At 44.2% G+C, this 72089-nt stretch overlaps 1 protein-coding gene across 1 annotated transcript; it reads left to right on the top strand.

Moving 5' to 3' along the window:
* Nucleotides 1-3340: 3340 nt before the first annotated feature.
* Nucleotides 3341-43997, top strand: EGFL6 (EGF like domain multiple 6; the record flags this gene model as incomplete). The annotated part of the gene is made up of 12 exons (XM_079540592.1): nt 3341-3408; nt 8903-9015; nt 11132-11224; nt 14180-14299; nt 18019-18138; nt 20988-21122; nt 23185-23307; nt 30776-31105; nt 38672-38752; nt 40698-40784; nt 42444-42709; nt 43902-43997. The coding sequence occupies 12 exons, from the start codon at nt 3341-3343 to the stop codon at nt 43995-43997; spliced, it is 1632 nt and encodes a 543-aa protein (XP_079396718.1).
* Between the last annotated feature and the right edge of the window lie 28092 nt (nt 43998-72089).

Raw genomic sequence — 72089 nt, forward strand, 5'->3', positions numbered from 1 at the left:
ACTGTTTTCCTAAAGGCCTCAGATCTTAGTTAAACGATTACAAGAATTTCAGCATTCACATATTAATTTTTATAATCCAGATAGCCTCCAGCAATACTAATTATTTCTGAGACTTAAACAGGCAAAACAAAAAAATGATTCGCAAATCATTTCGTAGCCATGATTCTAATCCATTTCAGAAATTCCATTCATGACTTTTGTGTCTGTAAAGACACGTGAACAAGAAATGAATGGTTTCCTCTTATTCCTCTGTCTATTCAGTTTATTCATTACACTGCACAAGAACTCTGCAATGATTTGATCTGAAGTTACTTGGCAAAACAAATGGAAATAGCAGTAACCTATAAAAATACATAATCAGAATGGCTATTATAGTTTATATAAATATATATATATATATGTATACATATGTGATTTCTATAGCAAGCTCTGGATCTTCAGATGAATAGAAGCTGAATGTGGAGGCTGTGCCAGGAGCAAGTGCAAGTGTAGTTGGAGACTTGACATCTTCTGTGGCAAAGATGCTTGTACATTTTTTAATCATTAAGGCAAAAAGAATTGAAATGTGAATAGTATCCATGGCCTATTTCACTCTGTTCCCTCTTTTCAGGAATGGATCATGACCTATGATGAGGACTTCTCATACAGCAAAATGCCACGTGACAGTGAATCTTGGGAAAGCTCAGAATTTTGCAGACTGCAAAGGCTAAAGAATACAGACATAGAATCATAAAATCATAGAATCATTAAATGCCTCTAAGTTCATCTAGTCCAATCACCAACCCATCACACACCTAATAATCATGACCCTCAGGGCCACATCTACACGTTTCTTGAACACCTCCAGAGATGGTGACTCCACCACCTCCCTGGGCAGCCCCTGCCAATTATATACGAATATCCCAGCAAATACAAACATTCTTTATGAAATACATTGTTCTATTTTCTTCTGCAATTATTATTCTAAACACAGCTTCAGTTCATCGTTTTATTATCTATCTAAAGTCACTCTTTGTGAAAAAGAAAGATGTTAAGGAGATAATTATAGCTCTTAACAGAATACAAGTAATAATGTACATAACGGAACTTTCTTCTGAGCAGTAAAACTTGTCTTGAGTACCAACAATTCTTGAATGGCAAGTCCAGCATCAAACAACACATTCATATCCATTTGGAATAAATGTGCATAATGAAAACCATGTGTCTTTGAATACAGACATAAGAATCGGAATGCTGATTTAACTAAAATACAGGAAGGCAAATCTAATGAAGAGAAGTCTGAAGGTACTACAGTGTTTCAGAAAGTCAGCAGAATAGCTGAAGAGTGGATTTTCTGCCCAGCAGCCAGAGGAGGAAATGCCTGGGCCATCCTTTACAGCATATGATCAGTATAGCACACATTATTGTTTGGTTGTTGGGTTTAGCGTTTTTGTGTTTGACTGTTTGTTTTTTAATTACAAATATTTTGAATCCTGTCTTTTAGTAGTTCCAGCTTTCTACTGCTCCACTCTCTAAAATGATCTAAATTCCTTCAGGGAGGACATGTGTACTTTCAGGAGTCTGAAGAAATCCATGGTAGATGACAGTTTGACACACACTCAAAACCAATAGTGGATGGGCAACATGGGAAAATGTCATTTTGGATCATTCAAGCACTGGAACAAGTTGCCTAGAGATGTGATTGATACCTTGTCCCTGGAGACTTTCAAAGAGAGGCTGGATCAAGCCCTGGGCAGACTAGCTGTGGTGTCCCTGTTCATTGCAGGGGAGTTGGACTAAATGATGACCTTTGAAAGTCCCTTTTAAGTCTAAGGATTCTATGATTCTAGAAAGAGATTCTAGATTCTAAAATTCTGGCAAAGAGTTGTTATCCCCTTTCTTGATAATCCCATGGTAAGGATGATAGAAGAAAATGGTGGCCAAAGACTTGTGCTTAAAAAACTAAATTGCTAGCTTACAAGTCATACAGTTATTAAAGTTGGAAAAGACCACTAAGATAATCTAGTCCGACCATCCACCCATCACCACCATGCCCTCTAAAACATGTCCCTTGGCACCACATCTACCCTTTAATACTCTCCTTCAGCATTCCAGGTAATCCCTGGGACAGAAGACAGCTGGCAGCACTGACTGTGTCAACCATCCCAGCTTCATCTGCAGAGGAGTGCATGTTGATATCCTCAGAACTGAATAGGATAACCCACGTGACTAGGCTAGAGGAGCTGTTTTGTTTCCCTGCATTTGTCACAATTTCCTGGGTGATACCTGATAAGTCACTCACTCCACAGCTTTACCTCTGCTGAGGTGTTGCTTTCAGAAGGAACAATTATCCAAACCTCAGGATTTGGAAAATCGTTTTTAGTACTTTTGGGAATTGGGACTGGCATCAATACTTCAGAATCATAGAATCTTTAAGGTTGGAAAAGATCTCTAATATCTATTCCAACCACCAACCTATTACACCATGCCCACTAACCATGTCCCTCAGTGCCACATCTACTCATTTCTTGAAAACCCCATGGATGGTGAGACTACCACGTCTCTGGGCAGCTTGTGCCTCACCACTCTTTCAGGGAATAAAGTTTTCCTAATATCCAAATTGAACCTCCCCTGGTGTAACTTGAGGCCATTCCCTCTCATCCTATCACTGCTACTTGGGAGAAAAGGCTTACCCCCGGCTCACCACAGCCTCCTTTCATGGAGCCTTAGAGAGTGATAAGGGCTCCCCTGAGTCTCCTCTTATCCAGACTGAACAATCCCAGTTTCCTTAGCCACTCCTCATAAGACTTGTGCTGCAGACCCCTCACAGCTCTGTTGCCCTTCTGTAGACACACTCCAGGTCCTCAATGACACGATATTTTGACACAATATTCTTGACCGTCAGAAAGTGTTTAGCAAGTAGATTAGTGTGAACGTTGCTATCACAAAAAACATCTCCTCCTGCTGAATGCTTTTATAGTACAAGGAAAGCATCGAGGGATACTATTAATATGGGGGGAAAAAAATAAAAATAAGTTCTATCTCATCTGAAACCCAGCACCCTGCAAATGCAAGGATTATCCTAGGGAACACACGGGTTGGAAGGATTTAACCGAGGGCACACGCCCGCAGCTCCGCGCCCGTCCCGGGGCCGCTCCCCGGCCTCCTCCTTCCCCCGGCTCCCCTCGTCCCGCCCGGGGGTCGCCGCCCGCCCCGTCCCGGGCCGTGTGGGCCGCGCCAAAGCGGAGGCGGGCCCGCCCCTCCACGCCAGGTTGATCGGCTCCGGCTCGCCGCCCGCCGCCTTACCGCTAGCAGAGCCTTCGCCCGCCGCGTCTGCCGCCTCACCGGCCGCGGCCGGGCCATGGTGCCGGCGCCCGGGGGAACCCTGCTCGCCGCCTTCCTCGCCGCAGCGCTGGCCGCCGCGGGCAGGTGAGCGGGGACGGGTGACCAGCCGGCGCGGGGTGCGGGGACGGAAGGGGCTCGACGAGGAGCTGGCGGCCCCGCGGGGGTCGGATCGGGGGCTCCGGGCACGGTGAAGGCACGGTGACACCAAAGCTGTGTCTCTTCCTTCGGGAGAAGTGATGGTTTCAAGACACTCTTGAGGATAGAGACAATTACACCAAGTGTAGAAAAGTGTGAGCTGTTCAAGTCTTTGCTTTGCTTGTGTAAGTAGGTACTTGACAAGGCTGACAGGGCAGGTGTTTGTTGTATTCCGCGGTGACAGGTACGCGCCAGAAGTAGAATGGCATTTCGGCATGGAGCTGCGTGCGACAGGGGAGGGGCAGCTGGGGGTCAGGGAAAGGGTCTGCACCAGAGGGCCGTGGGCGGGGAACGACCTGCCCAGGGCAGTGGGCACGGCCCCGAGTGCTGGAGTTCAGCGCTCTCAGACACAGGGTTTGATTTTGGGTAGTGCCGTGTGGAGCCATGGGTTGAACTCAGTGGTCTTTGTGGGTCCCTTCCAACTCGGGATTTGCTATGGTTCTGTGGTTCAGTGAGAAAGGATGTATAAAACTCTACTCCTGATGAAGCCGTTCCAAACTTTCACCTTGCAGTGTAGATAAACCAAATAAAAACCCACAAATACAACAGCGAATGAGCAGCCAGTAAGAGGAGGATTGACAGCAACTACAGCAGCAGTCTTCAGGATGCTGTGTGGCTTCTTTGCTTAGCATCGAGGTTTATAATCAAGCGGAAATGTGCTGCTCTAGCATCTTTGAGGCCAGCAAGTTGTCCAATCTTCAGGAATTCCAAACCTGCTTCTGTAGAAAGTACGTTTGCTCCTTACGGTGAAAACTCTCAAATGTTCACGTTGATTATTTCTTGAGATGTTGTGTATTTGCATTTCAAACATACTGGAACATGTAAAACTGCAAAACAAATGCTGTGTCTTCTATTGTAAGAAAACATAAGCTTTTCACACTAAGTTGGAAAATCCTACAGGAAACCCTGCATAAGTTTGCTCCACAGCCTGTTTTGGCCACGGTGGTACTGTGTGATCACAGAATCACAAAACTGAATGAGTTGGAAGGGACTTCTGGAGATCATCAAGTCCAGCTCCCTGCCAAAGCTTGTTCCTTAACTGTAGATCACAAAGGAAAAAGCATCAGATCTTGTGTATATCCAGAATAGGAAACTTTGCAACCTCTCTGGGCAGATACCTCCATCTTCTATTAAGACTGTCGTTCCCCTTTTTGTACTGGAAGGAAGGGGAAAGAGAGAGTTTCTTTTTTTTCTTAAAAAAAGAAACTGTAGGCAAACTTTTTATTCTAGAAGGAAGTCACCCTTCAAAAAAAATAATAAAAACAAACAAAACAAGCAAACAAAATGTTCTGTCATCTGGCAGAATGTATGATGTGAACTCATAAGAGAGTTTTAAAGAATTTTTTACAAATTCCTAACTTGTAGGAGAACATCTTTTGGTCCTGAATAAACTTACTGGTCAAAATGTTAGGTTTAATGCTAATTGTTCGCTAGCAGCAATATTCAGAATCTTTCAGAAGCAAAATTAAAGAAATGGGTAATATCCTGTCTTTAAAGTTAACTGGAAACTGCTAATAATATAACAGACTTTTTTTCCCATCAACAGTGGGCAACTATTGTGTGTGCAAGAGCTGGAAAAAAGTATCCTGTAGAGATCTTATGGAAATAGTACACTAAATCTATTCAGCAGATGTCTTGGAGAGAAAAAAAAAAAAAAAAGTAAAAGCTCATAAATGTTCCTCTCCACAGAAAATGTTAGTAAAAGACAAGATTAATAATGGCTGAAAACAAACAACTCTATTTTAGCTCAAACCACAACTGACTGTTATATCAGTGTTTTAAAGACTTGCTCTCTTTTCATCTGCAGCTGTTGCTGCCATATAATTTTGTTCAGATGGAATAGATCACTCATTAATGCTGGTCAGGAAAACATGACAAGAAACTTTTTCCATTTTTGAGATTTTTACTTACATTTACTTTAATTGTTATTATTATAATAGCTGCTAATGAGAATTAGAGTCCAACACAGCTATTAGCTCAGTTACTATCATAGAATAATAGAATGTTTTGGATTGGAAGGGACCTTTAAAATCACCTAATTCCAACCCCCTGCAATAGGCAGGGACACCTCCCACTAGACCAGGTTGCTCAAAGCCCCATCCAGCCTGGCCTTGAATTCTTCCAGGGAAAGGGCATTCACAACCTCTCTGGGCAGCCTGTTCCAGTGTCTCACCACAATATTGAGGATATTAGTCCCAGTGTATCAACTAATCCAGATCAACTGACGTTAGAATCACAGAATCATGGAATGGCTGGTGTTAGAAGGGACCACCAAAGGTTATCTGGTACAACTCCCTGCAGTGAAGAAGGAGCTAGCTCTCTCTAGAGCTGGATCAGGGTGCTCAGAGCCCCATCCAGCCTGACCTTGAATGTCTCTGGGGACCAGACATCCACCACCTCTCTGGGAAACCTGTTTCTTCACAACCCTATTTGCTGGTGAAGACTGAAGCAAAAAAGTTAATGAGTACCTCAGCCTTTTCCTTGTCTGCTGTTACTAGATCAGAGTTGCTGTTAGCATCCTGATCTGTGGAGCAAATAAACTTTCTGAATCATAGGTTGGAAAAAACCTCCAAGATCATGAAGTCCAACCCAACTCAGCCTCACTAACCATGTCCCTCAGTGCCGCATCTACATGTTTCTTGAACACCTCCAGGCACACAATGCTCAGTGCTTTGAAGGAAGCTGTCAGATCCTGTCTAAGCTTTTGGAATGTTCGACTGAAGCCAAGTTCTTCTTATCTTCTCTGAAGTTTTCATTCTTTGTAGCTTTTATCACCATGCACACCATATGTAACTCACATTTCTTGGACATGAATGTAAAGAACAATACATAATATAACCTGATAAAGCAGAAGTTAAACTTTTCTATCGCTACTGGAATGTCAGCTGATATACCTAAGGTTCCCATCTCTCTTCTTACAGCTGTGCTAGTGGCTCACAGGGCTCACAGTGATATTCTGCTAGACAAAATGGCCAGCTCCTTTTCTGTCATCTCAACTAGTGAGGCCCTAACTGTAAAAGTTCTTATAATCCATCTTGAATGTACTTTACTAGATGCTATCTTACTAGTGTCAGCAAAGTCACAGTCCCATAATACCAGTTTGCTGCAGTTTTGGCCTTCTGTATGGCCGAATTGGCCCAGTGCTGTATGGTACCGATTCTGAGGACAGAATACTTCAGCAGAGATGTGGAGACTGATTTTGCCAGATGATCTGTACAATTTGTCTTCACTCACATATTTAAGCTGCAAGTTATTCAAGGCCAGGCATTGTTCTTAAATCAAGTGGACAGTGCCAAGCACAGCTATCTCATTTAGACCTCTCAGTGCTCCTTATGAAATCATACAGAAATATCATTTAGGAAGGGATCGGACATCTCTGGTTTGTATTACTTCTCCCAACGATGTCTGGAAAAGTCAAAGTGATGTTCTCGCTACCAGGATCTATTTCTTTCATTTGTACAAAATGCTGAACTCCTGACAGCAATAGCTGAACTGCTGAGTGATATTTTTTTATGGATGGGCTAACTTGGCAAAACTGTTTTTGCTCACAGATTTTTGAGATCTGGGTGATTCAGTTTACCTTTCCCACTGCCAAAGGCTGGCTTTAACTTGGTGCTTTTTGTGGAAGTCAGAGCAAGTCAAAGGCCTTGTCCAGAGCAGTATCTAATAAAGTTCAGCTGCATTTTTTTTATTTGCAGTATTATGGAAGATTTCCCAGTTTTAACAGAAGTTCATACTGAAGTTCTGTGGATATTATATACTTTGTAAAGGCGTTTTTATTTATCTGCTTCTGAACTGAATTATTAAATAAAAAGTTCCTGAGTGAGTCTGTCTTCCTGTGGAAATGAGCATCTTCTGGAAAGTAATAAGATTCAATTTCCTCCATGCTTCAGGCAGTTTAACCTTCCAGAGGAATAAAAGCACTATCCACTTGAATTCAGAGGTGGCTTGGGAATGAAAGCAGAACACTTTTACTATTACAGATAAAGTTCAGGGGAGCTTTCTAGCCTGTAAGCAGAACATGATAGTTAACTTGCATACTCACAAGTGATGTAAGCCAGCAGAGTTTGGACGAATAAAAAGAAAAAGGATTCTTTTGCTGTCAGTATATCTAGAGGCAGAGTGCTGATTTCTAACAGATACCTGTACAGGAGTTGTAGCTTTTACATACACCTTTTCTCCTGCCTCAAAATGGGTTGTAGGTAGTCATGTAACCATGGGGCTGATCGTGAAGGCTGTGTGGCTTGAAGCATGTGTATATATTCACTATTTTTAATAGTTTGTATTAATGATGTTTGCAGTAACTCTCCCAGTAAGAGTGCAACTCTTACAGATAAGTGCAGGAGGATATGTGTGAAGTTCTACTGTTAGGTGTTATCACCAGCAATGCCATCACTGTGCATTAGATTAAAAAAAAAAATGCAAAAATTCCTGGATTGTTGATTTTTTGTGTACTGTGCAACATGGTGTTGCTATATGTTGCCCTCTCAGCACCCCCAAATCACTTGATACAAAACCCTCACAGGGAAGGTATTTACTGTGTCAGAAACAGCACTTTGGACTCTGAAGAAAGTACATTTTGAGTTACTGCCTGGAAAAAGCAACAGAGATTGAGGATTTGGGTTAAAGAAGAGAATTTTATAAGGGGGACATGCATGTGGTATATACAAGTTAAGCATCAGCAACTGGGGTGATAAGAAAACTGGGATCATCACACACCTTGTAGCATAGATTAAACCTTAGGCTGCTGCATATTTCCATCAGACTTATAATTTTGACAGCTAACATCAGCGCTTGATCTGAAGAGCAATTTTGGGCCACACTGAAGTACTGAATGACTAAAATGGCTGTATGGGCAGGGAGTTGTGTGCAGCCAGAGCACACAGTACTCTCTGCGTTTCTGTAATCAAGGAGCACATATGCATTGGCTGTGAGCCTGCAGGGCACTGAATTTACGGGACTGACTGGATGTTTGGGAAGGTGCTTTGCTGTAGAATCAGTAGTTTGTCATCTGGAGCAAAACAGCATCATTGATCCTTCTGATGCAAGCTGGAATAGCCCCGCTGACTTCACTGAGATTAAAAAAGACTCATTCTAGCAGGGGACCTGGGCCTACTTTTTTGCCTTTGCCATGTTTCTCATTAGAAGAGATTTATGTTGTGCAGCTGATTTATTGCAGGTGAGATGCTCCCTTTGCCCCTTTCTCCAACTGAGTGCAATTTCACAATCTTGTCAAGAAACGCTATTAATTGCTTCAAGGTTTGGTGAGATGAAAATGCCTGACAATGGATAAAACACTAGGGAAATGCACAAAGGACTGTAGGGCAGAATGGTCTAAAGTGTATTTGCCTGCTGGAGCTCATCTTTATCCTTCCTCATGCAGCTCAAGAGCTCGTGGGCAGCTGGTGACTGTGAGCCAGCCAGGAGTGTGTCGCTATGGTTCTAGGCTGGATTGCTGTTATGGCTGGAAAAAGAACAACAAGGGCCACTGTGAAGGTAATATGAGCACTTTATGCTTGTTTCTTCTCCATGGCTGTGTACTTAGGATTAATAAAGGGGTTTCATGTAGGGCTTCCAGAAGTCAGAGAAGGAAAGCTTGTGTGGGATTGAATATATTGATTATTTGGGAGAGTGAAAAAAATGTGTTTGAGATTTTATCTCCTTAAAAAAAGCAGAGCTTTAGGTAAATGGCACCAGGCAGTAAAATATAGATTCAAAAATTCTTAAGTCCAGAAGGGACCATCTGTTCTAACCTCCTGCATACTCAGACTGAGAGATTGGAAACATTCAATGCTTCTGCTATTACAGCTGTCAAATAAATGCTAAACATGCAACATCTTCTGGTGCTACATATGGATGCGTGAAATCAATTGATTCCCTTTTTTCTTCAGAAGTACACAGCCTCTGAGAACCAGGAAGCTTAACTTTCTGGAAATATAAATGTTACCTAAGCAGTAAGTGCACCTGATTTGATCTTGGGTAGGCAACCAGTGTTCTGATCTGTGGATTGTTGGCTTAATGGAGAGGCAATGAGTAGACTTTTCTAACCTGTTACAAGTCCCAAGAGGAAGTTAATGTGGACTCTCCTAGCTCTACTTAAGCAAAACACAAAAAAATCTTAAAATATGTGTTGGAGGAATCTCAGATGTTGCATCTTTGCACCAGTTTGACGTTACATATCTAGTGATTTTGAACATAGGCTTAGAATTAGTCACTGCTAAAAATCAACATCCTGTTGTTTTAAAGGGAAAGGTGTCCCAAAGTCTCTTTTCTGTATAGCATGTCAGTTGATAAAAAAAGTGACAGATGCACTTAGTAATATTACTGTATTGTTTAATAGCAGCTTAGGTTTGGTGCAAATGAATCAATGGAGGGACAACTCGCAATTGTAACTTTGAGGAGCCAGTGGAGTAAGCTGTTCTGTTTTAAAGCAATAAGTTACTTTCGTACTAGAATCCAGATTTCATAAGTTTTTAAGGTGATTCTTTGTCAGATTTCTTTGAAAAGCTGTAGTGTACTCCTGCGCTGTAAATCAAAACATAATGTTGTTCTCTGATTCAGAGCCAAATATTCAACTGATCCACATTTGTTTTCCAGGGACAATGTCAAAATATGTCTATCCTTCAGACATAGTGCTTCAGTACTTGTGAATGAACCTTTAAATGTAGGGAAGGTGTTTGAATTAAGCAAGATGAATTTTGTGGGTTTGAATTATGAATTGTGAATTTTATCTATACAGCAACTTACATTGTGATTTTACTGTTTCCTATATTTCAGCTAGCAGAGTAACTACAGAAAGTGGCTGGATGCATACTCATTTGCTGATTTTTGCTAGAGCTAGTGCTGATTTAAATACATTGGATTGCTTTTCCTAAAGAACACTCATTTTGATCATTACATTGACTTTAGAAAGTCTAGCCTTAAGCCTTACAAAAACCAGCATTTAATTTCTGGCTGATTATGAGGCTGAGAAAATTTTTGCTCTTTAACACATCCAGAGTAAGCCCAGCCCTCTCATACAAACTTGATGAAATTGTGAATATTGGTATGTGTGGTAAGGACAGGTGTTTGATCATTTGACAGATGTGCTCTGGATATTCCTCTGTGGGATAGATATGTTCTCAGATGTAAGTGAGGAGATCCCAGAGCCACTCTAGCATCAATTGACTGATTTTCTGGCTGCAGGAGACTGCTCCTGCCTCTTGCCTGCTCCAGCAGCCAAATGTAGCAAATGGAGCTCCTGGCTAGCTGCTTCCCACAGGTGACTTCCCAAAATAGGAAATGGGAAAAGAGCAGAATATGTACAAAGTATGAAAATGTGCATCAGAAGTATGGCAGAAAGGAACATTGGAGAGGGTGCTAAAAGGAGCCCCTTCTTTTCCAGGTATTTACGAACTGAGAAAATTCACTCATGCAAGTTGTGCCAGCATCCCTGTTCTCCAACTGAAATAAAGCATTGATTGGAAGCTATGATGTCCAAACTAGAGGGAGAGGTCTGGAGGATGCTGAATTTCCATTATAAGTGTCTGGACAATTAAGCAGAGGAGGAGTTCTCAAGTAGAATATTTCTAATTTTTTCTTTTTCTCTCCTTTCTCTGCCTGATCCCCTCAGCTATCTGTGGACATGGCTGCAAGTATGGTGAATGCATGGGACCAAACAAATGCAAATGTTTCCCTGGATTTACAGGAAAAACCTGTAATCAAGGTTTGTGCACATGGGGATTTTACTCCAGACTGAAAACAGACTGATCATTTTCTGTCCTCTTTTTTTTTTTTTTTTAAATATGGATTGTCACTTTCCAAACTTTTAAAATGAGACCTTTCCTTATTTATATAGCAGAGTTTAGACTAGTTTGAGGCTCTTACCTCAAGAGAGGTGCTGGAGATGCAAGCTCTAAGCCTCCTTCAGCAAACAGGAGTTTGAACCCATATCGTGTATTTCCTTCAGGCTGGTAACAAGGGCAAACTGTCTCAGAGGATTAAGGCATCGAGAGATGATACAGAAAACAAGAAGAACTGAAAGTCAAATCCAGAAGCTATGCTATTTTCTTAACTAACTTCCTCAGAAAAAACGTGCAATTATATGCTAGATGTGTTATTTCTCAGTCAAATTTCAGATGCCATATTGGTGACAACTCTGCTTCTTTGTTGTTACTGTTGGAATATTTGAAACCCGTGAATGTGATCAGATGAAAAGAGTGAGTCACTGTGGATGGAGAAGCCATTCTACTGCACTGCTGATGAGTGAAGCATGGCATAAGGACCAGAAACAGATGGGGTCTATGCATGCTGCCTTCCTAAGCACCTGCAGGTGCTTAAAATCTAACCTAAATTACCCTCTTTTAATTTTAAGGTATACCCCTTGTCCTGTCACTATCAGAACATGTAAAAAGTCAGCCCCCTTCCTGTTTATAAGCTCTCCTCAAGTACTGGAAGACCACAATGAGGTCTCCCCAGAGCCTTCTATTCTTCAGGCTGAACAAGCCCATCTCACTCAACCTTTCTTCATAGGAGAGGTGCTCCAGCCTTCTGAGCATCTTCATGGCCCTCTTCTGGGCTTGTTCCAAAAGCTTTTCATCTTTTCTGTTTTGGGGGCCCCAGATGTAGACAGAGTTCTGCAGATGGGTTCTCACAATGGCAGAGCAGAGGGGTACAATCCCCTCCTGCTCCCTGCTGCCACCTCTCTTTTGTTGCAGTCCAGGACAGTGTTGGCCTTCCAGGCTGCAAGAGTGCACTGCTGGCTCATGTCCTGCTTTTCACCTATCAGTACCCCCAAGTCCTCTGCAAAGCTACTCTCACTGAGTTCTTGTCCAAGTCTGTATTTCTGTTGGGGATTGCCACAACCCAGCTACAACACCTTACACTTGGTCATCTTAAACTTCGTTAGATTACTGTGTGCATACTTCTCAGGCGTGTCCAGGTCCCTCTGGATGGCTTCCCCTCCCTTCTATTGCATCAACTGCATTTGCAGTACTACTTCACTTGCAGTAGGTTCGGAGACTGAAACTTTGTGGAAGTAATGTATACACCCACATGTGCAAATTGCCTGTTATTTCCCTGGACTGTCCTATCTTCATGGCCAGGAAATTTTTAGGAAAGTGGAGGCTAGAAATGCCTCAGAGCTGTTTCACTTGTTGCAAACCTCAGAAGTGTTTGTGTCCCAGTAGCCAGAGACACTCAATGTACAGGCAAATGTAGCCTTGGTCTGTCCTTACAGTGCAGTGTCCCATTGAGCAAGTTCATTATGAACTAACTAAAATAACAGATAGGGACCTCTATTAGTCTGCCTCTGAGTCTGAGCTAAAATTACCTTATCTCAGTTTCTCTTTTAGGGCTGTGCACACTACCTCTGCTTTACTGTGCACTGTGCAACACAGGTGCAGCTAAGCACTTTTGAAAACGTGTGGTTGAAGTGGAATAACTTCTATTCCCTTCTGGTTTTTTTGTTATGAGGTCTTGGTTTGTTAGTGGAACTAAAGTAACATCAGAAGTCCAATGTGATTTCCAAGCTGATAGGTTGTTGTTTTTCAAACAGACCCTATGTTTAAAAAACAGTACACTGCTCTTTTCCTCCCCTGATCTAAGCTGTAACAAATAGTTCTGTGCATATATAGGTATCACAAAGTTTATGAGTGGTCTGGAGTTCATTTTCTCTGATCTGTAGGGTGCATAGATGTGAGAACAGCTGCTTCTCCTATTAGATCTGGAGCTGCACAGTCTCAGTGCTTGGAGAGTAGCATCTCTATTGAAGTTACACGGTTGGTCATTTGTGCTGTTAAGTGCCTGCTGAATGAGCTGTATATGCTGATGTGTTCTGCTATAAGTTCTGTCTGGTTGCAAACCATGTGTCAAAATATTAGAGACAAAGGTGTCAGTTCACAGAAATCACAAGTACAGATGTTGTTCCTTTGTTCTAGGACCGGTAGCACTGACAGCACGTAAATTGAACTTGGTGGGATTCTGGTTTTCTCCCTGTGGAAGATAACAATGGGAGTTTGAAATCAACTTAGCTTCTTGCAGAATCTTTTAAATTGCAGATTGTGAAAAGCTGTCGGGATGCTTTTATTCTCTGGATTTTGAGAAACTGAGATTTCTTGTACTTTTATTCTTAACATCATGTGATTCTTTTTATGTACTGAGTTTCATCTTGACTATACATCCCTGCCCCGAAAACCTTGGTGCCGACACATGCACTCAGGGGAAAAAAAAGGAAATCTTTGTTTCTTTGTTTCACTTTATCTGAAGCTGATTTGCAGTTCTTAGTCTAATGTTTTAGCTCTTCTAGTACAGAGGTCATCTGGAGAGCTAAAATCTCCAGCTAGAATCAGAGAAGCCTGGCAGAATAACTCCCAGAAAACATAGCAACTGCCTTTCTCCTGACCCTTTCACCTCTTTCTAATGGGCTGCCAGATGTGGCCAGAGTTGCATTAGTTTTTCAGGTGTAGAAGTTTATGCGCAGCAGTCTATATGTGATAGTTTTCCAAGCATTCTTCCAGACAGATGGTTTGCTACATTCTCATTTTGCAAGGGGCTGGCTCATTCTCAATCTAGGCTCTTTTACTGTGGGGAATTAAAGGCATTAAGCAATATCATAAGCCTATACACATTAATATATACTTATACATACTCAACACTCACTTCATTTCAATGACTTCTGCAGATCTGAATGAATGTGGACTGAAACCACGTCCCTGTGAACACAGATGCATGAATACACATGGCAGCTACAAGTGCTATTGTCTGAACGGGTACATGCTCATGCCAGATGGCACATGTGCAAGTAAGTAACAGAGCTGACAGGATAGGCACACCAAGATCACCTAATCACATTGGACTCCAGCAAAATTTCATTTTGTGATAAAAGGATTTTGCTCATTTAGGATGGGATTTTTGCCTCAGCAATTTTGATAATGTAAGCAGCTGACAGAGGCTTTCAGTTTGACCAAGTAAATTAGGTCATAACTGTATTTCTGGGATCCAGAGGAATTTTTGTCCTTTTAGAAGTAAAAATATTTGATAGTGCTAGCTCAAATGAAAGTCATTACATAAGCTTGGTGCACAGCCTTGCTGTTTCATCTATTGAATGAATGAATGAAGCAATCCAAACAGTGCATCAATACTGAGTATAGTTTACTGTGCTGAACTTCATGCCGTTACTCTTTGTTTTAAAATTCTGCATGCCCTGAATAATTTATTTTCTATGAGTGCTGATATGCTTCCCACAGTTACTGCTGGCTTCTTGCTAACATTTGTCTGCTGTGCTAAGTCTTATCTGAACTGAATTTCTGCCTATTGTCTTTGTGGCTGAACAAGTATTCTGCATTGTCAGCTAGCCTAATTTTCAGACTTCTTATTTTTCAGTGATACTGTTTTGTTTCTGAACAATACTTTCTTTTTCCCCCGTAGTAAAACCACTCCATACAGGTAGTTTTGCTTTGAATTTCACAAAACTCAAGGTAGCACAGGGGCCTTTTTAGAGTCTGTTGGACTGAAGCAGATACATCAGTGAGACAAGAAAGCAAGTTGATCTCAGCAATTGAATAACCTGTTTGAGAAATCTGTCCTCAACCAATGAACCTGGCTGCATCAGGTGTTGCACAGTCATTCCTGTGGATAAGAGAGACAACTCTAAACTCTGAAAAGATTTAATCTCCAAACTTTATAGAGAGCTATTCACCAGACAGAGTGTCCATCTGGTGAGTTTGCTGTCAATCTTGAGATAATTAGAAAAATATGCAGCCTTGGTGAAAGCAGGACTGCAGGGTCCTGCAGGTCTGGGGCAGACAGAAAAGTAAGATCTCCTGGTTTCTGTCTTTGTTATGGCAGGAAGACTGAAACTGCAGCAGAATGTGTCTGGGGCCAGAGCTTTTGGAGGCCTCCCCTTTCCTGCAGTGATTGGTGCATCTTACCACCAGACAGCTGCTGTGGATTCTTTGAGATCTCTAAGAAATGGATATATATTTCTTCTGTTTCTTCCAAGATAATCTGTGTATTTGCTGACATCATACACTGAGCTGTTTTTAGCAAGGCCACTGTATTATGGACAGCTGAACTTCAGAAGCTAGAAGTACTGTCAAAAGCAACCTATCCTTTGAGCCCACTTCCCTTTGAACCCAGAGGGTACTGGATCCTATTTTGTGCCATCCATTCCTCAGTTTCACTACTCTGAGCATGAATGCTCTGTACAGCTGCTTGACTGAACCAAGTCAGAAAACTAGATCCAGATTGTAACTAGACATTTTTGCTGAATTAGTTTTAAGTCTTAGTTCTGGATGGGTTTCATGATTTAGGAAACCATGTTTGTACCAAATTTGTACAGAAATCAGAGATACTCTGTCCCTTACTTAAGCCAGTACAAAACACTGAATTTCTCAGCAACGGTGTCCAGTTCAGAGTATATATGAAAAAACTGCCTGAACAGCTGTGAGCCCAGAAGCTTGTATTTCATTTTGGCACATTATTTTCCAAACAGAACAGTGGAACCTGACAAATACTGATACAGAATGAAACTAAATTTCAGGGGAAAAAAATGATTTTTCAATGGACAAGAAGTCTTCATGACTTCAGGAGACAAACATAATTGAGGAGACAAAGACCTGTGTATTCATCCATCCTGAGCTTCTTTAATTTAATCCATCTTCCACTTCCAAAGAGATTTTTTATTTTTTTAAAGCAGAAACTATGAATATGAAATGAAATAATAAACTGTTTATTCAACTAGAAGTTATTCTTGCTTAACTCTACTTGACTCCCATCTCACTTGATGCTAACTTAAGATTGTACTCTTACGAAATGCTGGTTTAACTCACTACTCAACTAGCTTACTTACTTTTTATTATATTATTATTAATAAATTTTTATTATAATTTTATTTATTATAATTTTATTCAAGCAAACATTTTGAGCAAATGTTCCTTTTAAATCAAAGTCTCCATGATGTTAATCTCCTTAACAGAAGTACACTTAGTCTGAGCATTCAGGCTGATGGGGGGAACCATACCAAGTACTGTGGAACCAGATGTAGAAGGGTATCAGAAGTGTTTGGGTTTTGACTACAGGGAGCCACTTCCTCATGCAGAGAGTAGGTTAGTGCCTAACACAAAATCATCTGAATTCTACAGGAATTACTGTGCTAAATCATAGCAGTAATTTGTCTAAGCTAATACTCTGTCTTAACTTGGCAAACAATAGGACCTTCAAACAAAAGAGGAAGAAATCAGAATGACCAATTAAAGAAGAATACTTAGTAAGTTTCTTGATTGTCACTTAGGAGGTAGATAACTGTGACAAAAGTATATCCATGTTTTTTAATCTTACCTACTGCTACTATCTTCATCAATACTAAAATAAAACCCTATTTCAAATATTGTCAATTTTATCACTTACGCACAGAGCCTAAGCAAACCAGCTTAAGAAAAATGATTTAGCAGCAACAGTATGTGCATTCTATTAATACTATGTGGCAATAGCTATAGGTTCACCTGCACACATCAGTGGCCTTTCTATGCACTTCATTGCGCACATTTTGAACCTTCTTGTGCCTCCACCAATGAACAAGTTGCATTTTAAAATAAAATTATCTTTTTCCACTTAAGTGATGCGCCAGTCAGGCACTTGGTTTTGTCTCGGATTACTTTGCAACTACTCCAGATCTCCCAGTTAGAAAGAACCCATATAAAGCTGTGTTTCCCTGAATGCAGTAAAAGTGATGTAGTAGAAAAAAATACCTTAGCATACACCTCCAACTCTTCTAGTAAACACTTCCAAATGCTGCTTCTCTTCCTGGCATCGTAGTACTAATGCATGCAGGATATTTTCAGGATTTTAGACTTAACTTCTTATATACCTACTACATTTGGTCTGCTTTTCTAGCCTCTCATAACGCGCTCTCAGACGAGATCTAAACACATTTTTCTGTTTAAAGGCTGATCAAAATAATTTCCAGTAATTCACACTCCTAGCCAATCCTGGACAAACAAGACTTATGTACTGACTAGTGCCTCTTCAGATTCAAGTATCTGTTCTGTAAAGGATCAAAATAAATTGCACTTTCAAAGTCCATCAGGCTAAGTAATTTTTAAGCAATTTTAGGAATCAAGGTCTGTATAAAAGCATGTTAAATGTTAAGAAATAAAAACATTTCTCTACTGTACTGCATGATAAAAAGCTGAAGTGATGGAAAATTTAAAAAGCCTTTTTTCTAGTTTGAGCAGTTCTGTCTGTATTTAAAAGATAATAGCAAATCAGAACGGATAATGGAGAAAAAATGGGGAATAAGAGCAGACAGGAAAAGAACAAAATGAAGGGGAAGGGGGACAAAAGATCTATCTCATGAATTGTATTGTTAATATGTTAATGTATAGACAATTTGACTAATAATGAATGAGATTTTGTTGTCCTAATTATTTTTCTACACTCATTCAGATCTAAATTAATAATGAAGTGTGTGTTACCAGCTTAGATTTTTGCTCTTTTTGTTATTTTAAAAACTGTTTTCAGGCTCTAGGACCTGTGCCATTGCGAATTGCCAGTATGGTTGTGAGGAAGTCAAAGAGGAGGTACACTGTCTTTGTCCATCAGCTGGCCTCCGTTTGGGACCAAGTGGGAGGACATGCATTGGTATGGTTAGAGAGCTCACTCTCAGCTTCTTTTTTATAGGATCCCCAAAAACTCAAGAGTTTGGGGAATGAGTAATAAGTATTTATCCCTCCTCACTAGCTTTTCTAATGCTTCTTGTTATTTACAGTGATGCAAAATGTGCATGCTTTTTAAATAATAATTCTTATAATATAATTCTTTGGACTAGTTCCTTCCACAATAAAGAATCAAATGTTTTGACATATACTGTAGTCATTAAGAGATTTTCTGTTTCTCTGAAATTCCTACGTGCAATATAGGATGTATATGTCCCAGTGACATAATGCGTTATAGGATTTGGGAGTCATGTTTGGTTGTTTTTTCCTGTATTGTGATGACCAACAATAGGAACTTCTATATTTTTCTACAGAAAACTCGACATCATTTTACGTAGGGATTTCCTGTGATAAGGTAGCATTGCTTCGTAACACTTGGTACTGTTTAGTGGCAGCAGTTTTACACTGCTATCTGAAAAGGCAGGACTGCAGTATTGCAATCTGGTGCTGAAATGGCACTCATTTTAATACTGAAACTAAGCTAGCGTCAAAACATCAGCAGACATGAAATGAACCCTCCAAAGCATGGACCAGCCCAAGATGGAGAAGAAGAGGCAGTGAAGTGCATGTCAGGGAGCAGCAGTAGCAGGCTTGTTCCCTAAAGGGGATAAGCTGAGAGCCACAGGTGACCACACCACTAGCAGTGTTATGTCTGCACTGACCCATGTCCTCTCCCACAGCATTTGATCACACTGGCTGACCAGTGCTTATAACAGGGCAAGTGACAAGGTCAGGTGATAAATGAGGTCCAGTGTCTGTCCAAGGAGTCTGGTCAACAGGAGGAATACAAGATGGGAAATAAAGGTTTAATGTACATCCAAGGAGTCCATCCAGGAGGTGGATCTGCAGTAAAACTACCAACAGAGTAGTCCTGAGGTCCATGCAGGGACAGGACTGGAAATGGATGTGATTGCAGCACATTTGGGCAGGAATTCAAGGCCCAGGAGCTGAAATGGCACTCCTCAGTCCATGGTTGGGTGGAAATCTATGATGAGGTTGGTTCAAGTGTGCGAGACCTCTCAGTATGTGCAGGAGCAGCACAGAAACATTTCCAAAGCTGGAATATTGCTGTTGTTGGTCATCACAAACAAACCTGAAAGGCTATGGAAGCATTTATTTTTCAGATTGTATGCTCTCTGCTAAATTGTTTTAAATTTAATAGAAAATTGAAAATTGTAACTGGGAAATGTTTCATTTTCTAGAGTTGCCCGAAATATAAACAAGTTTTTGCAGTGAGTTCTAGTTAGTACAATGTCTTTAACAACATACCTGATTTCACATTGCAGTATGGTATTTCTCTAGCAATGTATTGGTAATCTCCAGTGGTATCTCCTACTGTATTGGTAATCTCCAATGGTATTTCCATGCTAAAAAATGTGTTAAATGTTGAAGAGTTTGACGTGTCAGATATAGAAATGAATTTCAGCTCTAATGGCCAAAACAATATTATGCTTAACATTTCAAAAAACAAATTAATGCATCATCCAAGAGGCAGTGCTGCATACAAGGACAGTTACTATATGAATTATTCTCCTTAATGTACAGCTATAGTATCAAGTCAAGTATGAATGTCATATAGCATGAGGCTTTTTTTTCATTTTTAGGAATTATAGAGTAAGCTCATATGGATATTTTGCTTAATTTCTAAACTGTAAACACTCCAACATGAGAACATTATTTCTCTCTTTCAAGTGAAATGAATTTGTAATTGGAAATATTCAGCTTTGAAGAATCAGCAAGGTTCTCTGACTACCAGCAAGAAAGTTAATTTTTGTTTGAATTGTTTAAGAGCTACTTGAAGGTGAACACTGTTGACATATATTATTAAATAGAATCAAGAATTGGTTCTCTTCCTGAATTATTCAGGCAGTTATTTTTATTTTCTTGTATTGAGTCTATTTGCATTTACCTTGCTTGCCCAAATGGATTTGGAAGATTGCTGGTACATATTGATAGAATGTAAAACACACAGAAAGGTGTATCCAGTGGTTAGAAATAGCATATCCCTTCTTGCTATACAACTTGTGTTAAGTCACTCTTTTCTATCACGTGTTCTCTATCTCTAAAATGAGAGAGCGACTTCCTGCTGTATAGCATACTGGATGTGAAGAAGATTCTAAGATACTCTTAATACTTGAGTGTTAGTTACAGAAATGTTATAAATAGGTAAATGTTTGAAGATCCATGGCTATTTGTCTTAGCTTAATCCTCCTAAGAAGCTGCATTATTCATGAATTAAATTGATAACATTTAATTACAGTGACTATTTAACAGTGTTCATTTCCTCCCATACCAAGCTGCCTTATTAGTCCAAAACATCTGCCACTGTTACCTCCTGCTGGGCAGAGCACTTGCAGTCTGCAGTCTCTCCCTTGACTTGGCCCAGCAAGGGACGGTGCAAAGATTCAGCTGAAAGAGCTGCTGCCCCCACTCTTGCTGCTCTGTTTCCTGTTTCTGAGGCCCTCTCTTAAACTATTCTCTGATGTTTCAGGAATCCCTCCCTCTCCTATTTTGTGACCTTATGGGAAACCACTGACCTCAGTGGAGAGCCCATACAGTCAGTATGGCTTTTGCTTGTCAAGTCTCAAAATCTTCCATTAAGTTAGTGGACGTTTTGCTGTTTCATTCATATTTAGACATGCAAAAGCCATTCCCAAGTGTATTCATTATAGGACTTATTTATTGAATGCTGTGTGATAGCCAAGACCAAACAAGATCCTGCTTGACTGTTTTAATTTCTCTTGGATCTGACCAGCATCCCTATTTCTGCTCTAGATATTGATGAATGCTCCACTGGCAGAGCCGTCTGCTCTTTCAATCGCAGATGTGTCAACACATTTGGAAGCTACTACTGCAAGTGCCAGCTTGGTTATGAACTGAAATACATCAGTGGCCATTATGACTGTGTAGGTAAGACTTAGCCCATGTAATTTATTTCTCCATTTTTATCTTTTTTTCGTTCCCACATAATGCAACTTTCCCATCATTGTCTGAAGTACATTGGCCTTGTCTAGAGATGCTACCTTAGAAATGTCACTAAGAATATTTTTTATGACTTCTGGAGCTTTTGTTCTCGGTTTTCTCTGTGGCCTTATTAAAAACTTGATCACTGGTACTTGCAAATTACATTGCCTCCTTGTACCAAGTCATCTTTAAGCTTTTGCAAATGATGTACAAAAGGGTGTTGTATGTTAACAACAGTTGATGAACTCCAAGAAAGCGCTAGTTTTGGTATAACTGTAGTCAAAGAGCTTGTTCTTTTGACTTTCAACCTTTGATGAATAAACAGTCTCACAATCTTTTTCTATTTTATTTTCTGTGTGTAGTTAATGAGCAATGTGAATCAAGACAGTTCAAAACAGTAGAAATAGTTGTTTGGATGGATAGTACAGAACCTAAAAAAAAAATGAATGTATAAAATAGTAGGTCTTAATTACTTTTCAGGTCTTTTTTGCATGTCGGCGTTTCTCACAAACAGAAATAGAGGAAATGTTGTTATCTTGATCTACCCAGTTAAACAAACATCAAAAGACCTTTATTTCTGTTTCAGACCATTAGCTAATGGTGAAAGAATGGCAAAGGGTAAGGTTCTGCCGTGGGCACTGCAGTTCACTAACTGAGAGCCAGCAAGAGTTAGCACAACAACACATCCAAAAGCAAATTCGTGTTTTCTGATTTATTTTTTTTTTTGCCTGAGATTGGCACTTAAGGGTGGGAGGGAGATCTCAAAGCAGGTTTTGGATACTGGGTATTGGAATTAGAGCTTTGTATTGTAAGTAGCTCCAATGTTAAAGAGGAAAAAGTGCTTAATTTTTTATACAGTATGTGTGTATGGGGGAAAGATTGAGAGGTCTCAGTTGTCAGGATTTTATCACTTTATCTGGAAACCCGGATCTTGGTCTCAGAAATTCTGTTTTTTTGAGTCAGTCTTCCTGCTACTTGTGTCCTACTTGACCTACTTGGAGAATATGCCCTATGAGGAGAGACTGAAGGAACTGGGGTTGATCTCTTCTCACTGGTGATAGGTGACAGGACGAGGGGAAATGTCCTCAAGTTGCATCAGGGGAAGTTTACGTTAGATATCAGGAAAAAATTTCTTTACAGACAGGGTTGTTAAGCAGTGGAATAGGCTCTCAGGGAGGTGGTTGAGTCACCATCCCTGAATGTGTTTAAAAACTGTTTGGATGTGGTGCTTAAGAACATGATTTAGCAGAGGGTTGTTAGAGTTAGGGTAATATGTTTAGGTTGCAGTTGGACATGATGATCTTGAAGGTCTTTTCCAATCTAAGCAATTCTATGATTCTAGATACTATGATTCTACCTGGAATCTATCAGCTGCTAAAAATGAAGCAATCTGGGTAAAATGCTAATGGTTCAAATGTGTGTACAATCATTTGACTCCCTCATGTGGGAGAAGTCAGAAACGTGTTTGTGATGTAGCAAAATAGTGATAAAGGAGAACGAAATCTGTTACTCTTTGTGTTTGTACCTTTTGTTGTCAGCTAAACATAGTATTTTCTACTGAAAGTCTAATTGTACCTTTTTCATGCAGCATCATATGTCTGCCTCGAACATTAGAGGTAGAGAGAAGATCTCAAGATCCTGTCCTTTGTTAGTTTCAGTTTCATGTCTAGAGTGAATGAAAGAGTGGGGAAGACTTGGTGAATTATTTTCATTGACATTACACATTTTGCGATGCCTTTTGTTAGCAGAATACAGTGCACAACCTACAGTTTGAATTCTGTTCTCATTCAGAAGACAGTAGCACTCTTCTGGGATGCTTTGCATAAGCCTACAGCTGTATGGCTAGAGCTGAAACTAAGCATATTCTCTTAACGTTAATTCTTCTGCCTCCAGTGGCCTCTGGACCATCTTAGCACTAGTAACTCTAGTGCTTACAGTACAGCTACAAGCAGGTTATCATGAAGCATGATTATCAGCCCAGTTCTAAGGCATTTCTGTCTTTCCCTAGATGTAAATGAATGTGTGACAACCACACACAGGTGTAACCTCCATGCAGAGTGCCTCAACACAGAGGGATCCTTCAAATGCAAATGTAATCAGGGCTACCAAGGAAATGGATTTGACTGTGCTGGTGAGTACCTCAGGAACAGTACTATCTTCCTTTTCTGCAATAATTTTTGGTTACAAGGACTTTTCTAGGAAAGACCAAGCTGAAAAGTACTATAATATCCACCAAAGCAAATCTCCACGCATAATCATTTATTTATTATAAGTCATTGTGTAGTTAGTTCAAGTATTATTAGCTCAAATGAACTTTGCCTGTAAACTTTGCCTTCCCCATAGTATCACTTGAAGTGTCAAGTAGATTTATTTATTTATTTATTTATTATATAATTATGAAGAAACAGGGAAAATAGCTTTAAACAATTACTATTTTTTTAATTTTTTACAACTAGCCTTTTGGAAGGCTACTAAATTTCTTCCAGAAGAGATTCAAGGTAACTTAGAAAAAAAATGAGAGAAAGGAGGAAAGCCATGACTCCTCTGCTAAATTATTTCCACTTATAATTTCCCCTTTGTCTATTGAATATTGAAGACTTTCTTTAAAAATATCATTGTCTGTTTCTAACTGCACGTGACCCTTCAAGAAGAAAGATGGAAAAGGCTGCCCTTTATGTTTAAATAAATCTCTTTACTTACTTACTCTACTTATCTTTACTAGAGTTAGCAGAGATTTTACTCACAGTGTTATTAGAGATGTTTTCCTCAGGAGATATTCAAAATTTTTTAATAAAAGATGTGCAAATAATTTTAAAGCTCTTTTCTATAGAAAATGAAGTCTACACGATATATAAACCTTTTCTTTCCTCTTTTTTTTTTTTTCCCCCAAGTAATCCATGATCAGATATGTATTATTATTATCCATGAACTCTGATGTCCTATGAGTCTCTCTATTACTCATGTTCCTACTCTCATCATAATGGTAGTTGAAACCTCCAGTATTGCATCAATGTTGACACTTGCAGCATTTGGAATACACTTTATCTGCATGAGAGTTTATCGATCCTAATCTTTTCTGCATTTAATTTTAAATGCACTCACTATGTATTGGCATTGGTTTGAAATCAATGGTTCCAACTCCAAAGGCATTTGTATCCTTTGGCTCTCAGGTCTGACTTATTTTACATATTTTTCTGTATTTTTATTCTCTAATAATGTATTGGGCATAGATTTCATTTTTTTTTATATAGTATGAATTTGACAGTGCTGTGCCAAAACTGTATACGTGCATATATACATATGTGTATATATATATATATATACTGCATAACTATATGTGTTTATATATGTCTTCTCCTATGGTATACTCCAGGAACCCATTATATTCTTGCAGGTGTAAAAGTTTTGGGTATTTATTCTTCATGGTTTTGTTACAGTGTCTCTTAGCAGTCATGCCTTGGTGCAACTTTGAAACATAATTAAATGTTCCATAGTTTTTTTAGAGTTATGCAAATACAATTTTTAAAACCCAAAGTTGGTCTAAGATCTGAAATATCCCAATGAAAAGTAAAGGGAGCAATAAGCCCAGTGAAGAGGGTTTTATTTGTTATTAGTATCTGAAGTTATTTTAGTACCTATCACTGTAAAATTGAAGCATGTTAACATACGTTAAACACAAAGCAAGCAGTTGTCTTAGTAGGGCTAAAACTGTATTTGGGAAAATAAGAAAAACATGAAGTTTAACTCCTAAGTTAATTTTCTGTTAAGTTTCTACTTCCAGTGAAAAATGTTGACTTGATGAGGAGAACTAAATACACAAAAACTTGGCTGATAATGAAAGGCTTGATTTGGACCTCAGCAAAGTTGTTTGGAAGGATTGCCATTCTCAAATTCCAGTTATGTGCCAGTTTGCTTGCTAGACTGCATCCCTTGTGATTTACCACTGCAAGTGACAATGAAAGAAAGACACAATGAGTCTTGAGAGCTGGGTGAACATCAGGACAAATTGATAATACACATCTTAATGTGGTTCTGTTAAAACAAAGTACATCATCAATAAGTGTTGGGCAAATATATCTTGGCATTATTCTGGTTTTCCTTTTTAATGAGAAGCTGAAATTTTCAAATTTCATTTTGCCCTAGTTATTCTTTCCTCAAGCAGAAACAATGCAAGAGGAATGCTTGCTTAAATGTGAACAAAGGAAATATTTTGCTTATGGAAAGGCTATCACACAGTTTTTAATGTCTGGCCCTATTTAAAAAAATTGCTGAAGATGGACAGTTTCTTGTTTTCCACTAGCATTTCTATTAAATTGTTCACTCTCTGCACACTTCCCTATGTCCTATTTCTAATTACTGTATTCCATTTGTCGTTTAGAAGAGGAAGAAGCTGTGAACTTAGAACATGCTAAACAGAAAATAAATGTAATGCAGGAGAGGATAGAGGAATAAGACACAGCAGTGAGAGCCATTGGCAGAAGGTCAAAAAGCAAGGGACCAACTACAAAGAAGAATACAGTAATAGAAAGAAAAAAAATCAGAGGTATATACACGTGAAAAGCAGCAGTGCTAAAAAGAGACTGGATTCTCACGTGGTACTTCCCACACAAACACTGCCTTTCTTTGAGGAGAAAGTTGATTTTGAATGTTTCAGTGGTTGATTTATACTCAAATTGTCAAAAAAAAAAAAAAAAAAGCAATGTAACAAAGGGGGGCCAGATGAGTTTTATTTGGGCAAATGTTTATTCAAACAGTGGCAGAAACACCAATTAGGTATAGCAGTATACACTGAAATGCAGAGTTTTCTCCATGTTATAAGACATTTGTGGAAAATCTTTGGCTTCTCTGAAGTCAGAGGAGATTTTGCTGTTGGATTTGATAGACTGAGAACACTGTCCTCAGAATGTGGGGGATTGAGGCTGTGGCAGTGACTGCAGCTTCTGCAGCCAATTCCAGCTCCCAGCAGATGTGCCTGAGGTTCTGCTGCAGATAGAAGAAGGGCTTCTCAAATATGCCCTCAGTACTGTATATAATTACTCCCATAGGGTGACAATCCCATTTCCACAAGGAACCATCAATTCTTCATAGCAATTGTCTGAAGTATATAATGAGCTGGTTACCATGGCAGCAGCATATAACAAATGAAAAACATTTTAATATATAGCTTAGTTTTCAGGCTATGAAATGAGAGGAGATAAGCACATTGTTTATAATGAAACTTCTATGACAGTATCTCCTCCTGCTACCAAATAACATAAGTGAGATGATGTGAGATTCATCTTTGTACAGAAGTTGGGGGTTTATGCAATTTATATATCAATATGCCAACTTAGCAGAAAGCTGCTGAGACATCAAGCTGCAGTCAGTGCTGCTTGTTTGAATATGACCCGAGGTTGTTCCTTTTATCCATCCAATATGAAATGTTGGACTCTATTTCTGAACTATCTGTAGCACACATTTCATTTAACAATTTATAGCAGTGTAAGTTTTCCAATGCTCCCTAAAAGGGTCCTAGCCATTTCCACATTTGGCCTCTATCTTGCTGCAATCTGTTGCTTTGCTCAGGTTCATATGTTTCCTGATTTCCTATTGTGAATTGAAAAACCACATTTCCCTCACCGTATGCTTCAATGTGTATTCCAGCTTTTATTTAAGATTAGGGTCCCAGAAGGTTCCATAAGCAATTAAGATTCCTGGGGAAACACAAACCTATCTTTAGTTCACTTTACTTACAGGAAGCTACAGAATAACAGGAAAATGCAGAACTATCTTAAAGCCTCCATCCTTCAGGCATTGCTCTTAAAATGTTGACAGTGGCACTCTTTTTAATGCCCTGCTGCAGACAGAGGTTTCTGTTCTTCATTATGCTTTGCTTTGCTGGATATCTAAATGGCAATACAAAACCACAACAACTCTCTTTGTCCCTTTTATGTTACTCAAGTTCCAGTTTTGCTCACAGGGTAAACCTATACAAGATTTTGTTTTCCTGTTAACTTGCCTGGATTGAGAAAAGTTTGGGTTGGCATCATACAGTTTCAAAGCTTAAAAAGCCATTCTAGTCATATCACTTGTCAGGTCCTTATGATTCAATTCAAGATAGACTCAAATACTGCTGCCATCCCTTGATGTGTAATACTTAAGATGATGGTGCTTAGAAGACCAAAACAGTCTAGAACCTCTGTATTAAATTATGTGTTAAAACTTTAAGAATGTTTTAGGTTTCTCTGAAAGAGATATCCTTCACTATGAGCTCTAGAACTTTTTAGAGTGAATTCTGAAACTGTTGATTTAATCTGTAATCACATCCACAGACCCTAAATGCTGTAAATGGTTGTCTGTATTGCTCATCCCCTCTCCCACTTTTATATACAGAAGCTACAGCTACAAAAGAACTTGAAAGGCAGTCTCAAGGCTTATCACTTACTAGGTTTTCAAATCTGTTGCTAGGTGCAAGGTGAAAGCAGTGCAGTGTCTGTGTGGGCAGAGTAAGCCATCTCCTGTTGCAGCCCTCCTGCACTCAGAGCCCTGTTCAACATCAGTTGCAGTCACAAGGTGTGTGTGAGGAAAACAGATTACTGCCTGACCCTCTCCTGTACCATCCCCAGAGCATTTCCCTTCACACAATACAGCACGGAGGCAGGAGGTTGGCATCTGTTCTCCATATTTTTTCCAGCTCAGCTTTCACTACTTAGTCATTAGACATAGCATCTATCTGTGGTCTTATAGTCCTCCGCAGCAATAGATATTAGAAGATTTATTTCCAGCCCTCAGCCACCATTTGCCTTTGTTTTTCCACCTCTTACTGTAATTCCTTCTGATTCAAAGAAATGAAATACCTTTGGAAACTGAGATATTTTTCATACAGTCTGTATTTATAGACTGTATAGGAACAGGAGGTCTTGGTCTGCATGCTTCCCATCAGAAGGTGCATAAAGAGGAGCTGGGATGAAATGCATTACATTTCTTTTCAGTTTCTAAATTCTCTGTGCAGTCACAGAGATGCATAAATGTGCAAATGTCTGTGAGAAATACCTGTCTATTTATGTAAATATAGTGGCACAAAGGTTCTTGAGATACTTGTGCCTCAGCTGTGTTATCTCAGCAACCTGCAAGTGCTGTGGTTTCCGCAGGACAGACAGAGTTTGTCCTATCCTTAGACTGTTCTGTTCTTACTGCAATTTATGGGTAGACATAAAAAGCCTTAAATCCACACCTCAGGCTGTTCTTTAGCTGAATACAGATTATGATACCCACAATATATCCTGAACTATGCTTGGTGTCTGGTCCCTCATTGTCCAGGATATAAAATATGAACATGAAGATTTTCTTATTTCCAGCAAACTGGAGTCTGCAAGCATGTGGGGATTATACGCTTTTGTCCCTATATTTTGTCACACCTGTCAGTTGATTTTCTACGCTGCTTAGTTTTGCATGTACAAGAAGATTGGTTTTCTGACATCACAGAGATTATTATGTTAAGCTGTAAGAATTTTTCATTTCACTGGGAAGACTTCAAAGTAGGAACTAAAAGCAGGTGTTCAGGTTGCCAAGCAGTTGGGCTGGCGTGAAAACTTCCATAGCATGTTTATCAACAGCCTGCAGCTTCTTGTTACTGATTGTCAAGAGGAAATTTGTTTGGAATGAGTTCTTCCTGATAATCTTCATTGCTGCATTCTGAGGTTAGACTCAGAAAACCACAGCAGTTAAATAGCATATAACCTTGAGAATATCATCCTCCAGAGTAAAGGCTCGCTTTGTGGAGTATCATTAACTTGCAAGTATCTGGCAAGCAAGGCTATGAGTTTTATTCAAAGGACAAGAAAAACAAAATTTTCAGTTTTTGTTTATTTCTTGTTTTATTGTCAATTATTTGTTTTATGCCTCCAACTGCAATTTCAGAGAATCTCAGAAACTCTGAACAATCCAGTGAATTAACCAAGAGTCAAATTGTACTGGGATACTAAGTAGAAAATGTAGCTGCATTTCCTTTAAATAAAATCTGACCAATTAACTTTCATCAGGATTATATTATCCAGGAATTAATATAAATTCTGGGATTTTTCGTCTTTTCCTACTAGGCTGCAGCTTTGTTTCATTAAGTGGTGTTTTCTCTTCTGTTTGTCTTTGCTTATGTGAAAAGAAACATACGGAAAAAAAGTATTGGTGAATCGTAGAATATCCCAAACTGGAAGAAACCCACAGTGATCATTGAGTTCAACTACTGGCTCCACACAGGACCACCCAAAAGGAGCCCTTTGCACTGCTTCTGGGTTTCATCACTGCTGGAAAATCAGTTCTGGCTCCCTGCATCGATGGAATTGTATCTTCAAATGGGATTCTGCAAAAATAGTCCCTCATTCAAGCATCCCAACATAGTTTGATGATCGTAGAGAGAATAATTGGATTTGAAAAGAAACAAAATGTTTTTGTCTTGAGACGCAGTGTATAGAGAAGAAAAGCATAATATGAAAATCATGGCTGCTAAGTAAATTAAAAAATACCCTCTTATCACTAAGTGTTTCGAAGTTTTCTGTCTGGGTGTAGAGGATATTTGACTTCATTATGCTGTATTATGGAACAAAAATGGCCAAAACCCACACATTCCGATTTATGTCTTTTATTTTACAGATTTGAACAATCTTTGTTGACTTTTACTCCACTCTAAGTTTTACAGTTCTCACCTATGTGTTTCTGAACAGGATCAGAAGTTGCAAATACTACAGGGCTGGAAATTCTTTTAGTATTTGTCAGTCAAGAGGAATCATAAAATAGTAAAAATCTTATGAAATTGTATATCTACATTCTAGCCCAACTTGCAGTTTCAAGATAATAATTTGGAATTCTTGGATGCCTCTCTGAAGTTTTAGTGCTTTATCCTTTAGAACTAAATGAAATATGATGTATCATCTTGATATATCTCCCCTCAAAATATGCTTTATTTCATTGTTTTTCAGCCTGTAGTGAAAGGGCTGAGGACTTCACAGAAGATATCCCAAAAAAATTCTCACTGCTAGTAGGCTGACATTTGTTTTAGGGAATCATGCCTGTGGACAATTTTTAGTTTTTTAGCCCACCAAACGAGGAGTTATTTTTTTCCTCCAAGCTCTTGTATATAAATATAGAATATAAGGAGCTGTGTAGCCTGTGTTACACAAGAGGCCAAGTGATGTTGTAAGAGAGGGAACTTTTGTGTTTTCACTGTAACTCATCATAAATTCTTTACTATGAGAGCGGTGAGGTGCTAATGCAGCTGCCCAGGGAAGCTGCTGTGCCCCATCCCTGGCGGTGCTCAAGGCCAGGTTGGATGGGGCTATGAGCAACCCAGCCTAATGGATCATGGGAGCTGGAACTAAATGGTCTTTAAAGCTCTTTATCAACCCACACCGTTTGGTGCTTCTACGATTTTGAATCAGAGAGCTGTCTGTACAACAGAGGTAAATGCATACAAAGTACAGTGCAGAGGTGAACTTAAATGTCATGGTAGAGAATTTAGCTGTTTGAGTGTCTGGGTATTATCAAGGACAGTGTGGTGCCATTTATAAACGTGTTTGCTGAATGGTTCATTAGGTGAATATTTACTACTTTCTTCTGGTTTCTAGCTATTCCTGAAAAATCAGTGAAGGAAATTCCAAGAATCCCTGGAACAGCTAAGGGCACAATAAAGAAACTTCTTGCACATAAAAACAGCGTGGCAAAGCATAAAGCAATCAAGAATGTGATCCCAGAAGCAGCCATGATGCCAGCTTCTAAAACCCACTTGCAGTCACTGGACTATGAAGGCGGTTTTGATCTTGGTGGGAGTTACACTGTGGGAGAAAAAAGAACAGAAGTCACCATAGAAGAGGAAGTTGATGAGACAGATGAGGAGGAGAAGGAAGATTATGAGAATCAGATTGACCATGAGCAAAGCCTTAGAGGAGATGTCTTCTGTAAGTTTCTCAATTTTTATGCTAGTTTTAATTTAAGTATATATATGAACAAAATAGTCACCAGACATTATTGCTGCTCTATCCTAATTTACTTGTAGAAACTGAAAATCAAGCTAATAGACCTACTGTGGGATTAGAGCTAGTGATTCTCCCTTTTAGAGGAAACTATCTGCTGTCAGTGTTGACAGAAAAGAGTGTGTTATCCTGGGAGGCACTCTTCCAGCTGTTGGAATCATAGAATCACAAGGTTGGAAAGGACCTACACCAGCTTACATATAGCTTTTTCCCATTTTCTTCGCAGAAGCTCCAACAAAACAGGATATTTTGCTGTTTCATTATGATTAAGACAAGAACTAGCTTTGATTTGTGATAGACATATTCATCACTCAAATAGTGTGTATTATTCATACGAAAAACATACACTTTGGTGCCTTTGTGTTTCAAATAATATAAAGCATACAATAGATGCCATTGTTTTTTTGTGTCATTCCACCAGAAAAATAATGTTGTGAATCACAGAGGGTTTTTATCTCTTTTGTTTAGATGTGAGAGTTTATCTGAATGGGCTCTCTCACTCTTAAAACATTTGATGGTATTTGAGCATGCATCTCAAGTATCTCTCTTAATATCTGACACTAGTCATTTATCAGGAAGATTGACTGATTTTCTCAGTTGGATTTCATGTGTTTCCTTTTAATTGCTATCTTGTATAATATTCTCTTTATGATAGAAGGAGAATACTTTATTACCACAAAGCTGGCCAAAATTTGGTGCAGGAATACAGGTGAAATATGAATCCTTGGAGATACTCATAATTTGATAGATGGGCCTCAGATAATCTCCTGATCAGCAGGTCAGCCTATATAATTCTATGATTTTTTCTGTTCTTTCAACATAGCATTTCAGTGTAGTACCAAAAATAGTGCTATCCAGTGTGATTAGACCTGCATCCTAATCGCCAGGCTGTACTCAACTCCATGTTTTGTGAAAGGTTTCTGGCTGATGGTGCCATGACTCCAAATCTGATGATCCTATACCCGGGGCTCCACTCTTGCTCTGGCCAGCCACACCAGATACGCCCTACCTCTTTACCTAGCCTTCCACTCTTGATAAGCTTATGCAGCTTTCTGTCCAGCTTCTAAGGATCTCTTCATAAATAATTTCCCTGAAAAAGGTAGCAGGGGCAGAAGATGAAGTCAAGTTGGGGCTGACGTTTTCACTGGATGGCAAGCTACCCTTGAACCAGGCTCATCCATACTGGTACTGCCAAATACATGTGAGAGTCTCAGACAAAAGAATTAGATGATTTACCTCCATTGTCTCACAAGAAGCAATAAAGCCCAGGTCTTAACTAAATTAACTAAATATGAATAAGTAACATTGTTATAAGTTACTGATACTTTTATTCAGAACTTGGTGCCATAAAGGACTGCAGGTTATTTCATTTCCTGAGGCAATGCAGCCTGATGAAAATATCATAAAGTCAGCCCTCGGATCTCTTTCTGCCTTTCTGTGATAGATGGATTGGTGGGCGGAGGAAAGTAACTCAGATGTAACATGCTTGGAAAGTCCAGGAAATATTGCCAGATATTGAAAACCTGAGTATGGTTGGATATTTTTTTCTAAGTATTTTTGGAATACTCACTGCCACACTGTGTGGAATGGATTCAGTTCCAAGTTGTCAATGTCACTAAAGGCACATCAGGAAAATCCTTTGTCCACAGCAAAATCGAAATCAAAATAATGCACAAGAGAATTCTGTCATGGTGTTTGGTGGGGATCATTCTTGAGGTTTTTTTCAGCCAAGCCAGGATATTTGAAACAGTTTTTTCTATGAAATAGTCGTTACAATTGACAGTGGTGGCTTTACTGTTATTGCTTGAAAATACTGACCATTGTGATTTATCTGATTTTGTTCCTCTATTCTTTTGTTCTAGTCATATTTGGCTGGAATTTGACATTAGAGATATAAGGGATTTGTTTGCTGAACATGCCGGTGAGATGTTATTCTGCCAGGGAGCTCTGGAAGGAGATCGATGTGCTTCTTTGTACGGGGACATACTGTGTCCTAGAAGTAGTTTCATTAAGTATATGAACTTTGTTTTACTTATGACTTTCTGTTTTGATCCCAACCATGCTCATGACTTAACGTGTTGTTCCATTTACATTTTTCTTTCAAGCTGGGCTGTGCTTATTAACTGTTTCCTTCCCTTTTAAATTTCCTTGAGCCTCTTGATCCTCATTACTGTACTAACGTGTAGATTCATCCACTTAACTGATCGAACATTTGGCTTTAAAACGACTGTCATTGTTAATGTTATTAAATGATCTCTGGAGTATGAGATTATCTCAAATTTACAGCTGGTAATCTTACACATCCTTTTTTCTTCCTCCTCTGCTGATGTCTATTCGGCAACAATTCCCTTACTACCACATTAAGTTCCTCTGTGTAATCCCCTGAAGTACTCATTCTGCATCTGCCTTTGTATTATTAATATCTGTATTGTTTGTCTTCCAGGAAAAGGAGACAATTAGGAAAAATTGATAGGTCACATTTTTCAGAGATCCTAATTATTATTTTTAAATGTATGCACTATTCTATCACAGGACCTTTACTACATCTGAAACATATGGGCAGCTGCAGAAAACTGCTGAAGGGAAAAATGAATTAATATATGAAGATCTAAATTATTAAAAGAGGCCACATAAAATAGGTTGTTTATGAAAACTACTCATCACAGTTTGTTTTTTTTTAAATGCAGTAGCTAAAGATAGCAAAAATAAAGCCCTAACATTGAAGAAATGTCAAAATTATTGTTAGTTGTGAAAACTTACTTTTTCTTCTTCTTATACTTTGTGATACATTCTTTAATGGATTTTAATGAGTGTTTTCCATGAGGTCTTTGCCTTGTTCAGTGTGAAGGAAGTATCTGTTGCAGTGCAAGGGGTGGTTCAATATACATAGCTGTGTGTTATTGATCAGAGCAGTTGCAGATGCGCAGAAAAAGAGGCAGGAACTGCAGGGAAGGGAGGAAAAAAGTTGTCATTTCAGGTTCTGAGTTGTGTTTGTTCCTTTCCTTATTTTCTGTGTGATATGGGATCCTAAGGTCTGATTTCCAGAAATGATAAACACCCTCAACTACAGCTATTGACTCAGTAGGAACTGCTTTTATACAATGATATGAAATGCAATGGGCATTGAAATGTCAAGACCCAGGTATCATTCTGGATATGCACACCATGATGTGTGGACAAAACAACTACTGAAGTTACTAAAAGTCACATGAAAATTAGTACATTAATATTTTTAAAGCCCAAACATGTAATCTAGCCAGCTGTGTTAATTACCAAGCTCCTTCTTTTGACAGCACCAACAATGGTAAGGTTTTGGCTTCAGCAGTGATATAAGTGGGCTGCTTTCCTTAAGCATTCTTGACTCTTAATTCTGAACAAGAGAACTCTCCGTTAATCAGGTTGTTTGCTTTTAATATCATTCTTTTCTGATAATTAGACCATTGTGTGAGCAAATAATGCTCAGGCTGCAGCTCAGTCCAAAGCTATAGATAAAAGGCTCCAAAGATGTCGGGCATCTGGCAGATGTAATTCTTTCAGAGGAGGATGGGTAGCAGAAATGTAGCATGTTCCTTTCAGTCTGACAGTGATCTACGGTGTGTACAGGAAACCACTCTACATTTTACTGTCTCTTATATACTGATAGATTTTACTGTCTCTTATATACTGATAGATTTCTTTTACAGTGCTCACTCTAGTTTTGGGAGTGGAAGTGGTTTTAGAGTTGTTTTTCAGAGTTTTTGTTTGTTTGTTCACAGTTTTCATTGAGCTCTGCCCATCAGAGAGCAGTGTCAGATTGACAGCAAAAACGTTTTTTCTGAGAGTTCCTACATGCTGCAGTTTTAGACACTTTGGGATTGTATGTGTGAGATTTACTGACAGTGAGTTGCTTCTCCCAGATCTAATGCTATTTCTGTATGTAGAATAATTAGACTACTTAGGCAAAAACAAGCATAGGCATTTTCCAGGGATTGGAAAATCTGAACAGTCATAACAAGAAACAAAAATACACCACAGTCCCCACAGTTAACTCCTTAAGATGTGTGGGTGCCTGTATTCTGCTATTTATCTGTTCCTCCAATACTGTTGTCTCAGGAAGAGCTCATTCTGTTGCTGCTGGTGATTTATAAGAAATACAGACCCACTAAAAGAAATGCAAAAAGAAATTAAAGCTTTAAGGATAGCACTTGATTACTGCAGACAACTAGAAAATAACTTTCAAGCTATAAACCAAACAGTATTTTTTCAGACAAAATGCTATTTCCAGGAGTTTAAAATGCAGTTTATGTAATTTTAAACGCAGTAGCTGGCAAAGCAGAAAGGTGAAATCAAGTGCACATAAAGGAAAATCTATCAGGGTTTTTAGTAAGGTCCTTTACCACACGATTCACTTACCAGTGGTGTTCTTCTGAGGCATGCCTGTAAAATGGTACTCCACAGATCTATTCTACTCATTGGGTTTGTGGGTTTCTTGTTTTTTTTTTTAACTTTGAGTCTTTTAGTATTGTATCTTTTTCAGATGTGCTCCTGCAGACTTCCTGTTGCGTTTGTGATCTCTTTATCCCTTATTTAACTTGTAGACTGACTTGAGAATCTATATAAATGATACTTTGCAGGTGGACCTGTGCTCACTCCAAGCAATCTGAGTGCAAGCCAGCTCCAAACAAGAAGCCGTGTAGTCCAAGTTGGTGAACTGGTGAATTGGTTGTGTTTGGTTACGTAGGTACCTCGGAAGACTAGGGTATTAGTTCTCTTTGTCACTAATTTCTGCCTACAAGGTAAGCACATCTTACCTCATAAGACTACACTGATGGCACCAGCCCTTAAGAATGTGTAGTACCCTGAAGCAAAGAATTTTATATATAACTGCAGATAATATAACAGCTAGTGCTGCAGATACGTAGGTTTGTAGATGCCAATACTGCAGAAATAAGGGGTGAACTCTGATGTACCAGAAGTGGGCCTTATGTGAGCTTTTGTTGGAGACTGTATTCTTAGGGATCAAGATATTAAGACTTTCGAGGAAGGCCTGTATTTCTGCAAGCACCACTGGATAGCAGAAGAGATGAAAAGAACAAGCCTGACTCCTGCCTAATACTTAGGGGGACAGACTCTGGATTCTGGTTATGTCCAGTGATGGAGTGATGGCTCTGTCAAACGTAGGCACCTTCCAAGAAATAAGGGCTCTTGGAAGCCTTTCTGTAAGCTGAAGCATAGAGTTTCTCATGATTCACTAGTGATATCTTCCAGTAAGTGGAGAACCTGGCTGTAATGTCTGACACTGAAAGCAAAAAATAGATTTGGATACAAAATTTGACCTTTTTATGTATATGATGGTTATTCACTGGAAGCATTTGCAGCATAGTTACACCTGCATGTGTATCCCTCAAGTATAATTCAGTAACTCTGTAAACAAATCTTCCTGGCAGCTGCTATCTTCTATTAAATTTCTCCACTCTTTCCAGAACTTTTCACATTTTAATAGCTTTCTTCATTTTGGCAAGGGTTTTTGTTGCCTGAGCCTCTTTCACAAAATACGAGGCCAAGTTTATGGCATGATATTAAACGTAACGACTAAACCCTATGTGCCTGTTCCTAAAAGTATACATGTAGACATAGATTAATTTGGAGAAAGATATATTAGTCTTTGCCTTAAGTAAGAATATTATCTAGGTGATGTAAGCAGTGTTCTGGGTGAGGAGGAATAAACTGCAAGGGCAACAAGAGGGAACAAGCTCCTGGCAGTTCATCAGAAAGCTTGTAAGATCGCAGGAGTCTCCTTTCTTGGCTCAGCTGGCCCCTTTGTAGCAGCCTCCAGGGTCTCTTCATTGCTGCGTGTTTTGTCTGGTGTACATAAAGAGCAATTTTTTGACAGTTTTGAAGGAGAAGAAAAGTTAAGAAATGGCATATTCTTTATGGTACGAGGAGACTGGTTTGCAGTGGGTTGTAAACATGTTCTTAATATTGAGCATGTACTTACAAATTCAAGCATGTTGGAGTATTTTGATGAGAATCTGTAGGTAAGTGGAACTCGTGGAACAAACTGGATTCTGAACTCTGAGAAAAAAAAACAAGAAGCATACATATGAAGTTCATGACTTTTAAAATACTTGGCATCTGCAACTTCCTAAGGCATGACTAATACGGCACTGAGTAGGGAAATGTAATTTTGATTTCCATAGCTCCTATCACCTGGCACTGCTGAGGAAACCTGAGCTTTTCTTGGTGCTGCTGTCCACGTGGTGTGTCTGAAAAGTGAACTTCCTTATGCTGGGCTTTTGTAAGCACTTTTTGTAAGCAGTAATCCAAAGGATCCTCCCTCTCTCCTCTAAAATGGGGCATTTTAGCTCTTCCTTTTTCATAGGTATATATGTATATATTGAAGGTATCTGCATATGCATTTGCAAAGGATAGAGCCCTCTGCCAGTGAAAGCATGTCTGGCCATCACCTTGTTTGTGATTAGTTAATTACACAGACACCACACAACGAATTTGAGACTATTGGTTTTTCTAGTGAGCACTTCACTAGTTGTCACTTAGAGTAATACAAAAGAAGCTTAACGACAGAACTTCAAAAGCACTTAGTCCGCCGGCTGACAGTCCATGGAAAATAAGAGTTTGCAAGCTTTGTAGTTTATCAGACCTAACACATTTTGCCTTTCTCTCTCAGGCTGTTGCTAAAAAATAGCACTTTTTGCATAAGCCAGTACTTCTTTAGGCCAATACTGTAGAGAATGCACCTAACATTTATTGCTGATTCACTGACTCTTCCGGTTTGGCACAGGACAAGTCAACTATTTTTTACAAAAGAGCTTTCTGCAGAGTTTCTGCCAAGCCTGATGATTGAATTGTCAGGCTGTGCTTGCCAGCTGTGGCAAGCAGGGTGAGGAAGAGCAGAGCGATTGCCGTGCCTTTCCTTCCCAACAGGAAGATGAGCTGATGAAGTCTGCGTGTGCCTACATGAGCTGATGAGGCCTGCATATGCCTTAGAAGAAAGTACAGCTTCAGAAAAATAATCTCCTGGAGCTCTCATTACAGCAGTTTATGGGCCTCTGATTCCCCAGATTTATGGCTTTTACAAAACCTCACACATTATCCATGTTTTGAGTTTCCTGTTTGCTGCCAAGTGTTCACATCATTGCCTTCATCATCTCTTGCAGTTGAAGTACTTCAACTGGTAGCTGAAATTTTGTAAGCAAGAGAACAGATCATCGTGGTGAAGAAAGAGCACATGCAAAGTTCTTTGATTTTGTGGACCTTGCAGCTGAATTGCCTACATCTTAGAAGGCACAGTGCTGAGGGAATTCACAATTTGAATGAAGTTTTACTATTCAGAGTTAGTCTCTAGCCAGGGTTAGGAAAGTAAATTTGATGGAAATTTGAAAAACACATACATTGAATTACTTAAATGAATGATTGTAATTGGTATAGAGAAATAAAGTCCTGCTTTCTGTTCTTGTTATGATTTGTCCCTTGACAAGTTGTTTTCACCAGTTCCCCAGGGTAAAGAAGCAGCTGCCTTTGGCCCTCTCCTGGCACAAAGAAAAGTTGCGATGACAAGACAAGAGCATGAAGGTAGATTCTTTTTATTCTGTAATATTTATTTTATTTTATATTGTGTGTTTTATTGAGAACCTGTACCAGCCTTAGCTGAAGCAGTTAGAGGTCTTTAACATACAACAGAAGTTTAGTGAGATGGCATATGGCCAAATCATTTCGCCAGTTCGAATGTGAGAACCTTCGTTTTGTGTTTTGTGTTCTTTTCTGTGTTCTTTTCAAAACATATGTGAGCTAACATATGTTAGTTCTTTCCCCACATGGAAATGTAATTTGCAAGTGAATTTCACGTATTTTTTTCAGGAAAAAATGAGCTCATATTGGTCATCTATAAAATTAAACCATTTTAGAGAAATGTTGTATAGCATGCAGCCATATCCCAGTGCCCTTCAGCCATTTTTATTGGGTCTTGTCCTGATTTCAGTTTCCCTTGAAAATAACTGAATAAATATTTATCCTTTAACAGCCTGTCTATGAATTCATGATAGCTCCCAGTTCATCAGTAAATTCTGTGGATATCAAAGTAAGATGATTCCTTTTTTTTTTTAACATTAAAATTGTTGCAAAATCAGTTGTCAGCATACAAGGCTCAAAACTGGTCAATTGATGCATACAAGTTAAACTTTGGCTATGACCTAGGAAACCACTTCATACGTTTCCACACAGAAAACTACACTGCCTTCTGGTAACTATGACAAACCGCAGCGTATCTCAGGTCAAAGCAGAGTGTGTGAGCAGATCAGGGGGCACTTTCACCCTCTCTGCTGGTGGGAAACAAGTTTCTCTGTGATGCAACTTGATTTTAAGTTGTGCGGCCTTTATGAGATGGGCAAAGATAGCAAGAAGCTGAAAAATGGCTTTGGAGAATCATGAGAGCCAAGGAAAAAAGCAGAATCCTAGAGGGGAAATGGTGAGCTAATGCACTTCTAGGACAGCAGCGTTCTTCTGTGGAGTTAACAGCTAAGTGAGCAGGGCATGAAACGTTGGGATTCACTGTATCTGAGATTCATTTTAGGACAAGGTTGGTTTCAGTTGAAAGCAATGGGGAAGTGCTTCCTGGACTTTAACAAAAATGCAAATATGATGGCTGACATTCCGTGTGAGATGATGTTTTTTCTTCTCCAATTCAGAGAGCAGTAGGTTTGGAAACAAGACTTGGATTTATATAAAAATGCTCTTTCAATGCTGTGTACCACACTTCTCTGTCTCATGATAAAATCCACGCGAAGAACCAAAAGGAATTATTCTTTCTAAGGAAATTCAGATGGCTGACATATTAATCTGATCTGTCATGCTAACATTGCTTGGTTCTTCTTTTTTTTGCTTATGCAGAATTGTATTTACATTTTCATTTACACAGCCATGAAGGCTGTGGTATGCTCTGGATGACGCTTTTTTTTGCAGTGCGCTCTAAAGGCCGACATATTTGGGTTGCTCCCAGCTCCATATAGGATGAGTATTCAGTGTGAGGCAACAGATTCCTCTCATGGGAAGCCAGCTTCTGTTTTTTAATGGCAAGAAGGAAAGCTTGAGCATCTCAGCTGATGCAGCTACAGCAGTGTAGTTGCACATGTGGAGAAGAGCAGAGCTTGAACATTTGCAGTCCCCAAACCATTTACGATGTTCAAATTAAAACCAACATCTCAAACTGCACCTGGAAACCAGCAGGCATGCAGGAGGCAGAAGTCATAGCATATAAAACCATGTGCACATGGGAGACTGGCAGTGAAAAGACACAATAGGTTTTGCTGTGAGCTAAGGAAAGAATTGCTAAATAAATTGGGATGTTTTGCTTCTTTTGGAAATTAATCTAGGTCAACGCTGTCTGAATTGAAATTGGGGATAGTTTTAGCACGATCTATACACTTACAAGTAGGTGAACAAAGAGCAAATTGTTTGTATCAGTACTTAAGATGCAACGCTTCTCTTATCTGTGTGTTTCTATTGCCAATTTGTTTCCTAGTTGACTGCAGTTTCAGTCGAGGAGTCTGCGACTGGAAACAAGATACTAATGATGACTTTGACTGGAATCCTGCTGATCGAGACAGAGGTATTTATTTCAATACCTATCCCCTCGCTCAGCTGTGATGTCTTATCCTCTCCAAAAAAAGGGGAAAGTGAAGAAGAAAATAGGATCAAGAATGACTTAAGGCAGCAGAGAAGGCTGAGAGTGGAAGTTGCTTTTCCAGTGGCAAGTGCTAGTTAGCAGTATATTTCAGTACAAATGAATCAAAAGGTGAGCAGAAGGATTTGAATGTAACTGTTAAGAATTGCAAGTTGCAAAACAGTTGAAACCTTATTAGTTACATATTGTGTCTCTCCAAGGCTGGTAGGATATTTAAGCACATCTACCATTTAGATGGGTGCAGGAATGTTGTCGCTCACAGGGTTTAGACATAGCACTGTGATAACTGTGCCTGGCCTTCTCCAATGGAGTGGTGATGTCATCTACTCCTGCTTGGCCTTTGACACAGTCCCTGACAACATTCCTACCAGTCAGTTGGAGGGATATAAGTTTGATAGATGGGCTGTTAGATGGACGAAGAATTGGCTGTATGCCTGTGTCTGAAGAGTTGCAGACAGCACTTCAGTGTCCAAATGGAAACTGTAACAAGTTGTTCAGCCTGGAGAAGGCTGTGGGGAGATTTCATGGCAGCCTTCCAGTACTTAGAAGGGGGACTGCAAAAAAGATGAGGAGGCCTTCTTATCAGGGAGTATAGTGATAGGTCAAGACACAGTGAATTTAAACTGAAATGTTTAGATTGGATCTAAGGAAGACATTTTTCATGATGGGTTGGTGAGGCACTGGCACAGGCTGCCCAGAGAAGCTGTGGATGCCCCATCCACAGCTGATGTAGTAAAAGGTGTCTTTCCCATGGTGTGGAGGTTGGAACTAGAGGATCTTCAATGGTCTCTTCCAAGCCAAACCATTGTGTGATTCGATGATCTTCCTTTGTGAGGAAACATTGCAGCAAATGTTCCAGTAGACCCAGTGGATAATGTAGAGCACTTGTTCCAGTCCCGACATGCACATTCTCTCTCTCTTCTTTCAGAGGCTTTCCATCTCAGTCTTTCTTTGCTAATCCTTCCTCTCCTGCTCCTTGTATTTCCTTTTCCCAGTACCTTTCTCTTTCCTGCAGCTTTCAGGAAGCCCTTACCATGGCCTTCCTTCATGTTCACAACCAAAGGTCTGCTAATTATGTCTATTTATGGACTCACTTCTTTTATGGCTTCATCCCTTTGTGTGTCATCTCTCATTTTGTTGTTCCTCCAGGATTTAAGGAATAAACTGCTGGTTCCTTTATCATCACTGGTATCCTTTGTCATCACTGCAGAGGAGATTGCAGAGCGTATTGAGCTAGATCAAGTGTTGGAAATGGTCTGACCAGAGAGGCACAGCACCATGTTTCAGGCTATTGCATTTGAAAACCTGAGATGATTTTGCCTTTGAAATATACAGAAAATGGCAACGCAAGGAAGAATGACTGTGATTGCCAGTGAAATATGAACTCATTTCCTTTCTAAAGGGATCTGACTTCCAATAGTGAAAGCTTATTCCTTGAAAATTAGACTTCCTGCTGCTTTTCTCCAGTCTGATTTTAAATTCAAGTAACAGAGCTTCTCCTTATTTTCTTAGCAAAATTGCTTTCAATGTACTAACAAGTAGTGCAAGTCCATTCTGGTTTCATTTTCCATTTTTTGTTACAAGGTGATGGATACTACATGGCTGTTCCAGCCTTTGTGGGTCACAAGAAGGATACGGGCCGCTTAAAACTTCTCCTGACCGACCTCAAACCAACGAGCAGCTACTGCTTGATTTTCAGTTATCGGCTCGCTGGCGAAAGAGTGGGAAAACTTCGAGTGTTCCTGGCCAACCAAAGAACTGCTCCTGTCTGGGAGCAGGACAAGGGAAAAGATGAAAGGTGGCGAACTGGAAAAGTGGAAATATGGCAGGGTACTGAAACAACTAACAGTGTAAGTCTAATGCAGTGTGTAACCTAACTGCTATAGCCAACACAAGAGGTTTTTTCGTAATCCTCCAGTGTTCCACCAGCTCTTTCACAGGCATCGTATGCTTGCAACTGAAAGGCTTTTTGGAAATGGAGGAGTATAGATTTTAGAAGGCTGAGAAGTTGTATGACTGTAATTTCGTAACTGAGTTACTCCAGTTTGCTAGGACACTGATGCCAAATAATCCCATCATTTTGTAAAAACTTTGTCAGATCTCTAATTATCACAAACTACCAGAATCTCTGTTTATTATTTCATGCAACAGAAGGCATAAGTGTATGCTTGGAAAGATGAAAATTACCTCTGTTTCATAGAAGATGATGCTCTCAAGCCATACTCACACAGATTATTAGTGCAAAAAGAGACCTCATTTATAATCGAGGTTGGGCAGTCACCGTAGGTACAGGGTTTGTTTGCCAGCAGAGAACACTGTGCCCTGATACTTCTCTGGAAACTGCCTCAGTAAAGACTTCAGCAAGTTTCTTCTTGAAATTCTAGAGCCTGATTTTCATTTATATGACTGAATATTTTCAATGCAGGGCAAAGGGTTATGTTTACAATGGAGTACTGGAAGCATAAAGGAAATTGAAGTCCTTTTTGAAGTTTTTTGCACTGACAGAAAGACATGGAGGAAGTCTTACGTAAATAAGAGTCAGTCTATAAAATAAAACCCCAGACACTCTATTGATAAAAATGAATTTACTATGTGTGTGACTGCAATTATAATGGATAGCCTACTATATATACAGATTGAAATAGATGTATTTACCAGCTATATAACCTAATACTAAGGGTCCAACTAGGTGGAAAATGAACAATTGTAATGTCTCCAAGAAAAAGAGGGCACTAACGTCTCATAAAGTAATAATGCCACATTATTATCATGGGATTTCACTCCATTTGCATTTTCTTTGTACAGTGAAAATAAGCAATCTTATTAAATGAATCCATTTGGTATTGTAAATCTGTACAGAGGATTATCAATCCAGTTAAATAATCTGTAAGCATTCTAAAAGCTGCAGGGATTTGAGTCATTAAGTCTTTCATGAATTACAATTAAACATTCCTCAGATATAGCATTAAAACTATTTAAGAGTCACTAAATGGTTGGGTAAACTACATTTCCACTGTTAATACATCTCTTTTCTTGTGACAGATCACCTTTGAATCAGAACGTGGGAAGGGCAAAACTGGAGAAATTGGAGTGGACAATGTTCTATTAGTTCCTGGTCAATGCCCAGAAGACACCTGAGAATGGATATTTTGAGTATTCTGGATTTAGCCCTATTTCCAACACTTGCCTTGCTAGTAGTGTATTTTTAATCTTTTCATTATTAAAAAAAGGAAAACATAAATTTAAAACCTGTACCTTGAACTTAGTGCAGCAATGCAAACGGCAACTGACAGGTGCAAGATGCAGAGCACACTTTTTATGAATTAGATCTAATACGTGCTTTGAATATAGCACTGCTATATTTTAACACTCAAGGTTAGGGCTTCTGAGGCATTAAAATATGTGTCTAGCTTTTTTACAAATTCTGTATGCTTTCATTCCTTAAAGCTCTTTTCAAGGCTGTTCTTAAGTTGTCTGTTGCATTTCTACTTCACAAGAACACAAAGAAGAGGATGCTACTGCTTCTGGTGATGTGGTTTTAACTTCTTACTTAATATGTGGATAGTAAATTTATTAAAAAACAATTAGAAGAATGAGGAGGTTTTTTTCCTATCTTCATGGAGCTAAATTTTAAGTGGAGTCACATCTTTGAGGAATATTTTAATTGCTAATACAATATGCAAAATATCCTCTTTGTCACCAGTGTCTTTAAGTCACACAAATCACTGTTTAGGAATGATCCACTTTTTTTTTTCATAGGCATTTAATATGCATCACATAGAGATGATATTACCAACTGGTAATGAAAAAAGTAAAGAAGCCTCACACTCTGTACTGACCTTCAGGAGCAGACAAGTTCCTGCTGGGTTACAGCCCTTCTTTACTGCGCAGAGCCTTGAAACAACCATTTTGGTTTTCCAGTAGACAGGACGGTTTAGTGGCCTCACAGTAAGGCTCATTCTTACATTACACAATGGAGGAATGTAAATCTTTTTTGCAAGTCCCTTCCTGTTCTTCAGACTTCAGCCAAATGGATAGAGGCTGCCCGCCTCCCCAGGAATGGAGAAGGAAGCAGACTCTTCTTGCACAAAGTAGAAGCTGATATCTTGCCGCTCTCTGCCACACATGCCTCTGCAGGTACATGTGTGTAAGGAGGCTCTGGAATCCAGGTTCCACGTGTACTGAAAAGCTGAATGATTGAAGCGTGGGCAAAAGACCATTTTCTCCTTTGTGATCTCTTTGGAGAATGTGTGACATCTGCATCTCAAGCAGACCGGGGTGCCTGAAGCTGAGAAGATTGAAGGTCTGTTTTATTAAAATCAAATTCTGTGTCTAGCTGCCTAGGTGAATTAGGCACTAATACCACCTTCTTGCACAGGATGCAAGCAAGTGGCAGTCCCTGAAAATACCAGTCTCTGTAACAAGTTTCTTGGAAACTGACAGAAAGTTAAAGTGGCCCATGTGGAATCGCCCAACTGCATGTTGGCATCAAAAGAGCTTGGCCAGCACGTCGAGGGAGGTGATTCTCCCCCTCTGCTCTGCACTGGTGAGGCCACACTTACACTGCTGTGCCCGGTTCTGGGCACTTCAATTAAGTGAAGTTAAAAGACAGGGACCTCCTAGAAGGAGTCCAGCAGAGGACGACCACAAGGATGACTGGGGGCCTCCCATGTGAGGAAAGGCTGAGTAACCCCGCTCTGTTCAGCCTGGGGAAAAGGACACTGAGAGGAGATCTGGTAAATATTTATAGCTATCTAAAGGAAGGTGGGAGGCAAATGGGTGAGGCCAGGCTCTTCTCGATGGTGTGTAGCAAGAGCACAAGGAGTAGTGGCCTAAACCTTGTACATAGGAAGCTTCGTACTAACATGCAGAAGAACTTGTTTATGGTAAGAGTGATGGAGCACTGGAACAGGTTGCCCAGAGAGGTTGTGGGGTCTCCTTCTCTGGAGACATTATTCAAAACCTGCCTGCATGAGTTCCCGTGTGACCTAATCTAGGAGTTCCTGCTCAGGCAGGGGACTGGACTCGAGGAGCTTCCCAGGTTCCCTCTAATCCCTGTCATTTGGTGATTCTGTGATTCTGTCGTTGGTATGGAGAAGAGACAGCTGCTATTAATAGGAAGACTTGGTAAAGAAATACTCTTTTCACATCTTAGCCAGGATTCTGGCATTTATTTATCTTTAATAAGTAATACAATTTTTTTTAGCTCTTCCCTTCCCTTCCCTTCCCTTCCCTTCCCTTCCCTTCCCTTCCCTTCCCTTCCCTTCCCTTCCCTTCCCTTCCCTTCCCTTCCCTTCCCTTCCCTTCCCTTCCCTTCCCTTCCCTTCCCTTCCCTTCCCTTCCCTTCCCTTCCCTTCCCTCTTCGGTTCTCTCTTCGCTTTGCTTCTCTTTGCTTCACTTCGCTTCGCTTCTCTTTGCCTCACCTTCCATCACCTCAACTTCTCCTTCTCCTTCTCCTTCTCCTTCTCCTTCTCCTTCTCCTTCTCCTTCTCCTTCTCCTTCTCCTTCTCCTTCTCCTTCTCCTTCTCCTTCTCCTTCTCCTCTCTCTCTCTCTTCCTCTTCCTCTACCTCCTTGTCTTTCACTTCGTTCTTCTATCAGCTCCAGCATTGAAGGCAAAACTCTCTTATTCTTTTCCACGTCTCACTAGAAAAAGGAGAGTCTCAAGTTGTGGAATATATTCTTCTGCCTGCTTTTACTGCTCTCTGACCAGATTTTTACTCCAAGACTTGGTATCCCAATCAATCAATTAAATTACTAAATAAGCCATTTTTAAAGTATTGTGTTCTGCTTTTCATGCTATCCCAGCTGCATTCTACACCAGACGGAAATGATTTTGAGAGCTTTATGTTGGGATAGATATAACTGCATACTTCTACTTGAGTTGCATGCAAAGTTAAAAGTCTTCTTTTTTATTTACATTTCCCCGTCAGGAGACGTATGCCTCATCTGGCTAGTATCTGTTGTATTTGAGAGACAGATGCAGTTGCAAAGACATGTCACAGAATCATAGAATCACAGAACGGCCTGGGTTGAAAAGGAGCACAATGATCATCTAGTTTCAACCCCCCTGCTATGTACAGGGTCGCCAACCAGCAGAGCAGGCTGCCCAGAGCCACATCCAGCCTGGCCTTGAATGCCTCCAGGGATGGGGCATCCACAACCTCTCTGGGCAGCCTGTTCCGGTGTGTCACCACCCTCTGTGTGAAAAACATCCTCCTCATATCTAACCTAAATCTCCTTTGTCTTGGTTGAAAACCATCCCCCCTTGTCCTATCATCTCCACCCTTGTAAAATGCTGTTCCCTCTCCTGTTTGTATGCTCCATTCAAGAGCTGGAAGGGCAGAGTGAGGTCTCTTCAGAGCCTTCTCTTCTCCAGCTCAACAAGCCCAGTCTCCTCAACCTTTCCTCGTAGGAGATGTGTTCCAGTCCTCTGATCATCTTAGCAGCCCTCCTCGGGACCTGATAGAAGAGCTCTGCATATTTCTTGTGCTGGGGGCCCCAGGCCTTGGATGCAGTCCTCCAGAGGGGGCCTCGCAAGAGCTGAGTAGAGGAGGACTACCATCTCTCTTTCCTTGCTGGCCTCCCCTGTTCTAATGCAGCCCAGAACACAGTTGGCTTTCCAGGCTGCAAGCGCACCCTGCTTGCTCATATCCAGTTTCTCGTCACATAACATCTCCTGCCAGTGACAGACGGACAGATGAACATATTGGCCATTCAGGATGCACATGGAAACTCAAGCAGTCGGAAACAAACCGTTAAAACCACTGCAGAATATTCTGATAGAAGCCCTCCACGCAACCAGCTTCACCAGTTTGCAGTGCTGGTCTCTGTGCTTTTTGCTGTTGGTCTGTTACTCAAGGAACATCATTTCCATCACAGCAGCCCATCTTGGGGAGGAAGTCCTTAACCGGTCAGAGCCATAACTAATCATCCCTTGCTTTCTAGACTTCCAAGAATAATGTGATCTAATTCTTCTTGGGCAGGAAATGCTCGAATAAGATGTTAGAGTCTGTTCCATAATTCTGAACAAACCAATTGATTCAGCTACGATAAGGAAGAGCGTCTGAACTTTTGCCACCTCCCATTTGGCTTTTACAAGCCTATTATCAGAGAGATTTTTTATATTAATAATATGAATATAAATAGTGGTTTTATTTATTTATTTATGATTAAAGATATTAATAAGAATAGTGTTACAATGAATTACAATTTGAATTTGAATTACAATTCAAATACAATTACAATTCTCTATGTGATTAATGGTATCTCTTTGCTTTGCTTCGCTTCTCTTTTGCTTCGCTTCTCTTCTCTCTTCGCTTCTCCGCTTTGCTTCTCGTCGCTTCGCTTCTCCTTCTCCTTCTCCTCCCTTCCTCTTCCTCTTTGTCTTTCTCTTTGTTCTTCTACCGCCTCCAGCGTTGAAGGCAAAACTCTCTTATTCTTTTCCACGTCTCACTAGAAAAAGGAGAGTCTCAGGTTGTGACTTGTGACCTCAAACAGACTCCAAGCTGCCTCCTCCCTGGATTCCTCTGGCAGAGGCCAGCTACAAGTGTGACCTCAGGCACAGCAAAGGCGGGAGTGCCAGTACCTGTCTGTTGGCCCCAGCGGCCGGGAGAAGTTGCTCATGACGGCCTCAGTGTGACAGCGGGTGAGGATGACCACCGCCTGGCACAGGAAGGGCAGGAACGTGCTCTGCTGCGCAAACGATGTGATGCTGCGCAGGATGTAGAGGATCGGAGGCACCTGAAGGAAGAAGGGGAGAAAGAATGACTTGCTGCATCCTGGACTCTGCAGGGCCTAGCCATGTGCAATGGCCAGAACAAGTCCAAGACACGTGGGAGAAAGTCTCTTACGTTCCAACTGATGTCCTTCCCGTGCATCTGCAGGAAGGTGGTCATCCACTTCCCACACGCACGCACACGCACTCCGTTGGCTTTCCGGATCGTCTCCTTGATGGCCGCCATGAAGTCAACGGTGCGTTCTAGGGGGAAGTTTCTGCACACGATCTGCAGAGAAATGAGAAGCGGGAGAGATCCCATCACTGCTCTGCTGCAGCTCTTCCAAACACCAAGCAGTCTTGAGGGCATTCTTAGCTCAGCGGCTTGCCGCTCATTCAGGCGGCAATCACAGCGCTCCTGCTGTCTGTACCCTGCTGTTTCTACGGAAGGCGGTTGAGCCTTCTCTCAGCTTCTGCACCCATGGTGTTTGCTTACAAGCAAAGCCTACCTCCCAGCAGCCACAGTCACACATGCACACACACACGCACGGTCACATACACACACACAAACGCATGTCGTGGCATCAGCTCCTTGCTCTGGGTGCCTGAAGGCCAGGCGTAGCTCAGAGCCTCCTGCTACTTGCTGAGAAAAGCAGTCTCAGGGTGACAGCTCATTTTGGAACTGGTGTCAGAGGCTGGGAGCAGCATAGGGCCATGCAGAATTCTACGGACAGAGATCCCACCGCCCCTTCTTGGGTCCACTTACTCTTGCCATTTTGGACGTGGTCTGGAGCTGAGAGGCGATGCTGCAGGCATGCAGCCCCTCGCACAGGCTCCCGATGTCACCCGTCTCAATGACTGTGTTGACTGTTTTGGCTGGAAAGAGCAGAGGGAGAAAAGGGGAGTCATGCTTCTGGAAACAGGACCGCTTTCCACGGGGGAAAGACAGAGGACAGGATGGGGACAAGAGGTGAACCATGCACGGTGCCACTCCCTCCTGTCAAGAGGGCACAGCGCGTGGGGCTCTGGTAGGGCTACGGAGGAGGGCAGAGGGCTGGAGCACGCCTGCTCCACTCACCTTGGATTCGCAGAAGGGAGCTCAGACAGGTGACGGCCAGCTGGCGGGATGCGGGCATGGGGTCACACGTCAGAGGCGCCAGCAATCCCACCAAGGAGCCAAAGTGCTCACAGGCATCTCCTCTCTGCAGGGGTGAGAGGCAGGAACAAAGCTGTAGACGGCCCCAGCTCTCCCCAGCTTCTCCCATCGGTGGCTTCCCCACGCCATGACACAGCATGCACAGCTGGGCGGAGCTCACCTTCCAGCTCAGGGGCACCGGGGAGGGAGCAGGGGGCATGCGGTGGGGCTCTTTACTCACTTGAAGCTCTTCACAAACAGACAGCAGCTGGGAGCAGGTCTGCAGGGCCCTCTGGCGCTCCCACACCTTGGTGGATACCATAGATTTCTGCAGGACCTGGGGTAGAGCATCTGTCTCACTGAGGACGTCTTTTCCTTCCCTTCCTGCCACCCCTCTCCCTGTCCCTCCTTTCCCAGCCCTTTCCCTCAAGGCCTCCCGCCTCACTGAGCACCGGCACTGCTGCTCCCGCAGCACATACTCACGTGGACTATGTTTTGGAAGAAGCCGCCGCTGGGCTCTGTCTCCAGCAGGACCACCATGAGCCGGCCCAGAGCTCTCAGTGATGTTTGCTGAAGCTGAAAGCAGAAGAGGGGAGTGACGTGTAGCATCACGGCTGCTGCCAGAGCAGAGGTTGTGTGTGCTGAGGTAGGGTTCCGACCGAGAGGTGGCCGGGAAAGTTACGGCAGGTTACCTGCAGGTACTGTGCTGCGTGCTGTGACTTCCTGATCTTCAGCATCATCCCTGCTGAAGGATATGTCACGATGCTCTTGCAGCACAGGACCAACATCTCACGCATGTCTTTGCTTTCAAAAGAGGGCTTCAGCTTGCTGAGAGGAGGAAAAAAGGAAGAGAAATCAGAAAGGGCCTTTACCAGTGCTCTCCAGGCTGGTTCAGACAACATCTGAGTTTCTCCCAATCAACAGCTACAAAGCCAATACCCCCAGCTCATGCTGCTGAGCACTGCCTTCAGTTCCAGCAGCGCCCACCTCCTCCCCAGCAGCAGTGAACCACCTCCCGCACTGGAGGGAAGGAGACCCCAGCTCTCCCTTCTCTTCCCTGCCAGGGGACAGGAGCACCAGGGCCTTTCTCCCTGCACAGAACCTCAGCTTTGCTGGGCACAACAGCCCAGCCGTCTCTCCTGCTGTAGATGCAGCTCCTCCCTCCCTGCCCCCTCCGGGCCCTCAGGAGCTACCCAAAACGGGGACCACCATCCTGCCTTGCAACCTCAGCCCTTACCTCAACTGCTCCAGGGCCAGAACCACCTTGAGAGGCACTGGGGAGACAGGCATGCCCGAGTAATACCTCTTCATCAGGTCCTGCAAGTCCCAGAGAGACCGTGTCAAAGTGGGCAAGGGGCACACAAGAGCTGTTCCACCCGGCCTCAAGACAGGCACAACTGCCACACACCAGCCCCATCACTTTCCCATGGAAGCACTGCAGGATGCAGCAGCTGGTGCACCCAGCCCGCTGCCCAGCCCCTGCCTGCCAGCACCCAAGGTCCCCACCAGCTGGAGACGTGTGGCTGCTGGACACCTGCATGCCCCCAGGGAAGCGAGCCTTGTGGCGCAGCCCAGAACTCCTCTGCACACAGCCCTGTCTCTAGGCACTCACCATCAGGATCTCCAGCAGCTTGCTCTTCAAGGAGGGGTTAAAGCTTGCAGAACCACCCACAGCTTGGAAGGCAGAGCTGCAGTCGGTGATGCTCTGCACCAGCGCGAGGTTGTTCTGCAAGTCCTGAGGAGCAAGAGAGAAGAACGTTCTTTGAACTGCGGGAAGGGACAAGGGCAGCAAGGGGGACACGGGGAGACAACGCTAAGGGAAGGGCTTGGATCTTCATGTGGACACAAACCCTTCCCCGAGGGACTTTGGAAAGGAAAGGCCCATCTCAGCATCCCCCCCACGTGGAGGGGCTGCAGCTGGGCGCTCAGACACCCTGGCATGCTTCTTTGAGCTCTCACCCGGCAGCTGCAGCTGTAGAGCATCAGGACGTTGCCCACGATGTCTCCCTCCAGGTGGGCGAGCAGCTGTTCCTTGGAGGCACGCAGTGCCACGCTGCCGTGGGCGAGCATGAGAGCGCTGCGTGTGGCATGAGCTCTCGTGCTGTCCAGCTCCATCTGTGTGGGAAGAAATGCCTTGAGACACTCGCTAACGGCCCCCAGTGCCCCGCGATGCACCTGGGCTCCCAAGGCAGGAGCTGCAGGGAAAATAAGGCCGAAGAATGCCAAGATGGAAACCCGTAACGCTTTACCTTCTTGCGCCTGGAAATCCTGGCATTGCGGCCTTTGCACAGCCTGGACGCAAACATGGTGAGCGTGGCCAGGACTGTGTGGAAGTTGTTCTCAGCAGCATGGCTGAGAAGAGAGATGATTCCCTGCACAAAAGAACAAGGGGCCGTTGGCACAGGCCTGAATCTACAGGTCCTCTCCTGAGCAAAATGGCAGCAGTGAGGAGATAGGAAGGCCTGGAGCAGGGCCAGGAAAAGCCCCCTGCCCCAGGGCCAGAGCAGGGATGCTCGCAGGAGCTGGAGGAGAGGAGAGCTGACCTGGGCCTCACATGGCTCCTCCGCGTTTGCCTCCTCCAGGTGCTGCAGCAGCTTCTCCTGCACGTGGAGGACTCCCTGACAGGATCCCAGCACTGTGCCCAGAGCCTTGTACAGGAATGACTGCATAGGAAAGGAAGGGAAGGAAGGAGCTGAGATGTGGCAGCAGCTTAACGTGCTGGGGGAGGGCCAGGTGGGGAGGACCCACGCTCCCACGCTGGGAGTCGCTGAGAGCAGCTGCAGGGCCCAGCTTTAGCCATCCCCGGGCAGATTGCAGGGAAAGGCCTCTGGGGGGCACAGACTGGGCAAGCAGCATCAGCATCCCGCGTGGGCAGAGCACCAGCCGCAGCCCCAGCCCCAGCTGGACACCTGCAGCTGCACCGCTGGGTAGAGCCGGGGGGAACTCACCTTTTCTGCAGAGCTGCTGGCAGAGCTGCTCAGCCGCCGGCTCAGCTCACTGCTCAGGGCCTCGGTCCACGCCTCATCATCTGCCGTGTCCACTGACGCCCTCAGGAACTGTTGGAGAACAGGAGAAGACAATGTTCCCTTGCCCTTTGCCTCTTCCCTCACTCCCAAGTCGCCGCAGCCTTCTGAGGAGAGGTGCCTGGAAGAACAGTCCCTCTCCCAGCTCCCCCAGCGTTCCCTCCATTAAAGCCACCCGCCCTCTTCTCCTCAGACCCCCCTGGGCTTGGCACAGAGCAGAAGAGGCAGCGCCACAAAGGCGTGCGGCCGCTCCGCAGCAGCGCTTGAGAGGCTGTTCCTGCCCCACAGCGGCTCACGTGGGAGCGGGGCTACTTGGGGCAGGCAAGCACTTCTCTGCACCGCGCCTCCCGGCAATGCTGTACCTTTAGCAGACGGCGCTCAAACTCGGCAGTGTCCGGGAAGCTCTCATCTTTCCCTGCACAGCAATAGGAAGACAAAGACCCTTACTTGGGATCAAGGCACAGAAGAAGAGCTGCTGCAAACCTGGCTTGGCCTGGGCACTTGACACAGCCAAGCTGGGACCTGCACCCCCTCCACAATGACCTGTCCCTCCCCACAAACACTGCCTCCACAGCAACACGGAACTAAGTGCTCCAAGGCTGCTGTCTGAGGGGACGTGAAGGGCCCATCCCTGCCCTGGAATGGGCAGATCTCTGGTGGGATAGGTCCCTGGGCCTCAGTGCTGACTCCCAGGAATGGGAAGAGCAGCAGAGCAAGAACTGGGCTGCAGGCAGTGCTTCCCCTCTGCCACTCTGCAGAGCTGCATTTTCACTCCCCCCCTTCCCTTCCCTTCCCTGCCTCTGCCTCTTCTTCCCCTCCAGTACTTTACCTTCAAGACACTGCAGCAGCAGGGGGATCTCAGCAGCCCACATGGCCCCCACAGCCCTGTGGAACCTGCCGTGGAGGTTTTTCATCAGCAGTAAGGCAGCAGCTTGGAGTTTGCTGCCTGCACCAGGGCTGCCTGCCACCACCTGAGCGAAAGCAAGAAAAAGCAGGGTCACTTCTGCAGCAAGAGCAACGGCTTCCCCCCAGGATGGAAGCAACTCGGCTGTGCTCTGGCAGGCAAGGAGCAGCCAACAGCTTTGCCCATGGCCATGCTGCTTCCTCCTGGCTGCTCGTGGCACCAGCTTCTGGAGCATCTACTCACCAGCAGTCGTGCCAGCAGTATCTGGGGCGTCAGCAGTGGGCCTGCAAAGAGGAAAAAGTGCCGAGTAAGACTCCAAGACACTGCGTGCCCACCCAGCCATGCACACCTCCGCTGTCCCTTCTGGGTGCTACCACAGGTCAGCAGAGCTCCCTGGGGGAGTTTTTGCTCCTACCTTGAAACATGGAGCTGACAAAATGGGGATCCAGGTGTTCTATCGGCCGTCCTGTCAGCTCCTCTCTCTCAGCCAGGGCACAGACACAGCGGGACACTGGGATCAGCATGCCTGTGTACTGCGCTGGCACCACAAACAGCAGCAGCCGCGGCCACAGGAGCTGTAGGGAACGAGGCAGTTGAGCAGGTCAGCATTCCTGCCTCTGCTCAGAGAGGAAGAGGACTCTGTGAATTTCCCCGAGTCCTGTGTGCTTCAGAGCACATTGGAGGAGAGACCTGGGGTCTTGGAAGGGGACGAGGAACACATGGTGCAAGGGCAGGGAGCAGCAGCAGGGCAGAGCGTGACTTACTTTGGACATCCCTCTCACAGAGACGTCCAGTGATCCCAGGATGTCCATGCACAGCTCCTGGAGAGCTCCTTCTTCCTGGGCTTCCCGGGCAGAAAGGTCTCCGGCTGCCTGCACGACAGTGGTGTTGAAACACTGGTTATGCTCAGTTCTCAGGAGCCTCTCGGGAGGCTCAGGCGTGGCCCCAGCAGTGCTTCTGTGCCACCCTCCAAGCAGCACGGGTCTTCCCAAAGAAGATGCTGCCCACTGCCCTTACCCTTCTTCCTGCGGCGCGGCTGAACTCCCTGAAGATGTGCCCCACCACATCCCAGGCTGAGCAGCTCCAGGTGTTAGAACTCAGCAGATCCTTGATGAAATAAAGAACAGCCGTCCTCACCTGCAAGGGGTCAATTATGGGTGTGATTTTCCTGGTCAGAAGGCAAAGGGAAGCCAGCTGCTCATCAGGGCAGCCCTTTGGGCATGAGCAGAGAATCAAGAGCAGAGGAGAAGCTTTGGCTTGTGACGTGAGGGCCAGGCCTTAGCACCAGGCTGTGCGCTTTCCATGCACAGCACAAGGACCTGCCCGCTCCACTCGGCCTGCTCTCCCCACAGGAGCCATCGTGTGGCCAATGCCCCAGCACCTCTCTAGTCACCCCAGCCCTGCCCGTGCTGGCAGCAGCATCACCACCCCAACAGCGCTTTCTTTTCCCAAACCAGCTCACCCGGATGCTGGGGTCGCTGCACAGACGCTGCACAGCCTCGACGACCTGGGGCAGCTTCTCTGTCATCATGGGCTCTGCAAGAGATGCACAGAAGCATGAGCGGAGCCACAAGGCAGATGGCAGAAGGGAGCCCTGGCAGTCCCAAGGCGTGGTACTGACCAACCCGTGGTACTGACCATCAGAGCGAGCCAGAGCACGCAGCAGACCCAGGGCTGCCGCGCATCCAGGCTCCCAGTCATCGCCCAGCTGCGACTGCAGAAACAGGATCATTTCCTCTGGGCAGATCCGGGCTGCAGGGAGGAAATCCCACGCTGTGTTAGCAAGAACCTCACACCCATTCCTGAGGTTTGTGAGAGAGGTTTTGGCCAGGGCACAGCCAAGCATGGCCAAGGCTCCTCTCCTTACCCTGCAGCATGATGCAGTGGGTCAGCTGTGCACGACCAGCCTCGCTGTGCTGCTTGCTGTCGTCATAGAGCTGTGGGAACAAGGTCCATTTGAGAAAATCACATCAGCACTGAGGACGGAAAAGACACTGTGCTGCCCGCTCTCGTCTCCCTGGGCACTCTGGGGAAGAGGACAGGCAGACAAAACCCAGCCCACCCCACAGCATCCCCGGGAGTACGTGCACGGCTCTAGAGCAGCCTTGAGCATGCAGGAGCTAAGGCTGAGCCTCCTTATTCAGGGGCTCGGAGCTTTGCAGTCCTCCTGAGACTTAGCCACAAGGGAAACTGCTGTGGGCGCAAGGATAGGCTCCCCTTACCTGGTAGAACACGGCACTGGTGATGTCCTGAAACTTGTCCCTTGGAATGACAGACTCGGTGCCCCCTAAGGCCTCCAGGAAGACTGTGAGGCTCTGCAAGAAACCAGGAGAGGAAGAAAGGGATGAAGCCACGTCTAGCCACTTGCGAGTGGAGAAACTGTTTCCCAATTGCTTCTCTGCAGGGAGCAGCTCCTGCACAGGCGTTCTTGTTTATCCCCCACCTCCCAGCAGCACCACTCTCTGCTCTCAATCGAGCCGTGTTTGGGCATCATTTGCAGGCATTTCCCACCCAGCAGCCCACTTCTCCCCCATCAGATGCAACTGGCTGTGGTCCCCCCAGTTGTTAGCACACAGCTCCTCAGGCACTCAGAGCCCCACCACCCAGGTGGTGGTGACAAAGTCTCCCATCCCCCGGAGATGAGCCCCTGTGAGTCTTGGCTCTTGTCCAGGCCATTCCTCCTTGGACTGAAGAGCTCAGGAAGCCTCAGACCTCCCTTGAACACCCATCCCTTCTTTCTCCAAGGGCTCCCCACCTCCTCCCTGCATGCCCCTGACCCCTCGTGGCACTTGCAAGGGCCCCACGTCCACCCTGAGCCCTGCACAACGCCTCACCTTGGCCACCCTGCAGGTGTCTTGGATCTCCTGACACGGGTGAACGAGCCAGAGGAGCTGCTCCCAGACGTGCTCTTGGTGCCGCTCCTCTTGCAGGAGAACCTCCAACATGGCAGCCACAGCCCCAAGGACGGCCTGTTTGTCCTGGAGAGGATGGCAGAGGTCCGGTATCAAAGACTGAAGGTGTGCCCTTCCTACACAGAGGGCTTTCTCTTTCTCTTTCCCTTCCCCTTCCCCACACCCCCACGCCCAGCAGGAGAGATGGGCTCGCTCTGGAGGGCAGGCAGCTTTTCCCCATACCCTCATCCCCAGCCCTTCCTGCCACAATGCTGTGACATGCAGCTGCTGCCTGGCACACAGCCTCTTCAGGGCCCTTTGCAGAGCCAGCCCACTCCCTCTCATCACCCCTCAGCTCTCAGCCCACTGGGCACAGACACAGCTGCCAACATGGGTGCCCCTGCTGCCTTCCTGGGCTGGGAATGTGGGGATGCAGCAGTGCTCACCTGTTCCTCCTGGCAGTCCTGCCAGTTCCACATCACGGAGAAGAGCAGCTCGTGAAGGTTCTCATAGATCTGCTCTTTCTCCATGGCAGGCCAGGGGCATTGCATTCCTGCGGACAAGTGAATCTTCACTCCATCCAGCCACTGTTTCACAACTGAAACAACATAACAAAATACTTAGACAATAATCAGACTATTTTTTTGAAAAAGGGAGTGAGAGAAAAGGCAGCCTGTGAGAGTCTGCAGCAGGGTGAGGTGCAAGGGCTGTCCTGAGGCGCCCTGCTCTGGGGCCGGCACTCACCAGCACAAGCGATGCGCAGGATCTGGCCACTCTTCACCTGGCCCACCACACTGCGCAGGCCTGCCAGCATCAGCCACACAAAGGGGATGCACTGTGGAGCTGCAGAGAGGAAGGAGAGGGCCACAGTCAGAGTCCTGGCAGCGAGGGAGGAGGGGCTGCAGTCCTGCATCCCCCAGCTCAGTGCAGATCACACGCGGAGGGCAGAGACCCCTTTCCCGGTTGTCATAGGTGTCAGGAGGTTGAGGGTACTCTACCATAGGTGCTGAAGAGTTTGCTCAGGGTGATGAGCACCAACTCCTTGCACACGTCCCCCGTGGCCTTCAGGTGGCTCTGGAGCTCAGCCATCACCAAGGTGAAGTGCGTCCGAGCCAGAGCCACCAGGACATTGCTGGCAGCTGTCTTGACATTGCTGGTCACGCCCTGGAAGAGAGTCACTGGTGACACGCGGCCCAGGAGACTGCCTGAGGCCCTTGGAAGAGCTAAGCCCCCACCATCCGCCAGCAGAACACCAGCGTGGGCAGGCGGTTCCCTTTGCCTTTGGGAGTGAGCCCTCACCTGGGCTGCCGTCAGGTCCCGGGACACCTCTGCCAGCAGCCGGTTCACCACTCCGCACGGCGGGCGGCTGCTGTCTTGGCACAGGGCGCTCTCCAGCTCACAGTACGCCTGCGCTCGGTCACCCTGGGGACAAGGATCAGTCACGCTCGCTTTGCCCGCTGCCACCCATCGCTCTGTGGATGTGCTGCCGGGCCTGGCAGCCACGGCACCGTGGCCCTGGGCCAGGAGGGCAAGGGTTGCTGGTTGGATGTCCCCAACTCACCTCCTGATCTTGCAGGCGCTGAAGCTGTAAGGTCGCGGCGCAGGTAGGGACAGGGCTTGACACCCTGCTTCTCTCCCTGCGACGCGTACGCCTGGGCACGCAGCCCACACAAGCAAAGAGACCTGGAAGGAAAGAGCAGAGCAGCTGCTGCAGGTGTTGCTTGGAGCCAGGGCCGAGCACCCGGCCAGCTGTGGGGGGAAAACGCTCCTCCAGCCCCACAGCGCGAGGCTGCGTGTGGCTGGTGGGGACAGGGGAGGGAGCTTTCTCCTTGCTGGGGTACTGGGGAAACCACGGTGAGCAGCTGCACTCGGCAGAGCAAGGACAGTGCTGCTGGCACGTCCTAAACAGACACTGGAGGCACACGTGTGCTCAGGCAGTGTTGTGTCCAGAGAGGTGGAGGGACTCACCTCGAAGGGCTCTCAGCCTCTCCATGATAGCAGGATGCCTCCAGATAGACGCAAAGCTCTCTCTGGTTCCACTTCCTGCGGGTCCCACAAGCGGACTGAGCCACCGCTCCCACCGCTCCACAAGGGTGGATGAGGCAGCCACTGTGACACCACACTGCAGTGTCACCTCACAGAGAATGAATGACGCGCCCCGGGCTGGGCACCAGGCAGGTCCCCAGGGCAACCCTGCAGGCCCTCAAACACAGCACGTTTGTGTGATGCAATCGGCTCTGGGGTTCCGGTTCCATGCTGACGCAGGGAATGACCTCAGCAGGTGATGGAGAGCCCCTGCCAGGGAGCAGCTGCTGGGCACCGTTGCCCGGCGTTGTCTTAGTGACTGGGGACTCCATGCCGGGAGGCACTGAGGCCCCCATCTGCTGCCCGACAACCTCTCCACAGAGCTCTGCTGTCCACTAGGGGCACGTGTCCGAGATGTTAAGGAGACTCCAGCGCATCTGATCAAACAAGAACACCACCATCTGCTTATTGTCATTCAAGTAGGGTCATGGGAGGCTGCCACGAGGAAATGGCAGAATATCAGAAAGAGACTTTGCATCCCATGGAAAGACACTAAAGGGATTGGGAGCACCAGGAGTGTTCTCCTCTGTCCTTCTGACTGGAGGCTGGGTCCCAGAAGGAAGGAGGAGAATAGAGGTGGTGAATTATTGGCTGATTCCTGGGATGGTGTTGGGATCAAGGTTTTGTGTACCTTGATCTTGGACAGGTGTGTGGGCATGAGATGGAGCACAACTGGGCAGTTGGGGCCCAAGTGTTCTGGAAAGCAAGCTGGCTAGATTGATTAAACCACATTTGATGGAGGAATGGAATGGAGTTCCTTGTGAAATGAGGAAAAGAAGTTAGGTTAGAAGTTGTATGCCTTCATGAGGTGCTGAATTGGCAGCTACAGATCTGACCTTTCTAAGCCAGGTTTTCGCTGTCTGCAACAGATGCTTTTATACAGACCTAGAGAGTTAGTGCGGACAGCGAGTCTCCTGTTTCTCCAAATAACACTGTTAGCTATCCCATCTTTGGAATGCAAGGCAGCAGGCTGGGCAGTAAACCTCAAATTAACAAAGAAGCAGCGGATTGGTGGATGCAGTTGATGCTGATAAGAGGACCGTTCAGAGCCAGGCAAGCATCCTCCAACTCCACCCAGGTCAAAGAGTACACAGCCAGGAAGACAACGGCCTTCATCAGAAAGACCACCAGATGACCAGGGAGAAATGCCTCACATGCATGAAGGAACTGAGACTCAGGGCGGGGGAAAATGTCAATCATTCTGGGGACTCACGGCAATAAAACAACCTTTTCTTGGACATCCAATGCATATGTGAGCAGCTTGCTCTTTAAGCACGTGCCTTTCTTGACCTCCCGTACGCAGGCTAGGAGGCAATACCCCCCTGCATCCAGCATAGGTGCGCAGCTCTGAGAGAACATGCCTGCTTTATGGCTGCTCTGTGGTGACAGACTTTGATTCCGCATGTCACTTGCAACAGAGAAGGGCCTGGGAATGATGTCTTCTAAGTAAACTGTGGAGAGAAACCTCCAGTTGTGCAGTAGGATCTTGTGAGGACTCCTCAGGGAAGACAACATTGCCAAGAGCCTGGCTGAAACCTTCCTGCATCCCTCTAGAGATTCCTGCACCCTCTGCTTCCCTACGGTGCCTCTATAGCAATGCACGCTGCGTGGGGAATAAACAGGCAGAATGAGAGCTCTGTGCGTGCTTACAGGGGGGTGATGTCATGGCAATCACACATGAGACATGGTGGGACCTGAGTCTGTTCATCGTGGGGAAAGGAGGGCTGAGGGGGGATCGCATAAATGTTTGTGAATATTCTGGGAGTCCGGGTGGATGAGAAGTTGGATATGAGCAAGCAGGGTGCGCTTGCAGCCTGGAAAGCCAACTGTGTTCTGGGCTGCATTAGAACAGGGGAGGCCAGCAAGGAAAGAGAGATGGTAGTCCTCCTCTACTCAGCTCTTGCGAGGCCCCGTCTGGAGGACTGCATCCAAGGCCTGGGGCCCCCAGCACAAGAAATATGCAGAGCTCTTCTATCAGGTCCCGAGGAGGGCCGCTAAGATGATCAGAGGACTGGAACACATCTCCTACGAGGAAAGGTTGAGGAGACTGGGCTTGTTGAGCTGGAGAAGAGAAGGCTCTGAAGAGACCTCGCTCTGCCCTTCCAGCTCTTGAATGGAGCATACAAACAGGAGAGGGAACAGCATTTTACAAGGGTGGAGATGATAGGACAAGGGGGGGATGGTTTTCAACCAAGACAAAGGAGATTTAGGTTAGATATGAGGAGGAAGTTTTTCACACAGAGGGTGGTGACACACCGGAACAGGCTGCCCAGAGGGGTTGTGGATGCCCCATCCCTGGAGGCATTCAAGGCCAGGCTGGATGTGGCTCTGGGCAGCCTGCTCTGCTGGTTGGCACCCTGCCCAAAGCAGGAGGCCTGAAGCTATATGATCTTCGAGGTCCTTTTCAACCCAGGCCATTCTGTGATTCTATGATCTTGAGGGAGATGGGAGGCATATGGACGAGGCCAGGCTCTTCTTGATGGTGTTTAGCGATAGCACGAGGAGTATTGGCTTAAAACTTACCGTACTAACATGCAGAAGAACTTCTTTATGGTAAGGGTGATGGAGCTCTGGAACAGAGAGGCTGTAGAGTCTTCTCCTATGGAGATATTCAAGACTCAGCTAGATGCCTGCCTGTGCAACTTCTTGTAGGGTACCTGCTTAACCAGGGGGTTGGACATAATGACCTCTTGAGGTCCCTTCCAGTCCCTGTGGTTCTGTGTAATTCTGTGATGCACTATGATCTGTGCTGCAGACATACTGAAAATGGTCAGTAAAAATGGGAACAGCAAAGTGACAGGTTTGCCTTCGTTGCTCAAGAAAGTCAAACCTAAATGTCATGGTTCTATGTTTTTGTTTTTGTTTTTGTTTTTTGTTTTTGGGTTTCAGTTTTCCACATCCAAACATCATGTAGTGTACGGGGCATTAAAGTGTCACTGCCCGAATTCCAAGTACCTATCCCTGTACATTACAGCAGTCACGGGATCTGGCCCTTCCGGGTGGGGGGGAGCTCTCTTGCTGCCTTGCAGTGGGTGCTGGAGGGTGCTTTCCTAGCCGTTCCAAGCTTTTCAGGTTTGAATCGGTGCCGGGAACTCTCTCTCTCATCTTGTCTGATTTATTAATCTCAATTTCAATTAAATTGTATATATTGTGTCATCTTGCATTCCAATATTATAGTAAAATAAGTTTTCCTCCATAGATTGTTGCCGCTGCTCTTTTCCTCCCTTCCTTCCTTCCTTCCTTCCCATTTTTGTGGGACTGGGGTAGGGCGGGGGGGAGGGCAGAGGCCTGTCGTCCCTGTCACGGACATAGATTGATCTGGTCAACTCCGTGACAGATTTTTTGGCGCCCAACGTGGGGCAAACTGCTTTTTAGCTTTTAGAACGAATCTCATTTTCTCTCTGCTCTTAGAGAGCTTCGTTAGGGAGCATTATCAGTAGTTCAAGTTTCTGTGCTGGAAAACCTGACCTTGAAAGATTAGGCGTACTGCCAGTGTTCTGGGATATTTGTAAACTTTGAGCACTACTTAGTCTGGGTAGTGCCTTTTTTTCTTTTTTTTTCCCCTCCTCTTGTTAGCTTCAATTAATTAGCCCCTTTTTAGCAAACACCAGTGATGAACCCACTCGTTATCGTGGGGGTGCTGGGTAAAGGATTTAAAGCAATGGTGTTACTCACAACCTACTGGCCAATAATCCATCTCACACTTGTGTGCTGTGGAATTGCATTCATATATAACTACCTAAGGGCACTGATGGAGACACCTATGTTTTACCTACTTGCAATGTGGTATGATTTGAATTTTGACATTTACATCCCAGAAGGAATGGCTAATTTCACAAACAGCTACATCCCAAATGGAATAGCTAATTGTACAAACAACACAATGTTCAGACCAGTTTCCGGGTTTTCTTCTCTGTTTGTCAAACGTTTTTCAAATCTTGAATTAATACTCATGTTGGTGTGCGTGTCATTAAGTTCTCTGATTGTATTCATAATTGTGAATAATAAGAGGAAGGAATCCCTTCCAAAACCAGAGAATGATGACTGGCAGGGAATATGGAGAGGTTTAGGAAAGGTCTTAGAAGCATGGGGACCCGCAGTGTCATGGGATTTTACTCTTGAACACCTGTGGGATCCTGAGAAACTAAGCCAGTATTTGAGTCAGGGACTATGCGGCTTACATAAATCTAAGGAGGTACAACTTATTTGGGGTTTGGCTTGTGCTTACCGTACCCTATATAATACCATTCTGGAGAGAGAGAGTTTCCGAGCTGAGGTTCAAGCCAAAGGGGAAAATCCCCAAGTCAAATCTAATCAATCACAGGAGACACCAGTAACAATTCCAGTTGCTCCTGTGGAGGGCAAGAAATGGAAACGAGTGTCTTCGCGTCTTGAACGAAAAAGAGAAGAAGAGGAGGAGGAGGTGGAGGAAGATCCAGGCGAGGGGCCCTCCTCAGAACCACCACCATCGCGTAAGGCAAAAGGGAAAACTAAGAGACGTGCAGAAGAGAGTGATGAAGAGGAAGTCTCTATTACTACTCGCCGGCCTCTAAAGATGACTGAAATCCAAGGTTCAAGAAAGGAGTTTACACGGCACCCGAATGAAACTCTTGTTTCCTGGTTGGTTCGCTGTTGGGACAGTGGGGCCCATAGCTTGTCTCTGGATGGTAACGAAGCTCGCCAACTAGGTGCCATTGCCAGAGATCCAGCTATTGATAGAGGAATTAGTCGATGTTCGGATGAGGCTGCCTCCCTCTGGGAACGAGTGTTAATAGCCGTGAAGGACAAGTATCCCTTCAAAAATGGCTTGAAGATTGCGATGAAAAAATGGGATACAGTTGAAAAGGGGATCCAGTATTTGAGGGAAATAGGCGTGGTGGAAATGCTGTATGACCCTAACTTTGTTCCTAACCACCCACAACAAAACCGCGACCCTGAAAGAGTGAGGACAACGCCTGAGATATGGCAGAAAATCGTGACAACAGCGCCGGACAAATATGCCTCTACACTAATGTCAGCGTGTGACAGATTCAACGAACAACAGAGAGCGCCCTTAGTTTATGAATTAATTGTTACGCTCCAAAACTACGAACAATTGCTGTCCCCAATTCATGCTGCCGTGGTGGCTGCTATATCAAAAATGACGGAGCAAGTGTCTCAACTGATTAACCGTGACAAACCTGTAGCAGTATCAGAGATGCTGGATGAAGATCGGGATAATCAAATGAGTCTAATGAAGGAGATCAAGGAGATGAAGGAGATGATGCGAGCCCACCTAACTAAAGACAATGAACCTTCCTTCTCGCGTGCACCATCAAAAATCTCAGCTGTTAGAGGCAGACGCTCTCCGGCTCAAGTAAGGGATAATACACCGCAAATTGCCTTATGGTATTACCTACGTGACCATGGAGAAGACATGAGGAAGTGGCACGGTCAACCTACTCCTGTACTACGAGCCCGGGTGAAAGAATTACAAGGCAGATCAACCACCAGTGCAGTTGCTCCAGTTACCACAGGTAATGAATAGAGGGGCCCTGCCCTCAGTCGGCGGGGGGAAAGGGATAATAGAGTATATTGGACTGTGTGGATTCGATGGCCTGGCACATCAGAACCACTGAAATATAAGGCGCTGGTGGACACTGGTGCACAGTGCAATCTGACGCCCTCGAGTCATGAAGGGACAGAATCAATCCATATTTCTGGAGTGACCGGGGGCTCTCAAGAATTGACTGTGTTGGAGGCTGAGATAAGCCTCACTGGTAAGGACTGGCAAAAACATCCTATTGTGATGGGCCCAGGGGCTCCATGTATACTAGGTATTGATTACCTCAGAAGGGGGCATTTCAAGGATCCTAAGGGGTATCGATGGGCCTTTGGAATAGCTGCTGTGGACACAGACAACATTAAGCAGCTGTCTGTTTTGCCTGGCCTGTCAGAAGATCCGTCTGTTGTGGGGCTGCTGCGAGTAAAAGAGCAACAGGTACCGATTGCTACAAAAACGGTGCACAGGCGGCAGTACCGCACCAACAGGGATTCTTTGCTCCCCATTCATAAGTTAATTCGTCAACTAGAGAGCCAGGGAGTGACCAGCAAAACTCACTCGCCTTTTAACAGCCCCATATGGCCAGTGCGTAAAGCCAGTGGAGAATGGAGGCTGACGGTGGACTACCGTGGCCTGAATGAAGTCACACCCTCATTGAGTGCTGCTGTGCCGGACATGTTAGAACTCCAATATGAACTGGAGTCAAAAGCAGCCAAATGGTATGCCACCATTGACATTGCTAATGCCTTCTTTTCCATTCCTTTGGCCAAAGAATGTAAGCCACAGTTTGCTTTCACATGGAGGGGCGTTCAGTATACCTGGAACCGTTTGCCCCAGGGGTGGAAACACAGCCCGACCATTTGCCATGGGTTGATCCAAACTGTATTGGAACAGGGCAGTGCTCCTGAGCACCTGCAGTACATTGATGACATCATTGTGTGGGGCAACACAGCAAAGGCAGTTTTTGAGAAAGGAGAGCAAATAATCCAAATTCTTCTGAGTGCTGGTTTTGCTATTAAGCGAAGCAAAGTGAAAGGACCTGCCCAGGAAATTCAGTTCCTAGGCATAAAGTGGCAAGATGGCCGTCGTCACATCCCGACAGATGTGATCGACAAAATCACTGCTATGTCTCCACCCACTAGCGAAAGAGAGACACAATCTCTTCTGGGTGCTGTGGGCTTTTGGAGAATGCATGTTCCAAACTACAGCCTCATTGTAAGCCCCCTTTATTATGTGACGTGAATGAGAAATGAGTTTACATGGGGCCCAGAGCAGCAGCAGGCTTTTGAACAGATTAAACAGGAGATAGCCCGTGCCGTGGCCCTAGGGCCAGTACGGACGGGACAGGGTATAAAGAACATCCTCTATACTGCTGCTGGAGAGAACAGTCCCACTTGGAGTTTGTGGCAAAGAGCCTCAGGAGAGACCCGAGGCCGACCCCTGGGATTCTGGAGTCGAGCCTACAGGGGGTCGGAAGAGGGCTACACTCCAACTGAGAAGGAGATCTTAGTCGCTTATGAGGGGGTTCGGGCTGCTTCTGAAGTAGTCGGTACTGACACACAGTTCATTCTGGCACCTCGACTGCCAGTGTTGAACTGGATGTTTAAAGGAAAGGTTCCCTCCACCCATCATGCTACTGACGCCACTTGGAGCAAGTGGATTGCACTGATTACACAACGAGCACGGATGGGGAACCTCAGCCGTCCAGGAATCCTAGAGGTGATCATGGACTGGCCTGAAGGTAAAAAGTTTGGAACACCACCAGGAGAAGAGGTATCGCGTGCTAAAGAGGCCCCGCCATACAATGAACTACCAGAGAATGAAAAGAAATATGCCCTGTTCACAGATGGATTGTGTCGTATTGTGGGAAAGCATCGCAGATGGAAATCTGCTGTGTGGAGCCCCACACGACAAGTTGCAGAGGCCACTGAAGGGAAAGGAGAATCAAGCCAATTTGCAGAGGTAAAGGCTGTCCAGCTGGCCTTAGATGTCGCTGAGCGGGAGAGGTGGCCAATGCTCTATCTCTACACTGACTCATGGATGGTAGCGAATGCCTTATGGGGGTGGTTACAGCAGTGGGAGCAAAATAACTGGCAAAGAAGGGGTAAACCTATTTGGGCTGCTGAACTGTGGAAAGACATTGCTGCCCGAACAAAGAATATGGTTGTGAAGGTGCGCCATGTAGATGCTCATGTGCCCAGGAGTCGGGCTACTGAAGAACAGCAAAATAACCATCAGGTAGACCGAGCTGCCAGAATTGAGGTGGCTCAAATAGACCTGGACTGGCAGAACAAGGGTGAATTATTTCTAGCTCGATGGGCCCATGAGACCTCAGGTCACCAAGGGAGAGATGCAACATACAAATGGGCTAGAGACCGAGGGGTGGACTTAACTATGGATGCCTTTGCACAGGTTATTCATAACTGTGAAACATGTGCCATCATCAAACAAGCCAAGAGGATGAAACCTCTCTGGGAGGAAGGGCGATGGCAAAAGTACAAATATGGGGAGGCATGGCAGGTTGATTATATCACCTTGCCACGATCTCGCAATGGTAAGCGTTATGTGCTCACCATGGTGGAGGCAACCACCGGGTGGCTTGAAACATTTGCAGTACCCCATGCTACCGCCCGAAACACCATATTAGGGCTTGAGAAACAAGTCCTGTGGCGACATGGCACCCCGGAAAGAATTGAGTCAGATAATGGGACTCATTTCAAAAATTCTCTTGTAAATACTTGGGCCAAAGATCATGGCATTGAGTGGATTTACCATATTCCCTATCATGCACCAGCCTCTGGTAAAATTGAACGATACAATGGGTTGTTAAAAACGATGCTAAAAGCACTGGGTGGTGGAACATTTAAGCACTGGGAGAAGCATTTGGCAGAAGCCACCTGGTTAGTCAATACCAGAGGATCAATCAATCGTGATGGTCCTAACCAATCCAGTTCCCTACATACTGTAGAGGCAGATAAAGTCCCCATTGTACATGTAAAGAACATGTTAGGAAAGGCAGTTTGGGTTCTTCCAGCTTCTGGAAAGGGCAAACCTCTCCGTGGTACAGTTTTTGCCCAGGGACCAGGATCCACTTGGTGGGTAATGCAGAAGAATGGGGATGTTCAATGTGTACCACAAGGAAACTTGATGCTGGGGGAGTGCAGTTACTAATTCTATGTATATGTATATAGCCATGTGTGTAATGCATTTTAATCATTTTGTTTGTTTGTTTGTATATATGTATATATATTTTAAGCATGATGTAACGATGTAGAATAAGGGGTGGAATGTCATGGTTCTATGTTTTTGTTTTTGTTTTTGTTTTTTGTTTTTGGGTTTCAGTATTCCACATCCAAACATCATGTAGTGTACGGGGCATTAAAGTGTCACTGCCCGAATTCCAAGTACCTATCCCTGTACATTACAGCAGTCACGGGATCTGGCCCTTCCGGGTGGGGGGGGCGCTCTCTTGCTGCCTTGCAGTGGGTGCTGGAGGGTGCTTTCCTAGCCGTTCCAAGCTTTTCAGGTTTGAATCGGTCCCGGGAACTCTCTCTCTCTCATCTTGTCTGATTTATTAATCCCAATTTCAATTAAATTGTTTTATATTTTGCTATCTTGTATTCCAATATTATAGTAAAATAAGTTTTCCTCTATAGATTGTTGCCGCTGCTCTTTTCCTCCCTTCCTTCCTTCCTTCCTTCCCATTTTTGTGGGACTGGGGTAGGGCGGGGGGGAGGGCAGAGGCCTGTCGCCCCTGTCACGGACATAGATTGATCTGGTCAACTCCGTGACACTAAAGCTGTCTTCAAAGCAACTTGTGATACTGAGTGCTACAAAGCAGGATGGGAAAATAAACTGTGGGTGACTGCGAAGTAGCCAACTAGTAATAAATATTTATCACTACATCTACATAGTTAGGGGTTCTAAACTAGCTGTTACCTCTAAGGACAATGATCTGAGGAGAACTGCATGATATTTGATTTATTAGCTTCAATTCTGATTATATTGTATTATAGTGTGTTATCTTGCATTCCAATAATATACTTAGTAAATTAGTTTGTTTCTCCTCAGATCGTTGCCGCTGTTTTAATTATTTTGGGGTCTCCTGTTTCTTTTTTTTTTCCGGAGACACGGATCTGCGGATCCCTCCGCCCCGCTCGTCACGGAACCGGGCCGAACCAGCCCTTAAACCGTTGACATCAGGGGTTCTAAACCAGCTGTTACCTCTAAGGACAATGATCTGAGGATAACTGCAGTTTCCTTTGACATTCTTACTTCCCCTGAAAACTGCAAAAAAGTATGTAAATGCTCCATCCCCACATCCAGCTCTCCTACATTTTTCATAGCAACATGGAACTATTTGAGTTGGAAGGGACCTTTAAAGCTCATCTAGTCCAACTCCCCAGCAGTGAACAGGAAGGACAGCTCCATCAGGTTGCTCAGAGGCCTGTTCAGCTACTTCCCATACTGATGTTGCTGTCCACCAAATCCTGCAGTGGGAAACATAGGATTACTTTGTAGCTGATTTACTTGCTGGTTCTCTCAGGGGGAGATTCAATGGCCCTATCCGTGGCCATCATGACTGGGAGCTCCCTTCTTTAACATCCATTACCATTTCAAGACCACTGTCCAAGTCAGTGACCCATGGGCTCACCAAACAATTTTGTGACCAAACAGCAGCAGAATGGTTAGCAGTGAATGTATAGCAGAAAAAAAAAGGCAACTATTAACCTCAAGTTAAGTACCCTGAGCCAATACTTACCTTCTTAACATCCAACTGATACGTAAGTCACCTAGATTGCTTTCTGAGACCCCACTGCCTCTGTGAGAAATTTCTTCCTAGATCCTCCCAGTAAATGTTATGTCTTCCTGGCAGTAGGCATCCCCACTGGGTATTGGTTCTCCTGCCGTCAAAGAGAATGGGAAGAGATGGGAAATACCCCTCATTAATGTAACACAGTTCAGTGTATGTGCATCAACCCCATTCTAAGTTCTGCACCTTCCCTCACTACAGAAAATCCCCAGAGAGCACAGGACTGTGCCTTCAAACAGGAGGCAGCTCCTCTGAGATGTCCACGATGTCCATCACTGGCACAAAATACACAGAAGAGATGACTGCAACCTTCAACTAAGGAACACAGTGGAGTATATTCTTCTGCCTGCCCCCTTTTACTGCTCTCTGACCAGATTGGTACTCCAAGACTTGGTATCCCAATCAATCAATTAAATTACTAAATAAGCCATTTTTAAAGTATTGTGTTCTGCTTTTCATGCTATCCCAGCCGCATTCTACACCTGATGGAAATGATTTTGAGAGCTTTATGTTGGGATAGATATAACTGCATACTTCTACTTGAGTTGCATGCAAAGTTAAAAGTCTTCTTTTTTATTTACATTTCCCCGTCAGGAGACGTATGCCTCATCTGGCTAGTATCTGTTGTATTTGAGAGACAGATGCAGTTGCAAAGACATGTCACAGAATCATAGAATCACAGAATGGCCTGGGTTGAAAAGGAGCATAATGATCATCTAGTTTCAACCCCCCTGCTATGTGCAGGGTCGCCAACCAGCAGAGCAGGCTGCCCAGAGCCACATCCAGCCTGGCCTTGAATGCCTCCAGGGATGGGGCATCCACAACCTCTCTGGGCAGCCTGTTCCGGTGTGTCACCACCCTCTGTGTGAAAAACATCCTCCTCATATCTAACCTAAATCTCCTTTGTCTTGGTTGAAAACCATCCCCCCTTGTCCTATCATCTCCACCCTTGTAAAATGTTGTTCCCTCTCCTGTTTGTATGCTCCATTCAAGAGCTGAAAGGGCAGAGTGAGGTCTCTTCAGAGCCTTCTTTTCTCCAGCTCAACAAGCCCAGTCTCCTCAACCTTTCCTCGTGGGAGATGTGTTCCAGTCCTCTGATCATCTTAGCGGCCCTCCTCGGGACCTGATAGAAGAGCTCTGCATATTTCTTGTGCTGGGGGCCCCAGGCCTTGGATGCAGTCCTCCAGACGGGGCCTCGCAAGAGCTGAGTAGAGGAGGACTACCATCTCTCTTTCCTTGCTGGCCTCCCCTGTTCTAATGCAGCCCAGAACACAGTTGGCTTTCCAGGCTGCAAGCGCACCCTGCTTGCTCATATCCAGTTTCTCGTCACATAACATCTCCTGCCAGTGACAGACGGACAGATGAACATATTGGCCATTCAGGATGCACATGGAAACTCAAGCAGTCGGAAACAAACCGTTAAAACCACTGCAGAATATTCTGATAGAAGCCCTCCACGCAACCAGCTTCACCAGTTTGCAGTGCTGGTCTCTGTGCTTTTTGCTGTTGGTCTGTTACTCAAGGAACATCATTTCCATCACAGCAGCCCATCTTGGGGAGGAAGTCCTTAACCGGTCAGAGCCATAACTAATCATCCCTTGCTTTCTAGACTTCCAAGAATAATGTGATCTAATTCTTCTTGGGCAGGAAATGCTCGAATAAGATGTTAGAGTCTGTTCCATAATTCTGAACAAACCAATTGATTCAGCTACGATAAGGAAGAGTGTCTGAACTTTTGCCACCTCCCATTTGGCTTTTACAAGCCTATTACCAGAGACATTTTTTATATTAATAATATGAATATAAATAGTGGTTTTATTTATTTATTTATGATTAAAGATATTAATAAGAATAGTGTTACAATGAATTACAATTTGAATTTGAATTACAATTCAAATACAATTACAATTCTCTATGTGATTAATGGTATCTCTTTGCTTTGCTTCGCTTCTCTTTTGCTTCGCTTCTCTTCTCTCTTCGCTTCTCCGCTTTGCTTCTCGTCGCTTCGCTTCTCCTTCTCCTACTCCTCCCTTCCTCTTCCTCTTTGTCTTTCTCTTTGTTCTTCTACCGCCTCCAGCGTTGAAGGCAAAACTCTCTTATTCTTTTCCACGTCTCACTAGAAAAAGGAGAGTCTCAGGTTGTGACTTGTGACCTCAAACAGACTCCAAGCTGCCTCCTCCCTGGATTCCTCTGGCAGAGGCCAGCTACAAGTGTGACCTCAGGCACAGCAAAGGCGGGAGTGCCAGTACCTGTCTGTTGGCCCCAGCGGCCGGGAGAAGTTGCTCATGACGGCCTCAGTGTGACAGCGGGTGAGGATGACCACCGCCTGGCACAGGAAGGGCAGGAACGTGCTCTGCTGCGCAAACGATGTGATGCTGCGCAGGATGTAGAGGATCGGAGGCACCTGAAGGAAGAAGGGGAGAAAGAATGACTTGCTGCATCCTGGACTCTGCAGGGCCTAGCCATGTGCAATGGCCAGAACAAGTCCAAGACACGTGGGAGAAAGTCTCTTACGTTCCAACTGATGTCCTTCCTGTGCATCTGCAGGAAGGTGGTCATCCACTTCCCACACGCACGCACACGCACTCCGTTGGCTTTCCGGATCGTCTCCTTGATGGCCGCCATGAAGTCAACGGTGCGTTCTAGGGGGAAGTTTCTGCACACGATCTGCAGAGAAATGAGAAGCGGGAGAGATCCCATCACTGCTCTGCTGCAGCTCTTCCAAACACCAAGCAGTCTTGAGGGCATTCTTAGCTCAGCGGCTTGCCGCTCATTCAGGCGGCAATCACAGCGCTCCTGCTGTCTGTACCCTGCTGTTTCTACGGAAGGCGGTTGAGCCTTCTCTCAGCTTCTGCACCCATGGTGTTTGCTTACAAGCAAAGCCTACCTCCCAGCAGCCACAGTCACACATGCACACACACACGCACGGTCACATACACACACACAAACGCATGTCGTGGCATCAGCTCCTTGCTCTGGGTGCCTGAAGGCCAGGCGTAGCTCAGAGCCTCCTGCTACTTGCTGAGAAAAGCAGTCTCAGGGTGACAGCTCATTTTGGAAATGGTGTCAGAGGCTGGGAGCAGCATAGGGTCATGCAGAATTCTACGGACAGAGATCCCACC

This window comes from Tetrao urogallus (assembly GCF_951394365.1).
Source record: "Tetrao urogallus genome assembly, chromosome: 1".
Lineage (NCBI taxonomy): Eukaryota > Metazoa > Chordata > Aves > Galliformes > Phasianidae > Tetrao > Tetrao urogallus.